The sequence below is a fragment of the Stylophora pistillata genome, chromosome 2 (genome assembly GCF_964205215.1).
Source record: "Stylophora pistillata chromosome 2, jaStyPist1.2, whole genome shotgun sequence".
Classification (NCBI taxonomy): Eukaryota; Metazoa; Cnidaria; class Anthozoa; order Scleractinia; family Pocilloporidae; genus Stylophora; species Stylophora pistillata.
Genome location: NC_142520.1, coordinates 30,896,475 through 30,968,563, shown reverse-complemented (window position 1 = coordinate 30,968,563; position 72,089 = coordinate 30,896,475). Strand labels below are relative to the sequence as shown.

The following is a 72,089-nucleotide window of genomic DNA, read 5'->3' as shown; positions in this document are numbered from 1 at the left end:
TGAATGGAAGAAAGGCGAATGGACCCCTGTATTTAAAAAGGGAGACAGACAAGACAAATCGAACTATCGTCCAATCACTTCACTTATATGTGTGGACAAGATTTTTGAACATTTACTAAGCAAACAAGTGACCAGACATTATGACCCTGCTCTGTACCACAGGATGACAGCTTATAGAAAACAACACAGCAGTGAGACAACCCTGCTGATGTTGATTGAAGACTGGAGGTCTGCAGTGGACAAAAAAGAGCTGGTAACAATATTATCTGCTGACATGAGTAAAGCATTTGACTCGTTAAGCCATCCACTCACTCTAAAAAAGCTGGATGCCTACGGTTTTAATAGCAGTTCACTTGAACTGATTAGATCATTTTTTGATAGCAGGCTAAACAGAGTAAAAATAAATGGCCACACGAGTGAATGGAGAATTATGGAACGTGGTTGTCCTCAAGGATCGTCATTTGGCCCTCTCCTCTGGAACATGTTCCAAAATGATATGGCATTTCATATCCCTGACTCAAACCTTACGCTCTATGCTGATGACCACCAATTATATGTGACAGGAAAAACCTATGAAGAAGTCGAATCTACTCTAGTGACTCAGGGTCAACAAGCACTGATATGGTATAGGGACAACTTCCTCTTGGCAAATCCAGATAAGTTTCAGTCTCTTACGATTAACCCAAGAAACATAGATGCAGATAAGAAGGGCAGCGTTCTCACCATCGCCAATGACGTGATAAGGAAAACTGAAGAAATCAAGCTATTAGGAGTAAATATAGACAAGAACCTTAACTTTACACAACACATTAGCGAAATATGCACTAAAGCCAGCCAGAAAGTAGGAGTCCTCATGCGCTTGCGTAACCTAATACCATGCCAAGCTAAGCTCATACTATATAAAACAGCTATAATGCCACATTTAACATACTGTCATTTAGTCTGGAACTTTTGTAAATCTTCAGATGGGCGCAAAATCGAACGCATCCAAGAGCGAGCCCTGCGTGCGGTCTTCAAAACAACAACAGAGACATATGAGGAACTTCTTAAGCGTGCTAAGTTACCTACGCTTCATAATAGACGCTTACAGGACATAGCAACACTAATGTATAAAGTAAAGAACGATCTAGTACCCAGCTACATATCTGAGATATTTACTCGAAAGGGTACTCGTTATAACCTTAGGAATAGTGACTTTGAAATACCACGATTTAACACTATACGCTATGGTAAACACACACTAAGGTATCAAGGACCATATATTTGGTCCAAATTAGAAAATGGTATGCGTGAACTACCAAGCCTTAGTATCTTTAAAACTAGAATCCGTAGAGTTGACCTGGTCAGCCTAGTGGAAGACAGTGGCAACTGCTGCAATCTTTGCAGCACGTGATTTTTTTTTTTATTTTTTTTTATTTTTTTCTTTATCTGCATGGTACAAGTATTTTTATGTTATCTGAACACTGTTGATATTTCTAAATATTTTAAAATTTTAATGCATAGTTTATCGGCTGTATTGTTACTTATTATGATACTGTACATAGTTTTTTTTATTAATTTAGTAAGTAGGTGTCCCCAATTAGCTCTATGAGCTAAATACATTGACACGGTAATAAAGATTTTATTATTATTATTATTATTGCTCCTTCCTGACCAGAGCCCATGGAGCGGTTTTAACGTTTTTCTCAGAAGGACTGAAGAACTTTACCTGTCGATCCCCCGTGTCAGTGAACGCTATCCCGTCTTCAAATTCACAGTCTTTTGATTTCTCTACAAGACTCCGAGTTGTTCTTTAGGTCAACTTCAAAGCTTGAAAGGTCGCAAACGGCTAGACCGTCTAGACCGACTGCTTCAAAGTAAGCTCTTTGTTTGGGACTTCCATAGATATGATATTCAAAATGCCAGTCGAGTAGGTCACGAGTCTGACTTCGGTACCAGCAATGCCAACTCCATTGTAGTGTAATGTCACTGGTATAATTCCTCTCTGGGCATCGTCTGCACACAACAGAATGTTTTCACTTGCAGCACAGATTGAAGTTGGCTTTTCTAAAGAAGGGCGAACCTGGACAAGCTTCGAGTTTCCGAGTTCAGCGGCTTCGAGTTTCCGAATTCATCACTTAAGATATCAAGGAGGCGATAAGAACAAAATGGTATATCTCTGCGATTATTACTGTGAAGCCATGTGGTGCGTAACAAATGCTGCACAATGTAATTCGAGCCAGCTAAGAACCTCTTTAATATCACACGAAACCAGAATATGCCCAGCAGACAAACATCATGAAATAGGACCATTCAGTCGCATCACTGCGACTCTATAAGAATTAACTTTTTCACAGTCACTTTAGCTATGTCATTATAGTCAACATAAAACATAATCTACATGAATTCAAGAATGAGAAAATTCTGAAGGCGCTTATAAGTCGGCATCTAATGGGCGTTTTATGATAAAGAGTAGGCTATTAACTGATATATTTATACCAACACCAAATACCAAACCACTCCAATACCTACTGTTTAATTCGCTTCCTATTCCAGCCAGCATGGTGGGAAGCTCCAAATTCCATTGCTCGTCCGTAGTTAGCGCAAAATTATTGCTCTTGCCGCCTGATTTCGGAGCCATGTGATAAAGTTTCGCATCAAAATCTCCCAGGCCATATTTATTAGACAAGTCCTTTAGACCAAGGAACGAAGTAAGGTGCCTTTTCAGCGCCAGTACGGTTTTAACATCTTTGATAGGAATGCGGCTTCTGTGACTGCGGCTCAAATGCCGTTTCCGACTCAATTCGGTAAAAGCTTACAACAACTCTTAAAATACCAGCATTCGCGGCCTTCGAGTGAGTTGACGATCGAGTTGGGTATCAAAGATCATATAACTGAAATGAGACACATGACCTTGATGTGGATTGCACATGCGGTAACTATTAACGAAATAGGACACTGGCGTACTCCTACTGATATATAATGGAAAATGTACTTTCATTGAACCAAATAAATCAAATGTCCTTATTTTACATCCAGTTTTTAGGATATTTAGGGCGATCCGGGATTTTGTCAGTTGTCAGTAAAAGCCCACCACAAATGTCAGTTGTCAGTTAGTTTCTCAGCGATTTGTCAGTTGTCAGTTAAAAATTTTGGCTATTTGTCAGTTGTCAGTTAACGCCATCCAGACCCTCTTTTCACGTTTCTTTTTTTACATCATTATCATTTATTGTGGGATAAATGGTCTCACGAGGGTGTTTTGCCCTTGAATGAACTCTGAAGACACCTTTGAATGTCCTTTCCATTTCCTTGAAATGGTCTGGAGGCGAGAAAAGTTTTGACCGATGAGATCGGCTCATTTGCATGAATAATTATGACGAGTTTTTCGAAGAGTCGACTCTCTGGACTTAGTGAACTAGCCCTCATAGGTCAAAGGTGATTTGATAATGACTTTGTACCGCTCTTATGAAACGAATATCAGATGAAATATTGTGTTAAGATAAAAATATCGCATTAACATAACGTTAAAATTGCACATCGTTTGTCCGTATAACCATCTCCTGCCATGTGCTTGAGATACGAAATTAGATGACGAGGATTCCAAAGAACATTTCTGACATAGAAAGGCTACTGAGTAGAATGTACCGCATCACGCGAAATCTTCTTTCTCAAGCGATCGTCAGTATGACCAGAAAATTTCCAGGTACACCAACTGCAGCGATGAGAGCACGGAACACTGCAATGATATGAGAAAAACCCATGATTGATCGAAACTCTTTAAAAATGAGAATCCACGTGTTAGGTGTATGCCAGGTGCTTCCCTCTTCAACGAAATCCATCCTTTTATTGTCCGTTTTTGTTACAAACATATGAACCGGTGGTCAACAAATAACATTTCCCACGGAAACATTTTAATCTACCGATGAGTTATCTGAATACTTATTGTAGTAAAAAAAGGAAAAGTGAGATGAGCTTGCTTTTCAAACCGCAGCGTGGAAATATAAATTTTGGGGAAAACTACTGTATTGGTAAAACTGGCTGTTTTTCTTTTTTCTTTTTTAAGGGAAGGTTGAGGGGGGGAGAGGGGGGGGGGGGGGAGGCCTGCAGCGCCAAATCTTACACTGTCTCATTTCTTGGCCCACTGTTTCGGACAATGAGCCAATATTTTTGCTCCAACGGAGCGTTTCTTCCTCCACGTGGGTTATGGACAAAATTAAAATGGCCAACGTCTGTTTTCATATCTTTACTGAACAGTTGAATGATTTGTCAAGTCTGTAACCCCTTTTTAGTTGCGTTAACTGGAAAGAAAATACTTGAAGCTACATCATTATTCACCTGGCACATACCAAATAATAATACTCATCTGCGTAGTCTCAGAGACAACTGACCAAGAGCGTACTCAAACGGAAATAAAATAGGCACTGGGTTTTGGGGAAAAGCGGAATAACGTCCAAATACTCAGACAAGATTTCTTTATTATCTACCCATTGGTAGAATTTGAGGATAGAAAGTACAAGTCAGTCTGCCGATAACCAAGAACATTCGAGACTTTTGTCATTCTTATTTGCCGGGAAAATTGCAACAGCGTTTTTATGTCATATAGAACGGCTATGGTCTTTGAATACCCAAATTTCACAAAACAAATGATTAAAATTACAAAGTTTCTTCTCAGCATTTATTACAAATCTAGGACATAGCTGATCAAATAAAAATATACATATATTACCATCTATATGAAGTCTGGTGCCATTAACGATTTCCATAAAAGCATAAAAGAAGCCATCAATAAGAATTGTGATCTTTCAAATTTTCCGGTTCTAAACCTACACTAGTGGTAACTTTCAACAAGTATCCTAAAACTCAGTAACATTAAAATAAATAGATCAAAAAGGCCAAGCACCTTTTAATTAAAGTTAAATAGCAGGGATAAATTATGTAAAACGGAGACTTGACTGGAGAGGTTAGAAAATGGACACAGCTTTAGATGGACATTGCCAAAGCTTAAATCACGACCTGAAGTGACTAAGGATAAAATTATTGACGCCCTTTGACTTAGGATGAAATAAAATCTATTAAAACCGAACTAGGAAGTTGTAACAAATCACAAGAATAGCAGTAGTAATTTAAATAGAAACCTATTCCGTCTATTACAGAGCGGGGAAATCATCTACCGGCAATGGAAACAAAATGGAAATTCTGGTTTTTGGCAGGCGAATTTGGTTCAAACAGCGTTTCGATCGCGTGTTGTCAAAACACAGGCAGTAATGTCATTCCAATCGCCCAAGGATTCTTGAAACTGTCAGGTACTGGCGATGACCGGGCAAGGAGTAACACATACAACTTTACATCGCATTAGGTCGAGGCCCGACTTTTGACGAGCCGAACCAAATAACTTCAATTCAGTAAATGAAAAGACCGCCTGGCTTAACAAAGAATTTCAGCTTCGGAACAGCTTTCATCTACACACCGAACTTATTATGTGCTGATATCAATAAATAAATGACATAGTACTGAACGTTTTCTACCAGACACTTCTTTATGTGATGAACCTGACGGTGAAATCTGAATCAACAGGCGCACAAGTTTAGCGTCTGATAGACGACTTCCTTTCCGACTGAGCGACTTTAAAAAGCATTAAAAGGAGACGAGAAATAACCTAATAAGTCGGAAATGAATACGGCTGTTAAACGTTTGTTACTATTTACACGACTATTTAACTTGTACTAAAATAAAGATAAAAAGGGAATTACCCGCAGAGTCGGACATCCCTACTGTTCTCCTCTGTTAACATATTACACCTCACCTTCTACATAAATACGTCATTATGAATCAGCAAAAGCAATCGTAAATTAGATTGTATCCCAGGGATTCTGACTAACGTTTCTATGACATGTTGCCTTATCAACTTGTATCATAAGGGCATACGATTAAGCTAATACACTAATCATGCAAATTGATTCGTGATATTTCAATGTAAACAACAAAGCCGTAATCTACGCATTACTTGTCTGTAGTAAGAGTACGATGCAACGCGTTCCTTTCCCATCTAGGTCTACACAGGCGACGGAGAACGTGCAGTTTTGGGAACTTCCAACATCACCGAAGGTCTCCGAAGAGAAGATTCACTAATTACCGAACCGGCCCGGGACCTCGCTCTTAAACTGGCCCGTGAGGCTCTTGCACTGTCCATGGACTGGTATGTAGTACCTTTAATAAGCGCCTGTTTTATACTCTCATCCATACCAGCCACACCCATTTCGCCGAACACCTGAAAGAGAAAGGGAGAGGACGATGAAATGAGTAGCACAGTTTTGAGAAGCGAAGGCTATTTGAGATTACAACGATTGTCTTTCACTGAACTCTGAGATTTTTCTCGAAATCTCATACAACCCCATCAACCAATCAAACGCACAATTAAAACCAATCATGACTTGCTCACCCGCGTTTTCCTGAACGGGAAGACTTTTACAATTATTTACTTCAAGGCCTTATTTACTTCATACGATATTTTTTTGGCTCTGACTGAAAGTATTCTTGAGAAACAAGAAGTTGATCATTCATTCACTCTGATTCAGACACTCACATACTCCCTCGTCCAGTCAGTCAATGAGTCAGTGAGTCTGTCAGTCAGTCCACCAGTTAGTCAGTGAAACAGTAAGTCAGTCAGCCAGTCGATGAGTCAGTCAGTCAGTCAGTCAGTGGGTCAGTCAGCCAGCAAGCCAGCCAGCTAGTCACTTAGTCAGTCAGTCAGCCAGCCAGCCAGTCAGTCAGCCAGCCAGTAAGTAAGCCAACCAGCCAGTGAGTCAGTCAGTCAGTCAGTAAGCCAACCAGCCCAGGGGTGGATCTAGCAATTTTCGTGACTAGTTTCCACCAAAATTAATTTTTCCATGAGACTAGAAATCTAATGGCGTAGCCCTAAGCTTGCGAGGAGGGTCTGGGGGGCGGGGCATGCTCCCCCCGAAATTTTAAAACTTGGATGCTCAGTAATGCAATCTGGTGCATAATTGGAAATATATATAAGATCAAAACAAGTATAAAAATTTAAATCCACAAATTTGGAAATATTCCTTGTGAACAGTCACTAAAAACAATTTGTAAAATTAATGTTCAATTATATCATAGGTGCTTTTTTTTTTTTTTTTTTTTTTTTTTTACCAGAGTTAGGTTTAAGTTCAAAGTAAAGGGAAGTTGCATGGCAAAGTAAAGTTCTTAGTCATCACTGCATAAAATGTTGGCCATTCTCATTCGTCTGGGATAAAGAGAAGCAAATAAATCAATGATTTCATCCAAATCCAAGGGAATGTCCCTATGAGCATTCCCTCAATGGAAACAGTGAGTCACTCAGCCAAGAGCCAACGAGTCAGTCAGCCAAGAGCCAACGAGTCAGTCAGCCAAGAGCCAACGAGTCAGTCAGCCAGGAGCCAACGAGTCAGTCAGCCAAGAGCCAACGAGTCAGTCAGCCAAGAGCCAACGAGTCAGTCAGCCAAGAGCCAACGAGTCAGTCAGCCAAGAGCCAACGAGTCAGTCAGCCAAGAGCCAACGAGTCAGTCAGCCAAGAGCCAACGAGTCAGTCAGCCAAGAGCCAACGAGTCAGTCAACCGTAGGTTTGAGAGTTAGTTAGTCAATCATTTAGTTATAGGTTGGCAAATCAGTCAACGAACTAGAATAACTGTCAGTCCACGATTTTTTACCACGATTTTTACGTCCACATGTTACCCCCGGGTTCAAACCATTTACTGCAATATCATTTCCATTCTAACAGTTAATAAGGAATATATTTTAAGATGACCATACCTCCACAATGGCGCCATCAGGCAGCCTTAGGAAGTGTCTGTATAACTCTCGTAATCCATCCAAGTGTATGGTGTGGATAGACACGTGAGATGTGATTTCACGGTGCTCAGTTTTCTTTTTGTCCGAGGCCCCCATATCCGACTCATCAATCTAAACATCAAGATATTCACTCAAAACTCTGCCAACATTTTTCGATGCATGCAATTGTTCTTAAAATTCCTAGAAACAAACTAAAAACAATCACACTCATCTGAGTAAAATTAACCTTCCTTAAGCCTTCCCCTATCAACCTTTCAACAAAAAGGCCAGTTAAAGTCCGTAACGCGCCGACTAATGTGCTAAATTTGGTGACCAAGCTCTTATGTCTCATATCCAAGCGATCCAACTGGCGAAAACAACGATTTCAGGAAGGTAAACAAGAGAAAAAAACCAAGCGGCCTTTGTGTCTCTTTCACGTCTGAGACAAAAAAGTTGTGCCTTCCTAACACGAGAGAGACAGTATCCATGTTTCTTGGGCGCCCTTATCAAAGGATATTTGTTAAGAGAGCAAAGTAATACCTTCTCTTCTTCCCAGATATAATCATATACAGCAGTTTTTCTCCTTTCTCCTTCTTCTCCTCGCCACTGTTCTGACTTCTTACAGACATAGTTCAATTCCACATTAGAGATTTCCAGGTCGTAAGGAATGAAGAACTCATCTTCACGCGCGTGAAGACGATGAAAGACATCCATAAGCCTGCCATTGTTATGAAGACTCAGGAAGTACATATACAATACAGAAGAGGCAAAGAACAGCGTTACAACATACAGGAATATCGTCAGAACGATACCCACGGTGCCATTGCCATCAAAGCGGAAGAAATGCCAGTAGAGTTTGAATGCGTCTCCTATCGGAACATCACCTCCCACGTTTAAAAATCTAAATAAAGTGAAATTCGAAATAAGACTAGGTGAGATGTATCAAGAGATAGAAACTGGGAATGTAACAAGTTTGGATGTCAGTCTAACACTTACCACTCTTCCATCTACAGCATTCTTGTCATGCTACCAAAGTGTAGCTACCCCTTTACCCTTAAAAGCTACCTATTAACAACCCTTGAGAAAAGACTGCTTTTGCAATTGAAACATACTCAATATCCTTATTCTTCCTTAAATCTTCTGAGTTTTCTAGTGTAAATTATCGGGAGTTGACCAAGTTATCTCCTGACGTGATGATCATTTTCAGAGGAACTCCAATCCTCTCTTTTCTTTCAACACCAATAAACTGTTGTATCAAAGGGGTCTCAGAAATAGAAATAACTATTGTTTTATACCTCATGAGCGCAGAATCCACGATCACAATCCAGATGGGATCGAGCAGCGCATTAATTCCATACGCCATGATAAACCGTGAGAAGATGTTAGGAAAAGTTCCAAACAGCATCTGCATTCCCCAGCAAAAGAGGATTAACAAAAAAAACAATGTAATGTTGAAGAGGGGTCCAATCACCACTACACCGATCTCTTTCACTGTGTTCAGCAGTGTGTTTTGATAGTTCAGGTTCACTGTGTAGGCGAGAAATTCGTACCTAGAGTTCACAAATACGTGAAAAGGGAAGAAAACCAACAAATTTAAAAAGTTGCATCATCAGCTTGCTCAAGAGGTCCTCAACATCACGGCGTTGTTGACAATCTTTTTGTGTTTTGTAGAATTTCAGGAATATCATGAACACAACAAAAGAAGGCCAAGGGAGGTTACAGGGGCCTGGAAGTTACTACTGTGAAATAATTGATTTATATCCTCTCATATGCAATAACCAGCTAAAACGGAAGGCGTCTCAACAAACTGTTTGACTCGTACGTGTGTAGTAAGCTCCTCCAAATATCACAATTAACATTTTTAACCGAATCCCACGTAAGGATAATGGTTCCTTGTATAAGCACGGCAAAAGCTAAAAGTTTCGGCAATTCTTAAAGTAACGAGTAAACAAAGAAACTTAAGTCATCGAGTCAGCGAAAACAACCAAATTAACGAGTGCTAACAAGATTCGCTGAAATAAAATATCAGACGGCTAAAGCGCACGAATCAAATCGAACACAAGAGAGTCAAAGAGATGAAAGTTTTAACGTATTTCCAACCAACATTACCGTCATCTCCCGGTTACATTATTGAGAGAAAACGCTTGGACTTACTTGCTAACTGGAATACGTAACGCTTGAAGGAGAACCCACTGGGCGCCATAATGAGAGTAAAGACGAACCCACCAAGTGAAGGCAATGAGGAGCAACATGGCCCAAAACTCACGAGAACGCCATTGAGAGAGGCCCAGTTCAGCCATCAATTGACGGCCTACATATTGCATCTTTTCTCGCCCATAATGGGGAATGCGCCCTTTATTGGACCAAGGTGGCCTGGGGTAGGAAGGAAAATTGGAAAATTAAACAAAAAACCAAAAAATGCATTAAATAACCACTTTCAACTTCTGGTTTCACCCAGCGGTGACAGCTAAATGTATACACGGCTCTGCAGAAGAGGGCAGCTAAACAGAACAATGGAATACTCACTGTACAGTGAATGTATGTTCTTCCAGTTCTTCCAAATGAGTCAGCCTTTTCTTCTTTTTCTTTCGTGTCATCAGGGGCGTCTTTGGAAGCATAGTAAAAATCTTTTTGGCGTGAACGTCGACTGGATTGTTTAAATGTTTCTGGAATAAATAAATTTGCGACTTAGTAAGGTTTCCTTTATTTTCTATCGACATTTTCATTCACCATTCCACAACAATCTTGAGAACTAATATGACAAGCCAATGTATGATTACATCAAGTAAGACAACGCAAGCAAAATTTGTGTTGCCCGGTTGTATCATACTATAACTGTCACCATGACTACATCCCTCAACCTTACGTTAATTCCAAAATAACTTTCCTAATCTTAACTTGCATCTCATTAATAACATTCGGGCATCTTTATGTGGTGTTTCGTCATTTTTTAAAACTGTATTAGCTTCCTGCAGTCTCGCACCTGAGTCTTGAGTTGTTCATTGAGGCATCTCGGTACAACATACATAGGCTGTTTAGAAGCTGTCGATAAAAATTGCAGGCTCACTTAAAGAGACTCTGAGGGGGAAGTTGTGGAGGCAGTGAAATGGAGTGGTTAGGGTGCAGGAATGTCAAGCCACTTCCCCGCTGATACTCACTGGATTTCTTCTCGATTGCCCCAAGTTCAACTCCTAACTGCACTTCGCATAAAGCCAACTGGTCTGCCTCCGGCCAGTTGGGATTTCAGAACTCTGTGTTTATTTACAATTTGTTTGCATTTCAACGTCATCATCATTGATGTCATCATATTATTACTATTATTATTATTATTGTTACTATGATAATTATTATTTTATGAATACGAAAGTTTAATAAAATCTGTAGACGCTACTCTTACCGTACCTTGTAATACATGCCTGGCTGGCCCTTCACTGGTCTAAATCCATCATCTTTTTTCAGCATGAGAACCTCATCATCAGAATAGTCCGTCCCACTTCCGTCGCTTGATGCGTCGATCTCCACCGCTTTGCGTGACATGTGCATGGTTACGGGACGGGACGTCCGTCTCTGTGACACAGATGAACTGCGGCGCTGACGTAATATCGGCTCGGGGACTGCAAGAGACTGATAACAAACACACCCATGATCATACTTTCACTTCTCCTTTAAACACGAAGGCGCGCTATATAAGGAAGTCTTCCCTGGGAAGACCAAGGCTAATTTGTCACTCACCGTAGACGCGTGCGGGTCAGATTTAAACGCTGGTAGACGAACAAAAGGAGCTAATGGGATATTTATTGTTTACTTCCACCAGCATGGTGGCATGAGGTAACGAGCGAACCGCCTACTTCGATCTCAAATTTACCGCCACAAATAAAGACAGTTTCCATTGGAGAAAGGAAATACAAATCTCAAAAATTATTTTATTGTGATGAAGACATAAAACAATTTTGAGGAATGCGCCCGCTGTTCACTGCTTTGGAGTAGCTGTAGCTCAAGCTGACTTGACTCTAAGAGTTCTACATCACACGACGGTTGATTGACAAATGGTCCAGTGGGACCTAAGGCTCCTTTTATAGCGCGCCTTCGTGTTTAAGAGTATATATGAACACTTTACAAAGACGTCTTGAGCATTTTGTAAATTTGCTTGTTGAACGTTCCCTTACTGACAAATTGACATGTTTTTTTGGTCAAAAGAACGATGGTGCTCTTGTTAGAAAGCTTCATTTCAAAATCATCTTACAATTTTGAAACAAATTGCTTGACAAGGCAATGAAAAAAATGTTATCCCGCTTGCCAACGTGTTATCGAGTAAAAGAAAAAATTATACTCTTTTCCCACGTTTTCCATTCCGCCAGTAATTTAAAATCAGGATCACCCCGTGACCAAAATGTTCTTCAGAGAACAGGTCATAAATAAAACAGGTATTGTCGACTTTTTTTAACTATTGGTAACTTGAATAGAGACAATGGCTTTGAATGGGCCAGCATCTATGACATCATTTTAGCCCCTTGGAGACCGTAAAGAACATACAACACTCCTTAACATTCAAATTTTGTGGCTCACGAAGTTCGGTGGATCCGAACGAAATAAACCATTTTAAAGATTTTTAATTGCGCCCTGAGTACCATGATTAGTCTTTTTATATTCTTTTAAAATCATGATTCCAGAGCAGGAAAAACAATACTATTTTGATTCTCTAATAATTTGTACAGCACCCAAGAAATATGGTTTGACTAAGAGAAACATGACTCCAAGACCATGAAAACAATGGGGAAAATGAGAAAGAATAAAGCTGATAAGGAGACAGTTTGAAAAAGAAAGTGTATTAAATATAAATTGAAAACACAAGAATAGTACACTGACTGTGTCTGAAATCACTTAAAATTTGTGAAACAAATAAAACAAAAGCAGGAGTGATCTAGAAACTGGTTTCAAGAATTTCTTAAAGGCAATTCAGCATGTTTTCCATGCAGTTGTGTACAGAATCACGTTAAAAGAAGGTAGTTCTAGTACTTACAGTTCTTCTAACATCTGGGACTTCCACCTGCAATTTCTGAGTAGAACCCGTGCCCTCTTTATCCTCCACAGCTGTATCAATACCTACAGTGCTTCCAAAAAAACTCGACCTGAAAATGATACAGGCAGTCTATCATAAACATTCTAAAGTACACAAGTTATAAGATGAAGGGTCTTAACAACTAGGGGTGGTACAGTGTTGCTTGGTTATAACAAAAAGAGGCACTAAAGGGCTAATTTTCAAGAGTAACTTAAGTAAAGGCTTAAACTTAAGTACAAATTCAACACCATGCCCTATGAAAACACGTAAACAAGCATGTGTTTGTATTTGTGTTGTCAAAAAAAAAAAAAAACAATTCACAAGTTTAAGGAGGTACATTAAACAGTATTTTAAATCTGAAGGGGTTAAATTACTATTCTTTCCAGTTCTTTTGCAATAATTAATTAGGACAATCCTTTTCCTTGGACACTGTTTTAAATTATAGCACAGCTCCTTTAACAATAGGGGATTTAATAATTACCCCATTCCACTGATTCTACTGCCACGGCGACTGCTCGATGGTGATGACTTGAGATCCATTCGAGAACCATAAATGGGCTCTTCTCCATCAATGTTCTCTTCATCAATATTTGTGCGTGATGGATAGCTTAGAATTCCTGATGTAAACTGCAGTTCAACTTCATATTCCTTCTGTCCAGCCATATAACTAGTCAAAACAAGAAACAAATTAACCCTTTACAGCCTAACATCAGTATGCATATTCTCCATACTGTTCTCTACACATTTCCTAAGCTGCTGACAAGGAGAATTTGTTTAACAAGCAAGAACTACTTTAGTTGGTGATCATTTCCTTTATTCTTGTGTCATGAATGTGTGACTCAGGGTGAGGTATTGTAAGGAGAAATTGAATGCTGGTCATTGTTAGGGGTCAGAGGGTTAATGAAGTCACTTTTTTATTTACAGCTACATGTATGCTGCTCAACCAGTTACTGAGAGCAACCTTTAAATTAAGTCCTTCAAAATTGTAAAACAATATCAAATCAGCTTTGACATGTACACTCTAGAGTTATCACGATCCTTTCATAGGCCCTCCCTACACACAATAGCATTAATGGCTACCAGAAAAGTGTAGGGGAAATTTAATGAATTGTTGTGGGGAGGGGGGAGGAGTGGTCTGTCAGTATGCTCTCACAATATCACCTGTGAGAGCCCTTAGTAGACTACATGGAAGTTTCCCATGATGGACTTAACAATCCTGTCTGGAAAGAATAACAATACTCCTCCTCCTCTCCTCGTGCCATGAAGTCAAGATAAGCCCCAAGGGGTAATGAGCCAAAAAGCTGCCAAGAATTAACTTTGTTTTATCAGAGTATTTTGAAGCAAACTACCTCAACCATGGACACAAAAAAAGAGTGATAGGGAGTCTCACACTAAGCACAGCACCACCAGATAACTAACGAGTAGCACTTTAAAGTAAATTGGGAACTATGTGAAAAAAAACTGCTCTTGTATTCTTATTTCATAAACACATTTCACATTGGCTTACCGAGGCAGCTTGACAATTTCAAAATACAGGTTACATAGCCAGTTTTCCAGATCATCAGCCATCAGCTCTTCAATCTTCTCATGTTTATCAATTGTAGGGTCCATGTCACCACGAAGAAATGGAGCCTTGTACCTGCAAGTGTCAAATGCCCTTTGAGAGTTCTGCCAATGATAGATATAGTTGAAAGTAGGAACTGTTTCCCACTAACATTCCAATAACTAACATTTACTAATTTTCCTGAGCTGATTTTAATTTGACCCTTAAGCTTCTTGGAAACTGAGGAAGTAACTATATGTTTATGTGCAAGTAGATCCTATAAATGAGTTAATTGCTATTATATAAAATGATTGTTCAGAGAAATTTTGACTGGCATTCCACTTTGCATTCCACTTTGCACTGGCTAAGTGTGCTTTGCTTTATAAAAAATAGCCTATTCCATAAATGACAACATTGGCAATTTGCAGCTTAAAACTATGTTTACTTAACAGATGTACTTATCTTTTCTACAACAACTTGAAATAAAATGGTAGATCAACAAGATGTATATAACAATGGGTTTACAAATAAACTTTGTGTCAAAACAATCTTTGCCCATTTTTGTTTCCTTTTCCAGACTTCCATAGAATTTTCAATTTTCTTATAAATTTGGTATGATGCCTGTTGTTTCCTACATGTATATTTTCGCATGAGAAATTGAAGTTTGACCCCCAAAATTGATCCACTGCGCATGCCTGACATTTGACCACTGCATTACACAACCGCAGTCAGGCTAGTAAGTAAATTGAAAGTTATCTGCTAGAATTTGAATTACAAGTCATATAAGGAAATGTGGTAGATATTTCAAATGTTCTTTAACTCAGAGCTTTTGGCTAGTCACTTTGTACTCACTTTCCATCGATGATGTTAAACTCTCCATCAGAAATGGGGAAACATCCCCACCCTACTACCCTATCTGTGGCTGTGACACTCCCCCTGAGAATAAAGAGCTCAAACACCAGGATCATGCCTGGACGCACATCAGGTCTAGAAGGACACACTGTGAATACACTCTGGTCAATCTACAGAGGAAGTATGATGAAAAATAAGAGCAATGCTATGAGGTTGACAGGAGAAAATTATGAATGATTATGTAACTAAGTTTCAAAGTTTCAAATCCGCACATTATTGTCATCATATCTGAAAACTTTAAACTTTTAACATAATAAAGAACTGACTTAAAAATCAAGCAAATTAGCAGTAGGGTACTATTTAGGGAGTCTTTAGATCAATTTTTTGTATAGGGCATTTAGTTAGTTGTGTAGTCATTCTTATCTTATTCTAGTTTTTCCTTCTATTATGTTATTTAGACAGGACCCCATTGATAACAGTGCTCCTGCACTGAAGGGCTATCCTGTATAAATATTTGTTATTATTATTATTATTACTATTATTATTATTATTTATTCCTCCATACATAGAAAAATGTAAGTTAATTAAATAAAATAAAACCATAAAATTAATACTTAACACAAAATCAACAAAATTTGATTAAAACATGGACACTCATGCAGTCAGTAACTCTTAATGTGTTGGATGGTAGACAACTTGTTAAGATCCATTTAATGAACACAGTGAAACTTCATGCGCTCGTCTATTTCTTAAAAAGTTAGTATTTCAACATCAAAGATCTCATTGTTAAGCTTTTGAAGGACTGGTGTACTTGCATAAGATATCTACGGCTAAAAGGTGAGTATCACACCTGATGATTGCAGTCTACTAGAGTTTTTCTTTTAAAACTTATTCAATGTAAAACTATAATTCAATAGAAATTACATTTTGTCAAACCAACCTTGATTTCAATGTTGAAGAATTCTCCATCATGTTGCAGAGGTAATGTTGCTCCTCCCCACTGCTGACCTTTCAGATTTGACCACTTGAGCACATGCCCCCCCAGGCGATCATACAGAGACACCATGAGAACATACCGACCCACTAAAAGAGGAAGGGATGAAAACCATATAATGAAATGTGTTTGTTCAGAACTTGAAAATAAAGTCTGTCATTCAGCTTTATTGGCCTGTAAAGGATCAGAGACTGACGCCATATGGACAACATTAATTTGTGAAAGTGCACACATGGACCTGACAAAACTTCACATCAAACTGCCACTTGGATGATAAAAATTAGAAGTTTCCCATCAAATTCATTGTGCTGAGATTAAGTTGAGAGAACTTGCCCATTACACTAATGAATACCCACACAAAATTAATTGATTTTCCAAAATGAGTTCACTGATTATAGGTGGAGGTATTGGTACTCTGCAAGTTCTTAATTGTTATTTGTGGTTTCAGTTTTACCTGGTAACTTGTCTTTCACTCCTCTTAGACACTTCAGCTTAATCTGTATTGGCTGTGGGGTTCTGTTCCAATCGACTTTCCAGCGACGGCCTTTGCTACCTCCATACTGGCCATCAGCTAACATCAAATCTCCATACATGGCCTGGAAAAGAAAAATTGATGCAAATCAAACACAGCAAGGGAAGGGTGAGTTCTCATTTGTAAAATGTCATAGTATCACATAAAGAAGCCAAGGCATTTAGTGTGCCTTTTGAGGATTCACTGCTATACAAAAGTGAATGTAGGTAAATCATCTCTATCTAAAGCTATCCCTTACAAATTCTTTTTACCTCTTGCTCAAAACCAAATCAGCTGTGTACCCACCTTAACTTCTCCTTTCCTTGCTGTCAGGGCCTTAAGTAGTTGTTCCTCAGCTCGGCGGAATGCTCTGTGGATCCTGTTCTGTATTAGCCAATCTTGCTGCATCAAAAGATCCTGAAAAATTACCAGGAGCAAATTGAAGCTTTGAATTAGGAAGTTTTAAAGAAAAGCCTTATAGGCTAAAGTTTGCATTTGCTGATTCAGGCTAAAAGTAGTACTATTCAATGGGATCTGGCTGTCCACTCACTGTAATTCTGATTAGATATTTTGACAATTCCCTATTTAGCTGAAAAATAAAAGGAAACCCTTTTGGATGCAGAGTGGAATCAAATAGAACATTGTATCACTGTGTGGATGATGATTGCAGTGACAAAGGTGCACAAGTGACAATCATAATGATGATAATATGGAGAAGAAAAATAATGAGGAGAAAGGCTGTAAAAGATTTATCACCAGTTTATATGAAGATGCCTGTCACATATGAACCATGTTCATATTCTCTGATTCACGGGCACATCTCGTGATGGTCTCTTTGATAAGGCAAAATTAAGGTCACTTTACCGCATGCATGTTTTCGGGGGAAAAAAATCGGTCATTCAATGTCAAAGTTCAATTTAAATAAGTCACAAGAGCCGTTGCATGATCTCAGCTCAGTAATCACGTCACGCGATACATCATCGTGTATATCACGCTGGGTAAGTAGATAGGCTCGACATTACGTCACTATGGTGTCTGGACTTTAGAAAGCGAACGCTTGAAAATCAACTTTAAACACAAATCTGCGGAATAAGAACTTTGCGAAGACCATAAAAAAGGGTAGCACACATATAGCTCAGTACTGAAAGTCGACTTTTTTTCTTCTATTACTTTTCACTAGTCTCAAAACCATGATAACTGTTAATGGGAGATTAGATATAGCCTGATAAGCGCCTTAAACAGCGTTATATAACCAAAACACACAAGTCCAAAGAGTAAGCAAATTGCTTTGCTCTAGTCATACCTTCCAAACCGAAATCTTTTCAGAAGAAATATCAAGAATATATTAAGGCAAGGATTTCAATAAAAGCCAGTTATCGGCAGCCGTAACGCCGCCTGTACGGATCTCTCACCGCCGTCTGTTTAGCCTAGGAAAATGCTCTAGTCTGTGGCTTTCGCCTTACGGCACTGCCGCCGCCTATTACATCATCAACAGCCGCTTATGGACTTCAGAACTATGACCTTCAACGGTGAAAATAGTTCTCACTTCGTCCCAAAGGGCTCCATCCCCCGCAGCAGCGCTATTTTTTACTCATGTCCACTATCACGTTTCTAAACAATGTAATGGATCATCGGAAAGGCAATCGATTAATCGACACTGGTACTGACAAATAAAATTAGTTGGTTTATATCGATCAATCGATGATCAATTCATTTTCACGGAAAAGTCATCAGTTTTTTTATATACGTATCGCTTGACAAGACTCGCACTTGTGTTAAAGGCACTAAAATCAGCGTGTGCAATGATTCGTACGTCACCAAGTCTACCATCAGGCCCAACTTTTTTACAAGATTTTGTCTCATGATAACAAGCCTTGCTGCTTCAGTGATTCACAAATGCAATTGTGCATGAATAGAGACTCGGGAAACGTCAATAGAATATGACTCGGGCGTCAGTCCCCATTCAGCATCAGTTACCTCTCCTTTGCAACTGTAAACGACTGAATTTAAGAGCCACTGAACGTAAATATCGAGAATCCGCATATCCGCTGACAGTTGCAAAATTTTGTAATTCGTTTTATTTCTTCTAAAGGACCCCTTCAATGAATCTTTTATCGAAAATTATATCAAAATGTTCTATCGCGCTTTTTTTTTCTCCGAAAAATCGAAAAGTTTAAAATACGCCTAGATGACCGTTTCCCCCACCCCCCTTAAAGCAATAAGGAGCTTTAGCAACGACGACGGCGACGGGAACGAAAACGGCAGAAAACAATAGGCTTAATGAGCAAAAACAATCGCCCTGCACGTGCGTTTAACATTTTGGTACATTTCTTTGCCGTTCTTGGCAAAACAACAGCGTGAAATAACCAAACTTTAGGTTTTCTTGAGAATGTGAGCGTATGACGGTTAATTTTTCTTTCTTTCTCCCCACTTAAACGCCGTTGGTAGTGATATAGTCCCTGAATAGTTCGCCAGCAGTTTCCAAGTGAAACACATCGGAATAACCTCGAAAGAGTTACAAAAACGAAAAGTTAGATTTCGACGCGACGTTTTCGTTGCCGTCGCCGTCGTCGCTGCTAAAGCTCCCTAATGAAAAATTATGCAACTTCGGCAACTTCGTACGCTACAACGCGATGCAATCCCGCTTTTAAATTTTGTCTGCTAGCAGATAGTCCTTTCATCTCTTGGAAAATATTAATTTCTTGTTATGTTGTAACGTTTAAGTCTGAATAGTGACCAGTTAAAATATAGTACTTTGCGTCTCTTTCGCGGAGGTAAAATAAAGGTCCACTTCAGTGCGGCCTATGAACAGGTCTGCCATATATACTTAAAAGTCATGATATACATCATCTTAAGCTTTATCCTTGTATTTTAATTCCTCCAATTCTCTATCTTGGCTCGCTATAAGCAGCACGACCAGGTTTAAAAGAGCTTGGGCTATTTTGTCAAAATTGCAATGCGAACCGCTGAACAGCTGTCGTGACCCATTTAAAGGCCTTTAAAAAGGTCTTGTATGATATATTTACAAATCAAAATGATGTCATCTTAAAGCGTTATCCTTGTAGTTTAATTCCTCAAAGTTTCTTTCTTGGCCCGCCGTAGACGGCGCGTCCAGCTTTCAAAGAGTTCGGGCTAAAAAATGACAAAAAATGTAACGCGGTCCGTTGAACGGCAGTCATGCAAGAGGTCAAGGACAATCTTTCAGGTTGGCCAGGAATGCACCATCCTCAGAGACCCAGGGGCTGTGGGTCGATTTCAAGTTAGGACATGAAGAGCCCCGGGGGACATTGTCTTACAAGACTAGTTCGAAACGGTCGCAATCGTTCTGCCATCTGATTGGTGCCAGAAAATCTTTGTGTTTTTCTGCCCAATCAGAGTGAAGTGTACTTTAGAGTCCTTTCGTGTGTTTTAACACGGACATATACTAGAAGCTCAGTTGCTCGCTATCTTTGTTTAGACCGTGCGACGGAGATTTGCTTGAGGTGAAAGGTTTCAGTCTCAGCACACAATGTAAGAGAAATCGATCAGATTGTCCACGAAAACTTACCGGAAATTATATTGAATACTTTAGCAGGTATCACTAGTACTAGAGAACGTGTTTTAAAGTTTGCGAGGTTTGTATACAACACGATGGTTGCAGTCATTGATATGTCGCTTTAAACGTTAAACGAGATTTAAGCTTAAATCTTTCTAGATTTTTTGCATAATTTGCTGTGACTGAAACTTTGCCAATCCCGTGAACTTATTTCGTCGCACGGGCCACGCAGGTATGTCGAGCAACTGGCGCTTTCGCCTACGAAGCTTTCTGCCTTCTGTGCGCGCCAAAATCTAATCTTCGCTTTGTAGTGAAGTCGTTCACAATACGGCAAAGGTTGCAGAGAACGTTAAGTTCGTGGACGACCTCCAGCAAGTGCTAAGAGAAAGCTTAGCTGTGTTTCCGGTTAGCTAATTAAAATCTGAACACTTATTAACTAGAACATCGAGGGAAGGAGAGATGTTTTCGGGCAGTTACCGAAGGGGTTTGGAAAGAGTTTAATCTTTCAACTGCTGCCTAGAGTGTTGAAATTCTTGAGCTGGGAAGGCCATGGATTCTCTTCTAGTCCCTTGGTCATTGTCATTTCACCTCTTCTGTCGATTGTTGAAGACCAAGTTAAATACCTTTGATCATTGGGAATCGATCCGATGCTGTTTTCAGTGGGAAAAACAAAACCAAAGACCAAGAAATATTGGACAGAAAGGGCGGGTTTGCTTTATTGCAAATGTCAGCTTAGTAGTACAGGGTCATCTACCCACATCTAATAAGCAAGAGTTTCTACGCTTAGCTTTTTCTTTTTGTTCAAGCGAAGATGAGATTAGATTTTGGCACGCACAGAAAGTTAGGCAAGTACCAGTTGCTCGACATACCTGCGTGGCCCGTGCGACGAAATAAGTTCACGGGATTGGCAAAGTTTCAGTCACAGCAAATTATGCAAAAAATCTAGAAAGATTTAAGCTTAAATCTCGTTTAACGTCTATAGCGACATATCAATGACTGCAACCATCGTGTTGTATACAAACCTCGCAAACTTTAAAACACGTTCTCTAGTACTAGTACTACTACCTGCGAAAGTATTCAGTATAATTTCCGGTAAGATTTTCGCGGACAATCTGATCGATTTCTCTTACATTGTGTGCTGAGACTGAAACCTTTCACCTCAAGCAAATCTCCGTCGCACGGTCCAAACAAACATAGCGAGCAACTGAGCTTCTAGTATATGTCCGTGTTAAAACACACGAAAGGACTCTAAAGCACACTTCACTCTGATTGGGCAGAAAAACACAAAGATTCTCTGGCACCAATCAGATGGCAGAACGATTGCGACCGTTTGGAACTAGTCTTGTAAGACAATGTCCCCGGGGGCTCTTCATGTCCTAACTTGAAATCGACCCACAGCTTCTGGGTCTCCGAGGATGGGAACTCTTTGTAAAAGCCATGGTGCTGCCAATCCTTGATTATGCTGATGTGACTTGGGGGGATAAATCCAACACCACTCTGATGAACAAGATCCAATTACTCCAGAATAAAGCAGCTAAATTAATTTTAGATATGCCAAAGCATTCATCAGCAACAGAAGCTCTTGATCTACTTGGTTGGGATACATTGGAAAAAAGACGAAGATCTCATCGTCTATTTTTGGTTTTTAAGTCCTTGAATGGATTGGAATTTTAATTTTAATCATTTTAAAGACATGCATGATTATAACACTCGTTTTAATAACAACATTTGTAAACCACAATTAAAGCGTACACGGGGTCAGCATCGGTTTGTTTGTCATGCAGTAGATGACTGGAACGCTCTCCCAGACGGCATTAGGAACATTTCCGATTTTTCAGTTTTTAGACGTCTTGTTAAAAACATGTAGTCTCTTCTATTGATTATGCCCTTTTATCCTTTTCTTGATAACCATATTTACATTTTCTGTTATCCTTACTTTAGATTTATGCAGGGCCTCACTGAAAACCACACTTTGTGACGTGGGCTCCCTGTCAAAAGATCTTACTTATTATTATAATGCACTAAAGACATGACCTCTTGCGTGACAGCCGTTCAACGGATCGCATGACATTTTTTGTCATTTTAGCCCGAACTCTTTGAAAGCTGGACGCCGTCTATGGCGGGCCAAGAAAGAAACTTTGAGGAATTAAACTACAAGGATAAAGCTTAAAGAAGATATATATCCTGATTTGTAAATATATCAGACAAGACCTTTTTAAAGGTCTTTAAATGGGTCGTGACAGCTGTTCAGGGGTTCGCATTGCATTTTTGTCAAAATAGCCCAAACTCTTTTAAACCTGGACGTGCCGCTTATAGCGGGCCAAGATTGAGAATTGGAGGAATTAAAATACAAGGATAAAGCTTTAAGATCATGTACATTATGATTTGTTAATATATATGGTAGACCTGTTCATAGGCCACTGAAGTTGACCTTTATTTTACCTCCGCGAAAGAGACGCGAAGTACTTGATTTCAAAGGGTCACTATTCAGACTTAAACGTAACAACATAACAAGAAATTAATATTTTCTAAGAGATAAAAGGACCATCTGCTAGCATACAAAATTTAAAAGCGGGATTGCATCGCGTTGTAGCGTACGATATTGCCAAAGTTGCATAATATTTCATTGCTTTACGGAGGGGGACAAAGGCCATTTAGGCATATTTTGAACTTTTAAATTTTTCGGAGAAAAAAAAAGCGCGATAGAACTTTTTGATATAATTTTCGAAAAAGGTTCATTAAAAGGGTCCTTTAGAAAAAATAGGATGAATTCCGAAATTTTGTAACTGTCGGCAGATTCTCGAAATTTACAGTCAGTGGCTCTTAAGGTTGCACTGTTTAACCCGGCACTTTAGTGGCTGAATATCAGCAGGCTATTTGCAGTATTAAAATTCTTGCACAACTAACAAAACGTGTCCACTGACAGCTAACACTTACACTCAGTCGAGAATTGATACTAAAATGTATTACCTACATTACTATTTCCATTTTTCTCAATCCAAATTACTTTCTAGCTACAATTACCCCCCTACAAGAGTCTCGTGTCAGTGTAAGGCAATAGGTCTTAGCCGAAACAATCCTCCGATAATCGCATAAAAGCACCTGCATACAATTGATATAAAAAATATTTCATTTACACTTCTGACAAAGAAAAACGTCCGGTCTCTAGGCCACAATTGCCCTTGTATTTCGCGATTTGTAGGCAAGAAATATTTTGCAATTAAGAAAGTTTTAAAGCATTATGAAAGTCATGATTAATAAAATGCACAAGTAGTTCATGAGATTTTCTTCTCAATATTCTCCCAACAAAATCATCATTTCGATAATGTTGCTGTTGCCGAGACTTCAAATCGACATCATTTGTAACTGGTTTACCACAATTTATTCTAAAACTCTGCCAGTTTTTTACAAAGCCAAAAAACCTTCTTCTCTACTCCAAAACATATGCTTTTTTCATCCGGGTTACAAGTTTCTCATTTCACGCTTCATGCAATATCAAAGTACATGTCCAAGAGAACAAAAACAAAAAAGAAACTATGGTTCTGAGGTGGTAACAGTTGTCTCATTCAATAAGGGTGGCAGTAAAACCGAGTTAAATGTGTTTCATGGTATCTTGGTAATTGACAAATTTTGAAGAGAAATGGGTCCTTAGCAACAACGCTGGCCCTACAGTTTGGTTTCGATACGTCGACGATACCTTCACCTTATTCGATAATAAAAATACAGCAACCTAGTTTCTTCACTACCTCAATAACTATCACGCAAATATCAAATTCACCGTTGAATTTGAAGAGAACAGTACAATCCCTTTCTTGGACATTCTCATCAAACGACACGATCACACTTTCTCGACATCTATTTACCGAAAGAAGACATTTACCGGCCTGTACACAAAGTGGGATTCCTTCACACCTAGAAATCACAAAGTAAACCTAATCCGCACACTCACTTTTCGTTGCTTTCGCATCTGTTCGTCAACTTCTCTTTTGCGATCCTGTCTGAGTGAACCGGAGGAAGTTGTTGCTACACTGAGAATGGTTATTATCCTGCTGCGGTTGTCAATTACAACATCAATGATGTTGTGAACAGAGAGCAAAACAGACCGATTAATCCAACCACCACAGTTCCCAAAAAGAAAACAATCTTAGTTTTACCTTTTTTAGGGATGCAAAGTAAAATTGTTACCAAACAGCTTAAGACCTGCATTAATAGGCGGATTCATGCTGACGTCATTGTTTACATTTTTGCTCATTTGCATACGGCTTTGCGTAAAGAAGGAAGCATGTTAGATACAAATTGACTTCAGGCAGCTAAAGAGCTAGAAAACCTTAGTACATGGTGAAATTTCTAGCTCTTTGGGTGTAATATTCAAGGAGAAATAGTCCATCAAAAACTGCAAAATTTCTGGGTGGCAAAAGCGCTAATGAGCTCATACATTCTATGTAAAATTTTGAGTTTTTAAACCCGTGTTGCACAAAAAGTATTCAATGCATCAGGTTCGTATTCATTGGCCGAGTTAATCGTACTTTTACCTTTCGATATTCAGAGCTAATTTATTTTTAGCTTCATCAGGAACTGAATTGCTCATGCTAATGAGGCAAATATTGTAAACAAGGATTCCCCTATAGATTTGATGGTTGCATTGATCTTATGGTGATTTTTCCTGGGGGGGGGGGTACTCGATATATTCCTGGGTGAGGAGGTGCGGCGCGGCCCCTCATACCCTGACCCTGTTTAAGACAAATATCGCTGATTTTCCTACCCTGTTTAAGTCAGAATTCCGATTTTTGATACCCTGTTTAAGACATTTAATGTGCCTGGTATCAATGCCAAAATCAACGGAATTCAATATTAATTAAAGTTAAAGCTTGTAAAAATTTTGCTGTTTATCTTCCAAGAAAAGATATCCTGTTTAAGACAAAAGTTGATAAATCGATATCCTGATTAAGACAAAAAATGATAAATTCGATACCCTGTTTAAGACAAAAATCTCGAAAAACATACCCTGGCTGGCCGCACGTCGTACGTCCCCATTAAGCCCTTATAAGGGAGTCCCCCCGGGGATTTTTAAGAGCGCTCATTGCATGAAGTCCTTTTTTCCGTACGAAGATAAGATCAACCGTTCAAAAATGTCAAAGGTTGTTTATAAGGCTAGTTGTCACGGGGACTGCCCGGATTTTTACACTGGAAAAACAAAACGTAGATTGCATGACAGAAAACCTGAACATTTTAAAGGGCTCGCAAGTGCCTCTCATACATCTGCTCATACGTCACGTCAACTGGTCACAACAGACCACGTCACGTCAACTGGTCACAACATGAAATGGGACCACTTTGAGATATTAACAAAAGGTCGTTCTGATACTCATTGCAAGATAAAGGAGACTCTATTAATTCAACAACTTAAACCTACTCTAAACGATAATGTCAGCAGCGATAAGCTTTATCTGTATTAGTTTGCATCTTTGTATATGCAATTTTTTTTCTTTTGTTTATTGTTATGTTAATTAGTTACTTATCTTAAATTTAAACTTAGTAGCCGCGTGGATTATTAACTGTCACTTCTGAAGATGTATGTCGAAACATACGAAATGTCAAGTAAAGTTTACTAATCTTATTTTCCAACATGCGTTTTACCTTCATGTTTGTAACTGCAGTTTGTGTGCTTTTTCTTAGTTCTGAAATGAAATAAGATCTTTCAAATGACTTTCAGTCATTGTTTAAGTCAGATACGAGTCTTCTGAGCACAAACATATACAGCGCATATATAACGTGAACTTGAAATATAAGTCGAAAACAATAAGAACTGCTTTTTCTCAGTTCTGGAATGAAACAAGATCTTTCAAATGATTTTCAGTCATTAAGTCAGTTACGACTCTTCTGAACACAAACTTCTGTTTTCCCGAGCGACACATTCCTTTGCAACCACTTAGCGGGTCAAAATGTTGGAAAGAAGATCATCAGAAAGAAAACAAAGTTGTGAAAAGTCTTCTAACACAATATATTTGATTTATGTTTTGTTTTACAAAGCTTCGATTGCGGTTGGCTCCGATGACATGAATGGAAAGGAACGTTCTTTTGTCTACTTTTCAACTAGGTTATTAGAGAAAGCGTGCCTTAGGAATCCAGGCGAAAATAGGCGCGAACTAGCCGCCCAGATCTAGAAACCGTAATTGGGGTAATATATTCATCCTCTTGGTCAGAAAAGTCGTTTTCTGAGTCCGTGTCATATTCGTCTGCATGTGTTCGCACCTCAGCAATTGCCACTTCAACGATACAGTCGTCAACAAATGTGATATCTATCACATTCCCACCTTCCGAAGTAGCTTGGACATCTCCTTGGTCGCTGCTGAACCTTACTGACTGATCTCCCGAGTTAAAATCGTTACCTAGTCCCGCCAACAAGTACACTTTGGTGGAATCTTGTTGCTTCGTGTAGACGGCCGGTGGTAAAGCCCCTGCCCTGTCCTTGGTAGTTTCCTCCCGAACTGTCCTTTGCCTTAAGGGACGATACTTTCCCACAAATTCTTTCATAGCACTTTCAATCGCGGGGTCGATCCCTACTGAAGGTAGAGGTCGCGTAAAGTTTACATTTGCAGACTCCGTGCTGGTCCGAGAGACAGGGTAATAGGATTTTTCATGAGTAAAATACTTGGCTGCCCATTTGGTTACTCTCTTCAACGACTCCTTGGTAATTAATCCAAAGTCTTGGGAATACTGTAATGCGGTGAAGGTCTCGTGCTTAAAATGTGAAACTATTTGTAGATTCTCCACAACTGTTGCGAGTAGTGTGCTCAATTCAATATCTTGGAGATAATCGTTGTTAATTGAAGCTATGCTGTTGTGCAGGCGGTGCATTCCTTCTTCGAGAAGTTTTTTCTTGAGTTTTATGAGACACAGTTCCTTCGGTGCCGTTGGTTGCTGTGGTTTCCTTTATACTGTGCCATTGTTTCACCGCAGAAACGGTTTTGTGATGTTGTCGTTTACATGTGATACTTTGTCTACGGAAGAGACAATTGTGCTTTCTCTATGCTTTGGGCTCCGATACCAAAACTGTCATAGAGACTTCCAAGAACGAAGCAGTTCCACTTCTAAGACTTCTGAGAACGACACAGTACCACTGAGTCCCGACGCTAGTTTAATGCAACCTGTAGCCACATCCGATATGAATAGAGTCTTCTCCATAGAACAAATGCCATGCCCTTGAGAGCGTTGTGGATAAACACGCACCTACTAAAAAGAAACGAGTCAGGGAGAACGATATACCCTATATGACTCCAGAATGGAAGCAAGCCATCAGAGATAAGAGAAAATTTGCAGTTCAATTTGCAAAGGATCGCTCTCTTGAAACTTTGAGCTCAAACGAAAATACAGGAACATTGCAACACGGGAACGTAGAAAGGCAATAAAGGCCTACTGGTATAGAAAATCGGAAGAGCTGAAATCTAAGCCCAGCGAGTTTTTTAACACATTCAGGCCATTCATCAGTACAAAGACAAAAGACACCAATGCTATATGTTTGAAAACTGAAGATGGCGAGGTCGAGAAAGACCAAACTGTGGTGGCTGAACTCCTAGCAGGCCATTTTAATACGGTGGCAGCGAATATAGGAGGCAATCACATCACCAGCCTAACCGAGAATGATCATAGGAACCACAGTAGTGTCAAGGCTATTGAAAGCGGTTACAAGGGGAATAAATTTCATTTCAAAGAATTTAACAAAGAGGAAGTGCAGTGTGCTCTTAAAAATCTCAATGTAAGAAAGTCGTATGGGTGGGATGTGACAGCACCACCAAAACTCTTTAAGGGAGTGGCTGAAGGAATTGCACCATCCCTGACTAGACTTTACAATAACTGCATTGACTTAGGCGAGTGGCCATCTGAATGGAAGAAAGGCGAATGGACCCCTGTATTTAAAAAGGGAGACAGACAAGACAAATCGAACTATCGTCCAATCACTTCACTTATATGTGTGGACAAGATTTTTGAACATTTACTAAGCAAACAAGTGACCAGACATTATGACCCTGCTCTGTACCACAGGATGACAGCTTATAGAAAACAACACAGCTGTGAGACAACCCTGCTGATGTTGATTGAAGACTGGAGGTCTGCAGTGGACAAAAAAGAGCTGGTAACAATATTATCTGCTGACATGAGTAAAGCATTTGACTCGTTAAGCCATCCACTCACTCTAAAAAAGCTGGATGCCTACGGTTTTAATAGCAGTTCACTTGAACTGATTAGATCATTTTTTGATAGCAGGCTAAACAGAGTAAAAATAAATGGCCACACGAGTGAATGGAGAATTATGGAACGTGGTTGTCCTCAAGGATCGTCATTTGGCCCTCTCCTCTGGAACATGTTCCAAAATGATATGGCATTTCATATCCCTGACTCAAACCTTACGCTCTATGCTGATGACCACCAATTATATGTGACAGGAAAAACCTATGAAGAAGTCGAATCTACTCTAGTGACTCAGGGTCAACAAGCACTGATATGGTATAGGGACAACTTCCTCTTGGCAAATCCAGATAAGTTTCAGTCTCTTACGATTAACCCAAGAAACATAGATGCAGATAAGAAGGGCAGCGTTCTCACCATCGCCAATGACGTGATAAGGAAAACTGAAGAAATCAAGCTATTAGGAGTAAATATAGACAAGAACCTTAACTTTACACAACACATTAGCGAAATATGCACTAAAGCCAGCCAGAAAGTAGGAGTCCTCATGCGCTTGCGTAACCTAATACCATGCCAAGCTAAGCTCATACTATATAAAACAGCTATAATGCCACATTTAACATACTGTCATTTAGTCTGGAACTTTTGTAAATCTTCAGATGGGCGCAAAATCGAACGCATCCAAGAGCGAGCCCTGCGTGCGGTCTTCAAAACAACAACAGAGACATATGAGGAACTTCTTAAGCGTGCTAAGTTACCTACGCTTCATAATAGACGCTTACAGGACATAGCAACACTAATGTATAAAGTAAAGAACGATCTAGTACCCAGCTACATATCTGAGATATTTACTCGAAAGGGTACTCGTTATAACCTTAGGAATAGTGACTTTGAAATACCACGATTTAACACTATACGCTATGGTAAACACACACTAAGGTATCAAGGACCATATATTTGGTCCAAATTAGAAAATGGTATGCGTGAACTACCAAGCCTTAGTATCTTTAAAACTAGAATCCGTAGAGTTGACCTGGTCAGCCTAGTGGAAGACAGTGGCAACTGCTGCAATCTTTGCAGCACGTGATTTTTTTTTTTATTTTTTTTTATTTTTTTCTTTATCTGCATGGTACAAGTATTTTTATGTTATCTGAACACTGTTGATATTTCTAAATATTTTAAAATTTTAATGCATAGTTTATCGGCTGTATTGTTACTTATTATGATACTGTACATAGTTTTTTTTATTAATTTAGTAAGTAGGTGTCCCCAATTAGCTCTATGAGCTAAATACATTGACACGGTAATAAAGATTTTATTATTATTATTATTATTGCTCCTTCCTGACCAGAGCCCATGGAGCGGTTTTAACGTTTTTCTCAGAAGGACTGAAGAACTTTACCTGTCGATCCCCCGTGTCAGTGAACGCTATCCCGTCTTCAAATTCACAGTCTTTTGATTTCTCTACAAGACTCCGAGTTGTTCTTTAGGTCAACTTCAAAGCTTGAAAGGTCGCAAACGGCTAGACCGTCTAGACCGACTGCTTCAAAGTAAGCTCTTTGTTTGGGACTTCCATAGATATGATATTCAAAATGCCAGTCGAGTAGGTCACGAGTCTGACTTCGGTACCAGCAATGCCAACTCCATTGTAGTGTAATGTCACTGGTATAATTCCTCTCTGGGCATCGTCTGCACACAACAGAATGTTTTCACTTGCAGCACAGATTGAAGTTGGCTTTTCTAAAGAAGGGCGAACCTGGACAAGCTTCGAGTTTCCGAGTTCAGCGGCTTCGAGTTTCCGAATTCATCACTTAAGATATCAAGGAGGCGATAAGAACAAAATGGTATATCTCTGCGATTATTACTGTGAAGCCATGTGGTGCGTAACAAATGCTGCACAATGTAATTCGAGCCAGCTAAGAACCTCTTTAATATCACACGAAACCAGAATATGCCCAGCAGACAAACATCATGAAATAGGACCATTCAGTCGCATCACTGCGACTCTATAAGAATTAACTTTTTCACAGTCACTTTAGCTATGTCATTATAGTCAACATAAAACATAATCTACATGAATTCAAGAATGAGAAAATTCTGAAGGCGCTTATAAGTCGGCATCTAATGGGCGTTTTATGATAAAGAGTAGGCTATTAACTGATATATTTATACCAACACCAAATACCAAACCACTCCAATACCTACTGTTTAATTCGCTTCCTATTCCAGCCAGCATGGTGGGAAGCTCCAAATTCCATTGCTCGTCCGTAGTTAGCGCAAAATTATTGCTCTTGCCGCCTGATTTCGGAGCCATGTGATAAAGTTTCGCATCAAAATCTCCCAGGCCATATTTATTAGACAAGTCCTTTAGACCAAGGAACGAAGTAAGGTGCCTTTTCAGCGCCAGTACGGTTTTAACATCTTTGATAGGAATGCGGCTTCTGTGACTGCGGCTCAAATGCCGTTTCCGACTCAATTCGGTAAAAGCTTACAACAACTCTTAAAATACCAGCATTCGCGGCCTTCGAGTGAGTTGACGATCGAGTTGGGTATCAAAGATCATATAACTGAAATGAGACACATGACCTTGATGTGGATTGCACATGCGGTAACTATTAACGAAATAGGACACTGGCGTACTCCTACTGATATATAATGGAAAATGTACTTTCATTGAACCAAATAAATCAAATGTCCTTATTTTACATCCAGTTTTTAGGATATTTAGGGCGATCCGGGATTTTGTCAGTTGTCAGTAAAAGCCCACCACAAATGTCAGTTGTCAGTTAGTTTCTCAGCGATTTGTCAGTTGTCAGTTAAAAATTTTGGCTATTTGTCAGTTGTCAGTTAACGCCATCCAGACCCTCTTTTCACGTTTCTTTTTTTACATCATTATCATTTATTGTGGGATAAATGGTCTCACGAGGGTGTTTTGCCCTTGAATGAACTCTGAAGACACCTTTGAATGTCCTTTCCATTTCCTTGAAATGGTCTGGAGGCGAGAAAAGTTTTGACCGATGAGATCGGCTCATTTGCATGAATAATTATGACGAGTTTTTCGAAGAGTCGACTCTCTGGACTTAGTGAACTAGCCCTCATAGGTCAAAGGTGATTTGATAATGACTTTGTACCGCTCTTATGAAACGAATATCAGATGAAATATTGTGTTAAGATAAAAATATCGCATTAACATAACGTTAAAATTGCACATCGTTTGTCCGTATAACCATCTCCTGCCATGTGCTTGAGATACGAAATTAGATGACGAGGATTCCAAAGAACATTTCTGACATAGAAAGGCTACTGAGTAGAATGTACCGCATCACGCGAAATCTTCTTTCTCAAGCGATCGTCAGTATGACCAGAAAATTTCCAGGTACACCAACTGCAGCGATGAGAGCACGGAACACTGCAATGATATGAGAAAAACCCATGATTGATCGAAACTCTTTAAAAATGAGAATCCACGTGTTAGGTGTATGCCAGGTGCTTCCCTCTTCAACGAAATCCATCCTTTTATTGTCCGTTTTTGTTACAAACATATGAACCGGTGGTCAACAAATAACATTTCCCACGGAAACATTTTAATCTACCGATGAGTTATCTGAATACTTATTGTAGTAAAAAAAGGAAAAGTGAGATAAGCTTGCTTTTCAAACCGCAGCGTGGAAATATAAATTTTGGGGAAAACTACTGTATTGGTAAAACTGGCTGTTTTTCTTTTTTCTTTTTTAAGGGAAGGTTGAGGGGGGGAGAGGGGGGGGGGGGGGGAGGCCTGTAGCGCCAAATCTTACACTGTCTCATTTCTTGGCCCACTGTTTCGGACAATGAGCCAATATTTTTGCTCCAACGGAGCGTTTCTTCCTCCACGTGAGTTATGGACAAAATTAAAATGGCCAACGTCTGTTTTCATATCTTTACTGAACAGTTGAATGATTTGTCAAGTCTGTAACCCCTTTTTAGTTGCGTTAACTGGAAAGAAAATACTTGAAGCTACATCATTATTCACCTGGCACATACCAAATAATAATACTCATCTGCGTAGTCTCAGAGACAACTGACCAAGAGCGTACTCAAACGGAAATAAAATAGGCACTGGGTTTTGGGGAAAAGCGGAATAACGTCCAAATACTCAGACAAGATTTCTTTATTATCTACCCATTGGTAGAATTTGAGGATAGAAAGTACAAGTCAGTCTGCCGATAACCAAGAACATTCGAGACTTTTGTCATTCTTATTTGCCGGGAAAATTGCAACAGCGTTTTTATGTCATATAGAACGGCTATGGTCTTTGAATACCCAAATTTCACAAAGCAAATGATTAAAATTACAAAGTTTCTTCTCAGCATTTATTACAAATCTAGGACATAGCTGATCAAATAAAAATATACATATATTACCATCTATATGAAGTCTGGTGCCATTAACGATTTCCATAAAAGCATAAAAGAAGCCATCAATAAGAATTGTGATCTTTCAAATGTTCCGGTTCTAAACCTACACTAGTGGTAACTTTCAACAAGTATCCTAAAACTCAGTAACATTAAAATAAATAGATCAAAAAGGCCAAGCACCTTTTAATTAAAGTTAAATAGCAGGGATAAATTATGTAAAACGGAGACTTGACTGGAGAGGTTAGAAAATGGACACAGCTTTAGATGGACATTGCCAAAGCTTAAATCACGACCTGAAGTGACTAAGGATAAAATTATTGACGCCCTTTGACTTAGGATGAAATAAAATCTATTAAAACCGAACTAGGAAGTTGTAACAAATCACAAGAATAGCAGTAGTAATTTAAATAGAAACCTATTCCGTCTATTACAGAGCGGGGAAATCATCTACCGGCAATGGAAACAAAATGGAAATTCTGGTTTTTGGCAGGCGAATTTGGTTCAAACAGCGTTTCGATCGCGTGTTGTCAAAACACAGGCAGTAATGTCATTCCAATCGCCCAAGGATTCTTGAAACTGTCAGGTACTGGCGATGACCGGGCAAGGAGTAACACATACAACTTTACATCGCATTAGGTCGAGGCCCGACTTTTGACGAGCCGAACCAAATAACTTCAATTCAGTAAATGAAAAGACCGCCTGGCTTAACAAAGAATTTCAGCTTCGGAACAGCTTTCATCTACACACCGAACTTATTATGTGCTGATATCAATAAATAAATGACATAGTACTGAACGTTTTCTACCAGACACTTCTTTATGTGATGAACCTGACGGTGAAATCTGAATCAACAGGCGCACAAGTTTAGCGTCTGATAGACGACTTCCTTTCCGACTGAGCGACTTTAAAAAGCATTAAAAGGAGACGAGAAATAACCTAATAAGTCGGAAATGAATACGGCTGTTAAACGTTTGTTACTATTTACACGACTATTTAACTTGTACTAAAATAAAGATAAAAAGGGAATTACCCGCAGAGTCGGACATCCCTACTGTTCTCCTCTGTTAACATATTACACCTCACCTTCTACATAAATACGTCATTATGAATCAGCAAAAGCAATCGTAAATTAGATTGTATCCCAGGGATTCTGACTAACGTTTCTATGACATGTTGCCTTATCAACTTGTATCATAAGGGCATACGATTAAGCTAATACACTAATCATGCAAATTGATTCGTGATATTTCAATGTAAACAACAAAGCCGTAATCTACGCATTACTTGTCTGTAGTAAGAGTACGATGCAACGCGTTCCTTTCCCATCTAGGTCTACACAGGCGACGGAGAACGTGCAGTTTTGGGAACTTCCAACATCACCGAAGGTCTCCGAAGAGAAGATTCACTAATTACCGAACCGGCCCGGGACCTCGCTCTTAAACTGGCCCGTGAGGCTCTTGCACTGTCCATGGACTGGTATGTAGTACCTTTAATAAGCGCCTGTTTTATACTCTCATCCATACCAGCCACACCCATTTCGCCGAACACCTGAAAGAGAAAGGGAGAGGACGATGAAATGAGTAGCACAGTTTTGAGAAGCGAAGGCTATTTGAGATTACAACGATTGTCTTTCACTGAACTCTGAGATTTTTCTCGAAATCTCATACAACCCCATCAACCAATCAAACGCACAATTAAAACCAATCATGACTTGCTCACCCGCGTTTTCCTGAACGGGAAGACTTTTACAATTATTTACTTCAAGGCCTTATTTACTTCATACGATATTTTTTTGGCTCTGACTGAAAGTATTCTTGAGAAACAAGAAGTTGATCATTCATTCACTCTGATTCAGACACTCACATACTCCCTCGTCCAGTCAGTCAATGAGTCAGTGAGTCTGTCAGTCAGTCCACCAGTTAGTCAGTGAAACAGTAAGTCAGTCAGCCAGCCGATGAGTCAGTCAGTCAGTCAGTGAGTGGGTCAGTCAGCCAGCAAGCCAGCCAGCTAGTCACTTAGTCAGTCAGTCAGCCAGCCAGCCAGTCAGTCAGCCAGCCAGTAAGTAAGCCAACCAGCCAGTGAGTCAGTCAGTCAGTCAGTAAGCCAACCAGCCCAGGGGTGGATCTAGCAATTTTCGTGACTAGTTTCCACCAAAATTAATTTTTCCATGAGACTAGAAATCTAATGGCGTAGCCCTAAGCTTGCGAGGAGGGTCTGGGGGGGCGGGGCATGCTCCCCCCGAAATTTTAAAACTTGGATGCTCAGTAATGCAATCTGGTGCATAATTGGAAATATATATAAGATCAAAACAAGTATAAAAATTTAAATCCACAAATTTGGAAATATTCCTTGTGAACAGTCACTAAAAACAATTTGTAAAATTAATGTTCAATTATATCATAGGTGCTTTTTTTTTTTTTTTTTTTTTTTTTTTACCAGAGTTAGGTTTAAGTTCAAAGTAAAGGGAAGTTGCATGGCAAAGTAAAGTTCTTAGTCATCACTGCATAAAATGTTGGCCATTCTCATTCGTCTGGGATAAAGAGAAGCAAATAAATCAATGATTTCATCCAAATCCAAGGGAATGTCCCTATGAGCATTCCCTCAATGGAAACAGTGAGTCACTCAGCCAAGAGCCAACGAGTCAGTCAGCCAAGAGCCAACGAGTCAGTCAGCCAGGAGCCAACGAGTCAGTCAGCCAAGAGCCAACGAGTCAGTCAGCCAAGAGCCAACGAGTCAGTCAGCCAAGAGCCAACGAGTCAGTCAGCCAAGAGCCAACGAGTCAGTCAGCCAAGAGCCAACGAGTCAGTCAGCCAAGAGCCAACGAGTCAGTCAGCCAAGAGCCAACGAGTCAGTCAACCGTAGGTTTGAGAGTTAGTTAGTCAATCATTTAGTTATAGGTTGGCAAATCAGTCAACGAACTAGAATAACTGTCAGTCCACGATTTTTTACCACGATTTTTACGTCCACATGTTACCCCCGGGTTCAAACCATTTACTGCAATATCATTTCCATTCTAACAGTTAATAAGGAATATATTTTAAGATGACCATACCTCCACAATGGCGCCATCAGGCAGCCTTAGGAAGTGTCTGTATAACTCTCGTAATCCATCCAAGTGTATGGTGTGGATAGACACGTGAGATGTGATTTCACGGTGCCCAGTTTTCTTTTTGTCCGAGGCCCCCATATCCGACTCATCAATCTAAACATCAAGATATTCACTCAAAACTCTGCCAACATTTTTCGATGCATGCAATTGTTCTTAAAATTCCTAGAAACAAACTAAAAACAATCACACTCATCTGAGTAAAATTAACCTTCCTTAAGCCTTCCCCTATCAACCTTTCAACAAAAAGGCCAGTTAAAGTCCGTAACGCGCCGACTAATGTGCTAAATTTGGTGACCAAGCTCTTATGTCTCATATCCAAGCGATCCAACTGGCGAAAACAACGATTTCAGGAAGGTAAACAAGAGAAAAAAACCAAGCGGCCTTTGTGTCTCTTTCACGTCTGAGACAAAAAAGTTGTGCCTTCCTAACACGAGAGAGACAGTATCCATGTTTCTTGGGCGCCCTTATCAAAGGATATTTGTTAAGAGAGCAAAGTAATACCTTCTCTTCTTCCCAGATATAATCATATACAGCAGTTTTTCTCCTTTCTCCTTCTTCTCCTCGCCACTGTTCTGACTTCTTACAGACATAGTTCAATTCCACATTAGAGATTTCCAGGTCGTAAGGAATGAAGAACTCATCTTCACGCGCGTGAAGACGATGAAAGACATCCATAAGCCTGCCATTGTTATGAAGACTCAGGAAGTACATATACAATACAGAAGAGGCAAAGAACAGCGTTACAACATACAGGAATATCGTCAGAACGATACCCACGGTGCCATTGCCATCAAAGCGGAAGAAATGCCAGTAGAGTTTGAATGCGTCTCCTATCGGAACATCACCTCCCACGTTTAAAAATCTAAATAAAGTGAAATTCGAAATAAGACTAGGTGAGATGTATCAAGAGATAGAAACTGGGAATGTAACAAGTTTGGATGTCAGTCTAACACTTACCACTCTTCCATCTACAGCATTCTTGTCATGCTACCAAAGTGTAGCTACCCCTTTACCCTTAAAAGCTACCTATTAACAACCCTTGAGAAAAGACTGCTTTTGCAATTGAAACATACTCAATATCCTTATTCTTCCTTAAATCTTCTGAGTTTTCTAGTGTAAATTATCGGGAGTTGACCAAGTTATCTCCTGACGTGATGATCATTTTCAGAGGAACTCCAATCCTCTCTTTTCTTTCAACACCAATAAACTGTTGTATCAAAGGGGTCTCAGAAATAGAAATAACTATTGTTTTATACCTCATGAGCGCAGAATCCACGATCACAATCCAGATGGGATCGAGCAGCGCATTAATTCCATACGCCATGATAAACCGTGAGAAGATGTTAGGAAAAGTTCCAAACAGCATCTGCATTCCCCAGCAAAAGAGGATTAACAAAAAAAACAATGTAATGTTGAAGAGGGGTCCAATCACCACTACACCGATCTCTTTCACTGTGTTCAGCAGTGTGTTTTGATAGTTCAGGTTCACTGTGTAGGCGAGAAATTCGTACCTAGAGTTCACAAATACGTGAAAAGGGAAGAAAACCAACAAATTTAAAAAGTTGCATCATCAGCTTGCTCAAGAGGTCCTCAACATCACGGCGTTGTTGACAATCTTTTTGTGTTTTGTAGAATTTCAGGAATATCATGAACACAACAAAAGAAGGCCAAGGGAGGTTACAGGGGCCTGGAAGTTACTACTGTGAAATAATTGATTTATATCCTCTCATATGCAATAACCAGCTAAAACGGAAGGCGTCTCAACAAACTGTTTGACTCGTACGTGTGTAGTAAGCTCCTCCAAATATCACAATTAACATTTTTAACCGAATCCCACGTAAGGATAATGGTTCCTTGTATAAGCACGGCAAAAGCTAAAAGTTTCGGCAATTCTTAAAGTAACGAGTAAACAAAGAAACTTAAGTCATCGAGTCAGCGAAAACAACCAAATTAACGAGTGCTAACAAGATTCGCTGAAATAAAATATCAGACGGCTAAAGCGCACGAATCAAATCGAACACAAGAGAGTCAAAGAGATGAAAGTTTTAACGTATTTCCAACCAACATTACCGTCATCTCCCGGTTACATTATTGAGAGAAAACGCTTGGACTTACTTGCTAACTGGAATACGTAACGCTTGAAGGAGAACCCACTGGGCGCCATAATGAGAGTAAAGACGAACCCACCAAGTGAAGGCAATGAGGAGCAACATGGCCCAAAACTCACGAGAACGCCATTGAGAGAGGCCCAGTTCAGCCATCAATTGACGGCCTACATATTGCATCTTTTCTCGCCCATAATGGGGAATGCGCCCTTTATTGGACCAAGGTGGCCTGGGGTAGGAAGGAAAATTGGAAAATTAAACAAAAAACCAAAAAATGCATTAAATAACCACTTTCAACTTCTGGTTTCACCCAGCGGTGACAGCTAAATGTATACACGGCTCTGCAGAAGAGGGCAGCTAAACAGAACAATGGAATACTCACTGTACAGTGAATGTATGTTCTTCCAGTTCTTCCAAATGAGTCAGCCTTTTCTTCTTTTTCTTTCGTGTCATCAGGGGCGTCTTTGGAAGCATAGTAAAAATCTTTTTGGCGTGAACGTCGACTGGATTGTTTAAATGTTTCTGGAATAAATAAATTTGCGACTTAGTAAGGTTTCCTTTATTTTCTATCGACATTTTCATTCACCATTCCACAACAATCTTGAGAACTAATATGACAAGCCAATGTATGATTACATCAAGTAAGACAACGCAAGCAAAATTTGTGTTGCCCGGTTGTATCATACTATAACTGTCACCATGACTACATCCCTCAACCTTACGTTAATTCCAAAATAACTTTCCTAATCTTAACTTGCATCTCATTAATAACATTCGGGCATCTTTATGTGGTGTTTCGTCATTTTTTAAAACTGTATTAGCTTCCTGCAGTCTCGCACCTGAGTCTTGAGTTGTTCATTGAGGCATCTCGGTACAACATACATAGGCTGTTTAGAAGCTGTCGATAAAAATTGCAGGCTCACTTAAAGAGACTCTGAGGGGGAAGTTGTGGAGGCAGTGAAATGGAGTGGTTAGGGTGCAGGAATGTCAAGCCACTTCCCCGCTGATACTCACTGGATTTCTTCTCGATTGCCCCAAGTTCAACTCCTAACTGCACTTCGCATAAAGCCAACTGGTCTGCCTCCGGCCAGTTGGGATTTCAGAACTCTGTGTTTATTTACAATTTGTTTGCATTTCAACGTCATCATCATTGATGTCATCATATTATTACTATTATTATTATTATTGTTACTATGATAATTATTATTTTATGAATACGAAAGTTTAATAAAATCTGTAGACGCTACTCTTACCGTACCTTGTAATACATGCCTGGCTGGCCCTTCACTGGTCTAAATCCATCATCTTTTTTCAGCATGAGAACCTCATCATCAGAATAGTCCGTCCCACTTCCGTCGCTTGATGCGTCGATCTCCACCGCTTTGCGTGACATGTGCATGGTTACGGGACGGGACGTCCGTCTCTGTGACACAGATGAACTGCGGCGCTGACGTAATATCGGCTCGGGGACTGCAAGAGACTGATAACAAACACACCCATGATCATACTTTCACTTCTCCTTTAAACACGAAGGCGCGCTATATAAGGAAGTCTTCCCTGGGAAGACCAAGGCTAATTTGTCACTCACCGTAGACGCGTGCGGGTCAGATTTAAACGCTGGTAGACGAACAAAAGGAGCTAATGGGATATTTATTGTTTACTTCCACCAGCATGGTGGCATGAGGTAACGAGCGAACCGCCTACTTCGATCTCAAATTTACCGCCACAAATAAAGACAGTTTCCATTGGAGAAAGGAAATACAAATCTCAAAAATTATTTTATTGTGATGAAGACATAAAACAATTTTGAGGAATGCGCCCGCTGTTCACTGCTTTGGAGTAGCTGTAGCTCAAGCTGACTTGACTCTAAGAGTTCTACATCACACGACGGTTGATTGACAAATGGTCCAGTGGGACCTAAGGCTCCTTTTATAGCGCGCCTTCGTGTTTAAGAGTATATATGAACACTTTACAAAGACGTCTTGAGCATTTTGTAAATTTGCTTGTTGAACGTTCCCTTACTGACAAATTGACATGTTTTTTTGGTCAAAAGAACGATGGTGCTCTTGTTAGAAAGCTTCATTTCAAAATCATCTTACAATTTTGAAACAAATTGCTTGACAAGGCAATGAAAAAAATGTTATCCCGCTTGCCAACGTGTTATCGAGTAAAAGAAAAAATTATACTCTTTTCCCACGTTTTCCATTCCGCCAGTAATTTAAAATCAGGATCACCCCGTGACCAAAATGTTCTTCAGAGAACAGGTCATAAATAAAACAGGTATTGTCGACTTTTTTTAACTATTGGTAACTTGAATAGAGACAATGGCTTTGAATGGGCCAGCATCTATGACATCATTTTAGCCCCTTGGAGACCGTAAAGAACATACAACACTCCTTAACATTCAAATTTTGTGGCTCACGAAGTTCGGTGGATCCGAACGAAATAAACCATTTTAAAGATTTTTAATTGCGCCCTGAGTACCATGATTAGTCTTTTTATATTCTTTTAAAATCATGATTCCAGAGCAGGAAAAACAATACTATTTTGATTCTCTAATAATTTGTACAGCACCCAAGAAATATGGTTTGACTAAGAGAAACATGACTCCAAGACCATGAAAACAATGGGGAAAATGAGAAAGAATAAAGCTGATAAGGAGACAGTTTGAAAAAGAAAGTGTATTAAATATAAATTGAAAACACAAGAATAGTACACTGACTGTGTCTGAAATCACTTAAAATTTGTGAAACAAATAAAACAAAAGCAGGAGTGATCTAGAAACTGGTTTCAAGAATTTCTTAAAGGCAATTCAGCATGTTTTCCATGCAGTTGTGTACAGAATCACGTTAAAAGAAGGTAGTTCTAGTACTTACAGTTCTTCTAACATCTGGGACTTCCACCTGCAATTTCTGAGTAGAACCCGTGCCCTCTTTATCCTCCACAGCTGTATCAATACCTACAGTGCTTCCAAAAAAACTCGACCTGAAAATGATACAGGCAGTCTATCATAAACATTCTAAAGTACACAAGTTATAAGATGAAGGGTCTTAACAACTAGGGGTGGTACAGTGTTGCTTGGTTATAACAAAAAGAGGCACTAAAGGGCTAATTTTCAAGAGTAACTTAAGTAAAGGCTTAAACTTAAGTACAAATTCAACACCATGCCCTATGAAAACACGTAAACAAGCATGTGTTTGTATTTGTGTTGTCAAAAAAAAAAAAAAACAATTCACAAGTTTAAGGAGGTACATTAAACAGTATTTTAAATCTGAAGGGGTTAAATTACTATTCTTTCCAGTTCTTTTGCAATAATTAATTAGGACAATCCTTTTCCTTGGACACTGTTTTAAATTATAGCACAGCTCCTTTAACAATAGGGGATTTAATAATTACCCCATTCCACTGATTCTACTGCCACGGCGACTGCTCGATGGTGATGACTTGAGATCCATTCGAGAACCATAAATGGGCTCTTCTCCATCAATGTTCTCTTCATCAATATTTGTGCGTGATGGATAGCTTAGAATTCCTGATGTAAACTGCAGTTCAACTTCATATTCCTTCTGTCCAGCCATATAACTAGTCAAAACAAGAAACAAATTAACCCTTTACAGCCTAACATCAGTATGCATATTCTCCATACTGTTCTCTACACATTTCCTAAGCTGCTGACAAGGAGAATTTGTTTAACAAGCAAGAACTACTTTAGTTGGTGATCATTTCCTTTATTCTTGTGTCATGAATGTGTGACTCAGGGTGAGGTATTGTAAGGAGAAATTGAATGCTGGTCATTGTTAGGGGTCAGAGGGTTAATGAAGTCACTTTTTTATTTACAGCTACATGTATGCTGCTCAACCAGTTACTGAGAGCAACCTTTAAATTAAGTCCTTCAAAATTGTAAAACAATATCAAATCAGCTTTGACACGTACACTCTAGAGTTATCACGATCCTTTCATAGGCCCTCCCTACACACAATAGCATTAATGGCTACCAGAAAAGTGTAGGGGAAATTTAATGAATTGTTGTGGGGAGGGGGGAGGAGTGGTCTGTCAGTATGCTCTCACAATATCACCTGTGAGAGCCCTTAGTAGACTACATGGAAGTTTCCCATGATGGACTTAACAATCCTGTCTGGAAAGAATAACAATACTCCTCCTCCTCTCCTCGTGCCATGAAGTCAAGATAAGCCCCAAGGGGTAATGAGCCAAAAAGCTGCCAAGAATTAACTTTGTTTTATCAGAGTATTTTGAAGCAAACTACCTCAACCATGGACACAAAAAAAGAGTGATAGGGAGTCTCACACTAAGCACAGCACCACCAGATAACTAACGAGTAGCACTTTAAAGTAAATTGGGAACTATGTGAAAAAAAACTGCTCTTGTATTCTTATTTCATAAACACATTTCACATTGGCTTACCGAGGCAGCTTGACAATTTCAAAATACAGGTTACATAGCCAGTTTTCCAGATCATCAGCCATCAGCTCTTCAATCTTCTCATGTTTATCAATTGTAGGGTCCATGTCACCACGAAGAAATGGAGCCTTGTACCTGCAAGTGTCAAATGCCCTTTGAGAGTTCTGCCAATGATAGATATAGTTGAAAGTAGGAACTGTTTCCCACTAACATTCCAATAACTAACATTTACTAATTTTCCTGAGCTGATTTTAATTTGACCCTTAAGCTTCTTGGAAACTGAGGAAGTAACTATATGTTTATGTGCAAGTAGATCCTATAAATGAGTTAATTGCTATTATATAAAATGATTGTTCAGAGAAATTTTGACTGGCATTCCACTTTGCATTCCACTTTGCACTGGCTAAGTGTGCTTTGCTTTATAAAAAATAGCCTATTCCATAAATGACAACATTGGCAATTTGCAGCTTAAAACTATGTTTACTTAACAGATGTACTTATCTTTTCTACAACAACTTGAAATAAAATGGTAGATCAACAAGATGTATATAACAATGGGTTTACAAATAAACTTTGTGTCAAAACAATCTTTGCCCATTTTTGTTTCCTTTTCCAGACTTCCATAGAATTTTCAATTTTCTTATAAATTTGGTATGATGCCTGTTGTTTCCTACATGTATATTTTCGCATGAGAAATTGAAGTTTGACCCCAAAAATTGATCCACTGCGCATGCCTGACATTTGACCACTGCATTACACAACCGCAGTCAGGCTAGTAAGTAAATTGAAAGTTATCTGCTAGAATTTGAATTACAAGTCATATAAGGAAATGTGGTAGATATTTCAAATGTTCTTTAACTCAGAGCTTTTGGCTGGTCACTTTGTACTCACTTTCCATCGATGATGTTAAACTCTCCATCAGAAATGGGGAAACATCCCCACCCTACTACCCTATCTGTGGCTGTGACACTCCCCCTGAGAATAAAGAGCTCAAACACCAGGATCATGCCTGGACGCACATCAGGTCTAGAAGGACACACTGTGAATACACTCTGGTCAATCTACAGAGGAAGTATGATGAAAAATAAGAGCAATGCTATGAGGTTGACAGGAGAAAATTATGAATGATTATGTAACTAAGTTTCAAAGTTTCAAATCCGCACATTATTGTCATCATATCTGAAAACTTTAAACTTTTAACATAATAAAGAACTGACTTAAAAATCAAGCAAATTAGCAGTAGGGTACTATTTAGGGAGTCTTTAGATCAATTTTTTGTATAGGGCATTTAGTTAGTTGTGTAGTCATTCTTATCTTATTCTAGTTTTTCCTTCTATTCTGTTATTTAGACAGGACCCCATTGATAACAGTGCTCCTGCACTGAAGGGCTATCCTGTATAAATATTTGTTATTATTATTATTATTACTATTATTATTATTATTTATTCCTCCATACATAGAAAAATGTAAGTTAATTAAATAAAATAAAACCATAAAATTAATACTTAACACAAAATCAACAAAATTTGATTAAAACATGGACACTCATGCAGTCAGTAACTCTTAATGTGTTGGATGGTAGACAACTTGTTAAGATCCATTTAATGAACACAGTGAAACTTCATGCGCTCGTCTATTTCTTAAAAAGTTAGTATTTCAACATCAAAGATCTCATTGTTAAGCTTTTGAAGGACTGGTGTACTTGCATAAGATATCTACGGCTAAAAGGTGAGTATCACACCTGATGATTGCAGTCTACTAGAGTTTTTCTTTTAAAACTTATTCAATGTAAAACTATAATTCAATAGAAATTACATTTTGTCAAACCAACCTTGATTTCAATGTTGAAGAATTCTCCATCATGTTGCAGAGGTAATGTTGCTCCTCCCCACTGCTGACCTTTCAGATTTGACCACTTGAGCACATGCCCCCCCAGGCGATCATACAGAGACACCATGAGAACATACCGACCCACTAAAAGAGGAAGGGATGAAAACCATATAATGAAATGTGTTTGTTCAGAACTTGAAAATAAAGTCTGTCATTCAGCTTTATTGGCCTGTAAAGGATCAGAGACTGATGCCATATGGACAACATTAATTTGTGAAAGTGCACACATGGACCTGACAAAACTTCACATCAAACTGCCACTTGGATGATAAAAATTAGAAGTTTCCCATCAAATTCATTGTGCTGAGATTAAGTTGAGAGAACTTGCCCATTACACTAATGAATACCCACACAAAATTAATTGATTTTCCAAAATGAGTTCACTGATTATAGGTGGAGGTATTGGTACTCTGCAAGTTCTTAATTGTTATTTGTGGTTTCAGTTTTACCTGGTAACTTGTCTTTGACTCCTCTTAGACACTTCAGCTTAATCTGTATTGGCTGTGGGGTTCTGTTCCAATCGACTTTCCAGCGACGGCCTTTGCTACCTCCATACTGGCCATCAGCTAACATCAAATCTCCATACATGGCCTGGAAAAGAAAAATTGATGCAAATCAAACACAGCAAGGGAAGGGTGAGTTCTCATTTGTAAAATGTCATAGTATCACATAAAGAAGCCAAGGCATATAGTGTGCCTTTTGAGGATTCATTGCTATACAAAAGTGAATGTAGGTAAATCATCTCTATCTAAAGCTATCCCTTACAAATTCTTTTTACCTCTTGCTCAAAACCAAATCAGCTGTGTACCCACCTTAACTTCTCCTTTCCTTGCTGTCAGGGCCTTAAGTAGTTGTTCCTCAGCTCGGCGGAATGCTCTGTGGATCCTGTTCTGTATTAGCCGATCTTGCTGCATCAAAAGATCCTGAAAAATTACCAGGAGCAAATTGAAGCTTTGAATTAGGAAGTTCTAAAGAAAAGCCTTATATGCCAAAGTTTGCATTTGCTGATTCAGGCTAAAAGTAGTACTGTTCAATGGGATCTGGCTGTCCACTCACTGTAATTCTGATTAGATATTTTGACAATTCCCTATTTAGCTGAAAAATAAAAGGAAACCCTTTTGGATGCTGAGTGGAATCAAATAGAACATTGTATCACTGTGTGGATGATGATTGCAGTGACAAAGGTGCACAAGTGACAATCTTAATGATGATAATATGGAGAAGAAAAATAATGAGGAGAAAGGCTGTAAAAGATTTATCACCAGTTTATATGAAGATGCCTGTCACATATGAACCATGTTCATATTCTCTTTATAGCTCAGCTTACAGAGCCTCTTCATCTGCAAATAGGAAGTCCTCACGGAAGCTCAGATCTGGTCTTTGTCCTGATGCTTGTGTGAAATATTGGACATCTCTCTTTATTGGACAACCAAACTCACTATTTCCCATGTTTCTAACTATGTTACAAGTATCTCACAGTTAAGCTAGGAATTATTGGTCTGGTTGTACCTCTCTCTGTTGCAGCCGCTTGCGTTTCTCTCTCACAACCCTCATAACTTCCTTCCTAGCTTTAGCTTCTCTTTTCAGTATATCTTCCTGTCGCTCACGCTGTGTCTTGGCCTGCTGTTGTTGATAGGCAATATGCTCATCCCTAAGTCGACGCTCCTCTTCCTACAAGCAAATAAAAAGCTTCATTGTAAATGTACACATTTCCTAACTGGTCTCTCAGCTTAATTCCAAATGGTAAGATATTCTAAACAATAATTTTTTTCAATGAGGTAAGGCCTTGCTATATACTAAATAAGGCAGTAAATGGTTTGAACCCGGGGGTAACATGTGAAGGTGTAGTCTGATCGTCCGGGTGAGTGTAGTCCTGAGAAGGACTGTTGTCGGTGGCAGTGACTGACGTTTCGACAACCTGTGCGGAAGTCATCATCAGAGTCAAGTGAGTGATTGTTGTCAGTAGAATGTTCTTATTCCAGTTCGTGTGAAATGATCGGTTGGTTTTGCCGTGATGTTATTGGCTGTAAGACTCAAGTGACGTAAGTCGGTCGTGATTGGTCTGTTTCGGTCTGTCGGTAAAGTTAGGTTGTTCTTTTTCGGTCATTTGTGATGTTTATGTCGTGAATGAGTTGTTTGTATGGGGTGGGTAGTTGTTGACATCTGTTTAGGGGAGTCTGTTCTAAGTTAGTAAACCAGCTTTCCAGAGTCAGTCGTTGAAAATAGTCAGTGCTGTAGGTTAGGCATTGCGCAGAGTCCCAGTCAATGTTGTGGTTGGGACTCTGCGCAATGCCTAACCTACAGCACTGACTATTTTCAACGACTGACTCTGGAAAGCTGGTTTACTAACTTAGAACAGACTCCCCTAAACAGATGTCAACAACTACCCGCCCCATACAAACGACTCATTCACGACATAAACATCACAAACGACCGAAAAAGAACAACCTAACTTTACCGACAGACCGAAACAGACCAATCACGACCGACTTACGTCACTTGAGTCTTACAGCCAATAACATCACGGCAAAACCAACCGATCATTTCACACGAACTGGAATAAGAACATTCTACTGACAACAATCATTCACTTGACTCTGATGATGACTTCCGCACAGGTTGTCGAAACGTCAGTCACTGCCACCGACAACAGTCCTTCTCAGGACTACACTCACCCGGACAATCAGACTACACCTTCACATACTAAATAAGATAACACAAAATGATCAAAGTACTTTATACTGCACAAATTAGGTAACTGGTATACTTGGTATACTGTAAAAAATTGTGAGTTTCCTTATGGCTTTAACTTTATCACGAAATAAAGCAAATGTGAGCATTGAACTGGTTAAAACACTTTTAACCAAGAAAATTGAAACCTTCTTATGTTATACCTGGACCATCTCTAGTGAAATGTTTCCAATCATTAGAACTTCATCTTCTATTCTTTTCTCAAACTCTTCATCATAAAGTTCAATCGGCTCATTAGCAAGCCCTTGCTTGAGCTCATCAATGCGGCGTTGCTTAGCATGCTTCTCCTCGGGGAGTATAAGTGGTGGTGGTGATGCAGTTGTCTCTAGTTCAGATTCTCCCCCATCTAATGTTCCCATCAGCATGTCTAGGTCAGGGAGATCCTCATTTTTGGGAGGTGCTGTTATGAAATAAATTTAGACCAGGAAAATGTATTCAATATATATATATATAAAAAAATAAAAATCTTTCTCCACTAAATTGAAAACTGCCAATTTCAAAACTGAAACTCTGATGCTGCATTCTTAAATAACAACAAAAAAACCATTGTACAGAGTACAATATAATATTCAAGTCCATGGAGAAAAGGGTTTCACAGGTGAAACAACTGTTACCACAGACGCAAAGACAACTTAGGTTAAAACAAAAGAATCAAGAGAAAGAAGCTTGTAAGGTTGAATCAAGAATTTCTTGGAATGCAAAAAGCCCAATGAATCATAGTTATAATTGTTTATGATCCATAGTTATTCATCAGTTTAATGAATGTGCAAAAGTATAATAACAAATTACCATAATCTTCATCATCTTCAGATGCTGGCCAATCATCATCTTCCTCAATGGGGTTCATTTGTGGAGGAGTATCCATTGAACGATACATGGCCCATGGCAACTCATCATCAAGCTCATACTTTGAGTAATCTTCACTTGTCTCTGTTTCATTGGTGACCACAGTTTCACTGGTCAGTGGCATAGTCTCTTCTTCCTTAGTATCTTCAGTTTTGATTTCACCTTCTTTGCCCTCTGGATTCTCAGATTTAACCTCCCTCTTTCCTTCATCAGTACTGGGTTCCCCCGCAATGGGCACAGCAACATGCTCTACACTGTCAATTTTCTCTGCAGCAACCTCTACTGGTTTCTCCTCCAGTGTATCAACATCAACCTGAACTGTAGATTTTTCCACAACTTGTTTTGGTTCAGAATCTGTTCCATCACTTGTCACTGCATTTGGATCTTGTTCTGTATCTTTTTCTTTTTCATCTTTATTGTTCTGCTTGTCATCAAGTTCAACTTCTATCTTTACTTCTGTGCTCTCCTCTTCTTTGACAGGTTTGAGCTCCTAGAAGATAACATAGAAGTGTACAGTGACTTGTTGAATTATAAGGGTGAGGTGAGTTCTGAAGTACCCACAGGCTACTTTCAATTGAACTTTTCAATCTGTCCACAAACATGTACTTTTTATTTGGCTTTCCCAGTGACACATTCACAAGTAAAAGTTGTGTAATTTTCACTTCCAAGCTCATTTGTCAATTCAGTCTTAGAATACAAATCATACAGTCACAACTGCACTAAGTGAATGAAACTGTGACTCTATTCTGGAAATCGTTAAATTAAGTTGTCAAAATGTACCATGACAACTGGCCGAGGCTGAAACTTGCCCAGTCATCACACTTCAAGATTTCAAAAACTAACTTTATATTATGTACCACCACAATAACTTATCCTGCAATTGCCTATGGCTCTTAAATACCATGATTTCCATCCTAGCTAGTGAACACAAATACAGGGGTGGCGAATGGTAAATGCGAGACTTTGCGAGACAGCGAGACTAGCGCTTTTCTTTGCGAGCCCGAGACATTTCGACTTTTTACATTGTGAGACCGAGACTTCAAAGGGTTTTGAATGCGAGCGTGAGACGTTCAGGCTGCGAACCCAAGCTTTGGTTGAGAGCTATGAGAATGAACTAAAATGAGCTTGTACAAAAGTCTCACAAAGGATCCTTTTGTTGTAAACCCTTGTATAAAACATCAGATCTGAAAATCTGTCAACAGTCAATAAATTTAATTTTTTTCCTGGTCACGATCTAAAGGAGGTTGCGCTTGGTCGTTTCCCTTTGAGTTTTTTGACTGACGTGCTATCACTTACAACTCAAGTTGTCTGGAAGTCGTCAGAAAGAACACGCGGCCGTGTCTGAAAAAATTTTGTTGTTGATCGAAACGAATTGGGACTTCGAGAATCCCAAACGAATTGGGACTTCGAGACCCTTAGCCTTGCAAAAAATCAAGACACCTTCATATAAAAAACGAGACTGCGAGATGCGCATAACCGCTGAAAAAATGAGACTGCAAGACCTACGAAATTCAACTAAAATTTTACGAGACCCAGAGTTTTTGAAGGACCATTCACCACCCCTAAATACCAACAAGGTGAATCAGCCAACTCAAAAGGATTTCACTTAATAAGTGTCTCTATATGTAACCTGGAAATGAAAGTGCGAGGTCAGTTTAATGTTTTCAAACTGATCAACAACAAAATTTGCCTTCAAATTTCGCCAGTCCTCAAATACACTGTGACTGCCAAAAATATTCTCCTTCTGATAAGCTTTAGTCTGGAGTGGGGCACATGTAAGCTGGACTAGTTAACAGTTTGACAGCTAGACCAGTCTCAGTTAGAATTAAATTAAATTTTTAAATTAAAGTTATCACCCTCCGATTCTTTAAAATGCAGCTGCTGGAAGGAAAATCGTACCTCAGATCCCGGTCTTGTAGTTACAGCTTTCTCCCCGGCCTGTTGGTCAATGCTTTCACTTCGTAAATCAGACAACGTCGCTCTCCTTCGTACAGCCGCGCTCTCGACAGCTTCGCTGTCTTTCTCTTCGTCTATCTTTTCTTCCCCGCTGGCCTCAGCTGAATCCCCAGCTTCTCGAGCTGTGTTGCCTCCTTCGATCAAAGCCGAATCTTTCTTGACTACCACTTCTTCAAGTTCATCCGGCTTATTCTCACTTGCTTGTATCTCGATCACCGTTTCTTTCAGTCCTTCATCTACGGTGACCGAAGCTTCCAACTGTTTATCATCGCCTTCAGCTTCGACTTTTTGTTGCAAATCAGACGATACATTCTCTTTTAAATGTACCTTTTTCCTTCCTTTCCTCTTAAGTGAACTTTCTCCTTCGTCATTTTCGTCTTTGGACTCAACAGATTCTCTATGTTTCTTTCCTTTACCTTTCTTCTTTGCTTTCTTTGCGGGGCGTATAGCGGACTCTTCCCCAGTAACGTTACCGACTGGGTTTTGTTCATCGGCATCAAGCTCTTCGGAAGCTACTTTGTCACTCATTATTACTGAAAGTCAGTAAGTTAGACCCCAAACTTCAAAACATCCAGCTTCGATCAAACCAAAGGCTGCAAGAGTCGAAGTCTCACCAAAGCACGAAAGTTTCCAACAGCGAGTGAAATTTATATCAGCTCCACGCCGCCATAAAAGACTTCAGTAGGTGAAATTCGCAAATGAGATCGTTTTCGTAGAATTAAGAGGACATCAACCTGACACAGAATCTACAGAATTTCACGAAGAAATATGAGTAATTGTCTCGAGGATCTATGCTGTGACGTCATTTCACGGTCCATGAGTACGATCCTGCGTAGCGAAGTAAACTTTCTTTATATCTCCACAGCAACGTCTCAAACATAATAATACACTTTCACTTGACTGTGCAAATTTTAATTCTTCTTTCAATTGCAGTGAGTAAGCATTGTGTTCATAGGTAGAGGTAACCTAGCAGTTTTCGTTCCAGGCGGGGCAGTGCGTACTATGAGAACTACTTTGATCAAATAGACATACGCAAACGACTCAGAAATTGATTGCATTAACGAAAAGAACCAGTGAAATAGTTGCCTTCATTTACATGATTCTTCTTCTCGGGTCTTGTCGTATTATGAACGAAGGAGCCCCACTCTTCTGCCCTAACTTGAAATCGACTCACAGCCCCTGGGTCTCCCAGGATGAGGAAAAACTGGACAAAGAATGATTAACTTAAAATAGTTTCGGAAATCGCCAAGACTAGAAGGAGTCAACTGAACTGTTTGTTTAGTTAACATACCAGATGGATCAATTCAGTAGACACGATCTAAGAAAAATGGAGGGTCTCAATGGGGTTAAATGTAAGCCGTAAAACGGCAAAACAAATTTGGCCGCTAGGCGTAAAAATTGACAAATTTTAATCGTTACTCGTAGAAAAGTTAACGGTAAAATTCTTAATTCTAATCGCAGCCAAAATTTTAACTGTTATCTGTTAGCCATCACCCCATTGAGATTCTCAGAATGGCAAGGGATGTCCCAAGAACTGTCACAAGTACAGATGGAAATACAATGTCAAAGCGATTAGTTTTTATCTTTAATAAATTTATTGATCCTGTCTCTGTTTACAAGCAACTCTTAAATAAGGACGTGCCGACGATTACTGTAGTTAAGTTCGTACAAAATAACAAGACGACAACAATGATACGTAGGACAGTGGGAGAGTTAACGCAAATTAGATTACAACAATGAAGTATTTGTCAGTTTGGTTATGTACACTCCAAGTGAAAAACAGGACGTTGATATAAAACTAAAAGTCGATGAAACGTTCTTCTGTTTCCCAACTATGTAACTGCGATTTGGCATGAAAAGAAATATCAAAACACTTGCCATCTGAGAACCACCCACATCTGTCGTGTTGATTTTAACAACACATCTAATGTGGCTTTCCCGTCCACTGCAATAATTTCGCGATTACACAATTAAATTTCTTTATGCTTGGTCTGCAAAGAAAGCTGCTACGTAACACGCAAAAAATTATCTACTTCTTGTATAAAACAATGAAATTTTACATCTCAAAGCATATTTCCTTGCGTAGATCTTCTCTTGGACGATATTATATGTTTTAGAGCTGTTAAGTCTTTCGACGAGGATAGAAAAGGGCTGGAAGTTTTGAGTTCTGGTGTGACAAATTTGGACGTAGATTCTAAGTTTTAAAACTTAAACCAGATGACTATGGACAAGTAATTTTACCCATCAATAGCTTTCTTGAGTTCATGGACCAAACTGAGTGTTGCATTAATCTTGTTACACTCTCGTCGCTGTTTATTCCTTTTGTCAATGGCTTTCCGCATTGCTCCTGTACTCCAAGTTATTCTCGATTTAGCTCTACGAGCTTCTTTCTCCAAATTCTTTCGTTTTAATTTAAGTTGTCGTAGCGTCTGTGGTAACTGCTGCTTCACGTCTGAAACCCTTTTCTCCATCGACTTGAGTCTTGCATCGTACTCCGCACGGAATTGCGCCAAAATGGTTCTTTTGTCTGAGTTGCTGATTGCCCACTGAGACGAAAGAATAAAGTCCACTATACTTTCATGTTCCGTTCCGCTCAGTAAATGAGCGTGCGAGTGTTTTGTAGGGTCAGTGGTTGTGCTGCTCTTTGGAGATATAAGTGACCCTTGGTTTTCTTTCAGAAGTCCAGGCGAGTTTTTATCTGACTCAGCTTCCACGCATCCTTCTTTCTGTATGTGCCCACCATTTACTGGGAATAAAATATAACGATGAGAAATCGACCTTATGTCCAGCATCTCCCCATCCCGTTTTACCACTCAGGAAGCCGCACTTCGGTTCACCTAGTCTGAGATAAATGAAGTCCAGATAGAAGAGAGCTAGGAGACTGGATTCAGCATACATCTTTATCCTCCCCCCCCCCCTTAGAGACTGGATTCAGCATACATCTTCACTCTCCCCCCCAACTTAGAGACTAGATTCAGCATACATCTTTACCCTCTCCCCACCTCACAGACTGGATTCAACATACATATTCACTCTCTCCCCCCCTTAGAGACTGGATTCAGCATACATCTTCACTCTCTCCCTCCTTAAAGACTGGATTCAACATACATCTTCACCCTCTCCTCCCCCTTAGAGACTGGGTTCAGCATAGATCTTCACTCTCTCTCCCGCCCTTCGAGACTGGATTCAGCATACATCTTCACCCTCTCCCCCCTTGGAGACTGGATTCAGCACACATCTTCACCCTCTCCCCCCCTTAGAGACTGGATTCAGCAGACATCTTCACCCTCTCCTCTCCTTAGGGACTAGATTCAGCATACATTTTCACCCTCTCCCCCCCCCCCTTAGAGACTGGATGATTTCAGCATACATCTTCACCCTCTCAGAGACTGGATTCAGCATACATCTTCACCCTCTCCCCCCCCTCTTAGAGACTGGACTCAGCATACATCTTCACCCTCTCCCCCGCTTTAAAGACTGGATTCAGCATACATCTTCACCCTCCCCCCCCCTTAGAGACTGGATTAAGCATAAATCTTCACTCTCTCCCACTTAGAGACTGGATTCAGCATACATTTTCACCCTCTCCCCCCCTTAGAGACTGGATGATTTCAGCATACATCTTCACCCTCTCAGAGACTGGATTCAGCATAAATCTTCACCCTCTCCCCCCGCCTCTTAAAGACTGGACTCAGCATACATCTTCACCCTCTCTCCCCCTTAAAGACTGGATTCAGCACACATCTTCACCCTCTCCCCCCCTTAGAGACTGGATTCAGCATAAATCTTCACTCTCCCCCCACTTAGAGACTGGATTCAGCATCCATCTTCACTCTCTCTCCCCCCTCCCCCTTAGAGACTGGATTCAGCACACATCTTCACTGTCTCCCCCCCTTAGAGACTGGATTAAGCATACATCCTCACCCTCTCCCCCCCTTAGAGACTGGATTCAGCATTCATCTTCAACCTAACCCCCTGAGAGACTGGATTTAGCACACATCTTCACCCTCTCCCCCCCTTAGAGACTGGATTCAGCAGACATCTTCACCTTCTCCCCTCCTTAGAGACTGGATTTAGCATACATCTTCACCCTAACCCCCTAAGAGACTGGATTCAGCAGACATCTTCACTCTCTCCCCCCCTTAGAGACTGAATTCAGCATAGATCTTCACCCTCTCCCCCCCTTAGAGACTGGATGATTTCAGCATACATCTTCGCCCTCTTAGAGACTGGATTCAGCATACATCTTCACCCTTCCCCCCCTTAGAGACTGGATTATTTCCGCATACATCTTCACCCTCTCCCCCCCATAGACAATGGATTCAGCATACATCTTCACCCTCTGCCCCCCTCTTAGAGACTGGATTCAGCATACATCTTCACCCTCCCCCTGTTAGAGACTGGATTCAGCATACATCTTCACCCTCTCCCTCCCTTAGAGACTGGATTCAGTATACATCTTCACCCTCTGCCCCTCTTAGAGACTAGATTCAGCATACATCTTCACCCTCTCTCCCCTTTAGAGACTGGATGATTTCAGTATACACCTTCACCCTCTCCCCCTCTCCCCCCCTCTTAGAGACTGGATTCAGCATACATCTTCACCCTCTTCTCCCCTTAGAGACTGGTTTCAGCATACATCTTCACTCTTCCCCCCCCCCCTTACCCCCTTACATTAATTTTGGGTCACTCTCCCATCCTCAAGTCAAGACAACCGAGCTGGACAACTCGAACGGAGGACAAGCGTATCACGGGTTAAGACGCCACCCACTTGGCCACGCCCTTCCACATGAGACTTACCCTTTGCACTCCCCTGGCCCTCCAGCAGAGTGGGGGATGACTCCCTTGTATCACATAAATGTTGGAGGAACTTCAACAGTGGTGCGCCATGCAGACTTCTCATGAGTAATGACTCAACAGATTGCCCACTGTCGTTTCTCTTCTTTAAAGAAGTCCACAATGCCGACCGAGCCTCTGAAGAACTTAGTTCTTTCAGCTGAAAATGGACGAAAACTCTGAACACATACACAAGAAGCATTGCAGCCGGCAAGGGAAGCTTTCCCTGGCCCATCATTTCCGCTAAGGAATGAAAAGCTGTGTTTCCTCTGCAATCTTTCATTGACAACAAGACCTTTACAGGGGTTGTGCGACTCAAAGTCTTAAAAATGTTTACAACAGCATTAGACAGAAAGAGATTGTGCATAGTTCCTTCAAAATGACGGATTAACCGCATAACCATATGTAAAGGCGTCTCTCTGGTTTCTGATGTCTGGATCACAGGGTCAAAACCAATTTTGGACAGTTCTTCTAACGCCTTGTATTTACCAAGAAGACAGGCAAGGTGAACGATTGGAAAACGCAGTTTTGATGATGGCTCTGGGATATCACGATGGATATGCCACAAATTATCATTCAGATAGTTTCTGAAATTTAGTAATGATTTACTTTCCACTGAGGGTACTTTAACACTTCGATGGTCAGGTGTAGCACACAACAGCTGAATCAGTTCATGATGTCTTAAACGACAGGAGGATTCGCACAAAAATGTGTGCAGACCTATAAAAGAAAAAAAATATGTTTTATAGATCATGAAAAGTTTTCACAATTTGTTTACAAAAAAAGGGCAAAAAGACAATCTCGAGTGCAAATAATTATTTTGACCTTGCAACTTTAGCTTACAGCTCATCAAAACTGCTCTTCCAAAATTTAATGCCTCAATTTAAGGTTTGAAACTAAGATAACAATAGAATTGTCAGGAATTCAACCTGTGAATAATACGCCACAGTACTGCTGTGCAAACTTACAATAAAACATGACAAATCCTGTGTTATGTATAAAATTAGTCCTGCATAATACTAACTCAGCTAAGTCTCCTTCTAGCAGTTACAGAGATTTTTCCCAAAAGCTTTTCAATGGGCAACACAATAGAAAACAGAAACTTAATTTTGTCATGCTCAAAAATTTTTTAACCAAGTAGTAGTCCACCTTTCAATCACTGAAACCTAAAGTAGTTTGTAATTGAACAAAACAAAAAGAATACTCATTTTCAAGGTACCTCAGGTACAAACAGGATTGCGAACAATCAATCAAATGACAACCTGGCCAATCTAAATAATGACATCTCTGTAGTGTTCAAATCAAGTGTGTCAAAATATTTAATACACCTTTCTAGTCAAACAGACAAAAAGAAAACTTATTAAGTTGTAAAGGAGATTAAAAATAACAAGTTGAAATTCAATATTTTCCCTAAGCCTTGTCAATGCACACCCAGTGTACCTTTCTAGCCAGGTGTCTCCAATAAAATGGCTGCACAGGCCAGAGAAGCTTAAGGTTAACTAGCTTAGGCAGGAAAAAAACAGATGCAGTTTGATTTGCTTTATCAAAGGTCAGAATAGATGAGAAACAGCTGGGTTAAATACAGCCCTTGAAATATACTCATGATCTAGAATTTTGGGTTCTGGTCAAGGATTTAGAGAGACTAATCATAGGAAAGGATACCGGTAGTTGAATAACACGAATGGGATACAGTGCAAAATATGATTGAGTTTAGGCAGTTTAAATCCACTTTTCTAATATGCCTAGTTAGAGAAAAATGCATCTGAATGGGTTTTTGACATGGAAGGATTTCTTGTCTTGGTGGTAAATTTAGGTGCATTTACTGCAAACAAATATTCTCTTTGAAGAGGTCATAACTACCACACTAGAAGTGCCCCATGTAGATGTTTGTTGCTTTTGCATAATCCCAGTTTCTGTTACTTGTTAGCTTTACATAATTTTCAAGATGAATAATATTGCACTGACTACCAGAACCTGAGGATCATAATGCAAAGGAAATTCATACTTACACAAGTGAAGGGGAGTTTCATAAGGGTTGTCCTTGACTTCTATGATTTGGATCTTATTAGGTTGATCAAGATTTCTACAACCAGATGGAGTCTCCTTCTTCTTTTCAAGAGTGACATCTTTCTGCGTACCCACCGAGACAGCAAGAGTATCTTCACATAGAGATTCTGTACCTTCCTTGTCTATTGTTAGTGACTTAGAAATGCCAGCTGTTTCTCCCAACCAGCTACAGTCTCCATTCTGGCTCAAATCAAGATGTTCAGAATCTGACACAGGCTCCTCATTTGTTTTGTCTTCTTCATTAGCAGACATTCTATCTGATATATCTTCCTCTGAGTATTTTTTATTTTTCTTGCGATCTTCCTCATTGCCTGCTAAGGCTAACAATTTAGAAGTTGTTGTTGAGGTGTCTCCAGTTTCCTTGTCAGCTCCAAGATAACTACAGTGTCTTTCTATTGATGTTTCAGTCAGTGTGGATACTACTCTTCTCAAAACTTGTATATCAATATCATCAGTTGCTTGATAAATATCAGGAAAAGGCTGTTTTCCACTTGCTACACAAGCTAACACATCATCAATGTTAGACACTTCATTTGTCGGTGAAGATGACAAGGATAATCTCAAATCATTGGAATATTCTTCAGGTGAATAACTTGAAGAAGGAGCTTGTAAATCAAGTGAAAAATCTTCTCTGAAAGAAGCCGTTACTTCAGGTAGTATTTCCTCTTCCTTCTTCACCAACAAATTTCCTGACGACTTGTTCATAGTATCAACATTTTCCCATTCACTAAGACAAGATGTATTCTCTGCAAAACCTTGCTGTGATTTTAAATCATCTGAACATGACCATCTCATTTCATCAAAACCTTCCTCAGCCGCAGCGCTATTCCCACTGTTCACACTAGAAGAACAAACTTTATTCTCTGAATCATTTGCAGCGGACACCTGTTCTGGTTTTGCACCAAGTGACAGTGTAAAGACAATAAAATCTTTCTCATGAGTAAACTCTGTTTCAATACTGATGGCAGAAGAGTGTGCCTCAGCTGATTGGCCGTCTACTTCAGACATTGGTTGCCCGTCAATGATTTCCATGGGTGAAATCTCAAGTGTCTTTGTTCACACTTTCTGCAAGCTGAGCTTCACCTAGCAGACACTCTTCTTTAGGAATTTTTCCTTTCAAATTGACCATAGCTGGTGTAAACACAATATCAGTACTCACATAGACAACGAAAACATTTCTTATCTCGTCCAAACTATTTCTTTAACTAAAGGATCTGATGCAATGTCCATCAAACAAGTGATGTTCGGTGGATGCCAATATATTGTCCTCTAACACGGGATTATATTTCAGGTAACTCCATCGTTAGAAAACAAGGAAATTTTAACCAAGTAGCCTCAAGTTCACAGACAGTTTGACTTCTTCACCGTTAACAGCCCTTCCAATTTCAGAAGAGAAGTCGTACACCCACGTATTTCTTCAAGTAGCAGCCAAACAACAACTTGGTAACCAAGCTTTCCACGCAGAGGGAACGCAGGAAAACTAACTACGCATGCAACAGTTATAATTTTGGATAAAGGCTGATAGTTTCGAAAGAAACTGTTTGGGGCTGCGTCGGTGGGAGTAACGAAATAATTTGGATATATCAACAAAGTTGAAATGGTAAATTGGCCACCGTAATGATTACAAAAGCTGACGTTTCGAGCGTTAGCCCTTCGTCGGAGCGACGACGAAGGGCTAACGCTCGAAACGTCAGCTTTTGTAATCATTACGGTGGCCAATTTAACATTTCAACTTTGTTGATATATCCAAATAATTTTGGATAAGCGGGTTGAGATGGGACACTTTGAGTGACTAATTTTTGAGATATTTTTGAGCATATCGAGTGGTATGTTACTCTCACCAACCAGATTGTTGCATTAGGGTATGTCACGGCTCACTCCAATCAGATTGTTGCATTAGGCTGCATTCATAATGTTGACAGAGCGGGGGAGGGGGGCAGGTGGAATTTTTTTATTACCAAAAACAATTTTCAACACCCTGACCTCAACTCTTGAAAAAATTTCCACTCCCCCCTACCCATACCAACACCATAAAATTTTAAAATGTAACAATAAGGTTCATTTTTTATCAATGTACCTATGCAAGGAAGTCTTGATATCTACTACTAGGCCTGCACTGTCAACCAGATCGAGAGGTTACTGCGGATCCTTGATATACCTGATGCACATTCATATCATCAGACGCGGGCTTTTGCTTGTTGGTGAGTATCGACTTCTTACCCTTGTGGTTTGGAGTGTGTTGTTGGTGGTTTTTGAGTGGAGGTTAAGTGTCAGTTAAGTGAGTACCTGCCGGGAGGGAAAACTTGTGGCCTTTCCCTCTTGGGCAGGCGGCTCTTTTTTCTCTTTCTGTGTTTTCGGCCACCCATCCCTTTTTGGGCTCTTTTGGGTCGGTCCGAGCTGTCTTTGCTATGGTTCTCCTGCAAAGGACAATTGATATTCGGTGCTGCGATTTCCCTGAGGGGACTTCGCGAGCGACTGTAATTGGCTACATTGACAATTACTTTAAGGTTGAGTCTCAATCAAGTGTTGTTGCAATCCAGGAGTGTCCCGGCGGTGTCGCGCGTGTGACGTTTGCTGTAGGGGACAATGCGGCTAAGGCTTTTTTTGAGGAACAGGCCTCTGTGGTGCTGGGCGGGGTTGAGTGTGAGATAGTACAACCTCCTCCCCCGCCTCCCATGGTATCTACTGTCGTTGTGTCTTGGTTCCCTTTTGAGGGTTCCAACCCTTTCGGGCTATGGCGAGGTAAAAGACGTCAGGCTGCAAGTTTGGCCCGGAAGACCTTCTGTGTCTACTGGTTCGCGCCTTGTGCGCATGATAATATCGAAAGAGATTCCGCGGTTTATTTCTGTGGCCGGAGTGAAATGTAAAATCTGGTATAAAGGGCAACCTCTACGTTGTGACCTATGTCACAAAATCGGACATAAGGCGTCCAGCTGCCCTCTTAAGGGCAAGTGTTTCCACTGCGGTCAGCAGGGCCATCTTGCTCGCAAGTGTCCCACGCCATGGGGTCCTCAGGTCTCTGCAGCCTCTAATGAAGTTGCTCCTTCTGATGCTGCTGCGGAAGATGCAAGCGGGTCGGCGGGTACCGCCGATACTGTCTTGGCGTCTGGCGTGACATCAGCTCCTGTTAATATTGAATTAGTTAAAGAAAATAATGTATTAGGTAAAGACAATAATGAATTAGTTAAAGAAAATAACGAATTAGTTAATGCCAATAATTGGGCTGAGATTGTCGAATCTGAAATGCCAGATTCTAACAGCAATCCTGTGATTGAGGAAGTCGTTGCGGAAGGCAGCTCTTCTGTTCCAGCCAGTGACGACATAGAGTGGACCACTGTCACTCGTAAACGTCCTGGTAGGAGGGACATTATTGCTCCCACGGTTTCAGCTACGTCCTTCGAGAGTACCTCGAAGAAGGCTGTACACCCCCTTCCACGAGGTGCTGTACTAGCAGCCAAAGAGATGTCTGTCCGCTCCTCGAAACCTCCAGAGCTGAAGCCTGCCGCCTCCAATGTCAACTTTTTACGTCAAGATCCGCGGTTCCTTCACTTCACTGATGATAACTTGGCTCTTGTCAGGGAGTTTTTTCTTAGCACTCGACAGCCTGAACATAAGAAACGTGATTGGTTCCTCGACCCCAGATTTAAAGGCCTGAACGGAAGCGTCTTCCAACTTGCCTACTCAGCCGTTTCAAGGAAGTTTTCGTCCAATACATAATGTATATATTAGAATGTTATAAGTATTGATTAAGAATGGTTTGAGTGTGTGAGTTTAATTTTTGGAGTGAGTGTGTAATTTTTAGGTGAGGTGGGGTTCGATTCCCCAGCGAAGTTGGGGTGTCTGAGGGACTGGTGTCCCTCGTCTGTTGAGGTCCCAACCCTAAGGCCTTGCACTGTAGCCATGGGTTGGAGTAGACATGATGGTCGGCAGGCATTGCACCGCCCTCACGGGAGCCTGACCGTCCGCTTCAAACATAAAAAAAATCATCAGACTCGTCTTTACCACTTTCTTCATGAGAATCTTCATCTTCAGAGTCACTTCCAAAAACAGCGAGTATTTTGTCATCACTATCATCAGTCTTCAATGTCTTCTTCATCATCTTCACCATATCCTTTCTCTGTTTCATCTTGGTGGTCATTCTGAAAAACACTCTTATACTGTGAATGCATGTTGGAGCCGTTAGTTGAAAAGTTGATATGTGCTATTATCCGAGTAATTTTGTCATTCTTCAGACCATTTAATGATAGTTTATGAAAGGTTAAATATTTTTCAAGTTCTTTAACAGTTAGTTTCTTTGAAGTGTCGCGAGATAAGGATAACTCTATCCAGTCATAATCTTCGTATGATTTGTTCTTTACTTTGGCTTTATCCCGTTTTCTTTGATTTGTTCGGATATCTTTGGCCCTTTGAAGACACAAAAGATGGTTTATGTAAGATCTTATATGATCTTCTTCAACAATATATTTCTCGGAAAATTTTTTGATGCTATTTGGGTCTTCTAGACAAACTGTGCCAGCAGAAAACTCTATCCTCAGTTGGGCTCTTGGAAGGAAGTCCTCCATAGTACGAAAAATTTTGTTTACCTCATCTCTATAAAGGGGTGTTTCAAAGATATCTTTATATTTGAACTTTGGCAGTTTAGTAGTATCTGGATATGGAGCAGGAATCCCCTTGAACTTCTCAGTGCTTGTCCAAAGATTATTTTGACAAAATTGGCACTGTTGCTCTGTCCTGGTGAAATAGCAATCCTTTACGTACTCCATGAACAGTTCTCCTCTAGTATAATGACTATTATAAAAGTCACACACTTTCTGAAAGTAGGCAACACCAAGAGTGTCGGCGTTTCTGTTCTGTACTTACTCTTTATTGAAAAAGAACCGATTGCCTTCTTGGGGAGATTTCCGAGCTTCTATAAATTCTCCAAGTGCCGGAGCGCCCTAAATATTTAGGAAAAGTTTTCTATTAATTATAGCTGTTGTTTTATTGAATATTGATGATTTAACAAAGATTCTAACTTATTCCACAAAATCTAGAGTAGTGCAACATTAATATGCCTAAAAATTTTTATTTCAATAGGCTTTTAATAATAGAAGTGTTTTAAATGTAGCTAAATTTGACAAATCTCATAGATTTAATTACTGCAGACCAAGAGATCGTTTTCACGTGACGTCACATCATTTCCGGTCACCATATTTGTGTATAACCCAGGGTAATACATGCAGGGTAATATATGCAAATAATAAGCACATCAACAATTTCTGCCCGTAAAAATGACTACAGCAACGGAAGCAAAATTAAGTGCCAATACTGATATCATTATCCATCCTCCTCTTTCTGAGTGCGCCAAGAAGCTAGAACCACGGGTAAGGCAGCGTTATTTGGAAAAAATTTCGGCGATTGGGATCTATCTCGTCCATATTTAGAGTAAGAATTTTCAACCAGACTGCTTGCCTCCAGTTGAATCTACAGATCTCCTTTTCTATCTGGTTTTGGAGATGAGCTTCTACACGCAACAACAGTTTAAGGCTTTCCGAAGCCTGGAAGCCAACAATCAGATGGTTTCGGGATTCATAACCTGCGTAAAAGGTCACATAATCGCAAACATATTTGTTGTGTTAGCTAAGGTAAGACTAGTCTCCCCGCAGCCGTGATGTTTCGGTCACGCAACGCTGCCTCACTAAGGTAAGACATTCGCAACGAATGATTGACTCTTTGATCCCTATCTGGATAGTAGCAGAAAAGGAGGGGACAATTTTATCCGCTCATTGCCTAGGTTATAAGGCCGGGCTAGCTGAATCATGCTCGCATATTGCAAGCGTTTTATTTTACATAGAAGCGTGGACGAAGATAAATGGAAAACTTGCTTGCACGCAAACTCTTCCGATTGCGTGCCGACGTAAACAAACATTCTTGAGTCAGTTTGTGTGCCTTTCTCTGTGAGCTTATCTAGACTTTCTGCTTCGCGACCTTCGAAGTTTAAATCTAAACTTTGCTGCCCCCATTCGCTAAATTTGAAAAACTTCTCCTCCCTCTCAGGCTCACTATGCTCACAGGCTCTCACTATGCTCTCAGACTCTAGTACTTTCACCCTTTTGGCAAACGCCGGCTTCTTCACCAATTCGCGTTCCCTCGCCCTCTTACTTCTTTTTGCTGCTTGTTATCGATCCATACGGCCAGTCTCCTTATTATGCCCTAAATCTAGAGTTGGGACCCAATCAATGTTAAATTTATCCCATGATTTTGCGGCCTTCCAGAAACAAAGTGTTTCTCGCACACGCGATCGTTTTCCAAAATGGTATCGGTGAGATCGTCTCTGCTAATAGCAGAAATCCAGCGTGATCTTCTTTCAGCTGACAATTCTCCGGCTTCATTTCCTTGATTTTCAATTATCGAAGGTACTTTGGCAAAATATAATCCTTTATTCCTTCCACTTCTATTTCCACAGCCGACAATCAAGCACAAAACCATCTTCTTTCAAAGGACGCAGTAGATTTGCATGCGATATCTGTACACATATATGGCGGCGTAGCAACAGTTGTCAGGGTTTTGGTCACTTGAGTGAAAGCGATCTATAGGCCGTTTACAGAACTTTGAAATAAACATATTACCATCATGTGCCGCAAAAGTCCCATTGTGTCAGTATAGGTCATGTTATGAAAGACATTTTAGTATGCCCTGCTATTTCTTCTAGCTTCTTTTATAACAAAAATTTGGTATCCCCCACTTTATTGTAAAACAAATTTGAAATCGCCCCTTTTTCTTGTATATATATTTTTCCAACCCCCCCTCAACTTCACCTGCCCCCCTCTCTGCCATACATTATGAACACAGCCTTAGGGTATGTCACTGCTCACTCCAATCAGATTGTTGCATTATGGTATGTCACGGCTCACTCCAATCAGATTGTTGCATTAGGGTATGTCACGGCTCACTCCAATGAGATTGTTGCATTAGGGTATGTCACGGCTCACTCCAATCAGATTGTTGCATTAGGGTATGTCATGGCTCACTCCAATCAGATTGTTACATTAGGGTATATCACGGCTCACTCCAATCAGATTCCCACTTGAGGGTATGTATCTCGCACTGATTAAATCGCCGCATTTGGTAACCCAGGCTCACTGTTTGTGTCACGTGTACATGGTTAAATAGAGAGAACATATGGGGCGAAGTTTAGGTCTGGAAATTTACTTGAAAATGGAAATAAAAATTGATGAAACTTACCATGTGGCAATTTGTTGTTGTCCTTAATATGTACACGAAGTTTCGGGAAAAATACTTTTCTTCATCTTTCCTTCATAGTAGAGAGACAAGGTGGGAGGCTGACGGAAAGGTGAAGAAAAGTATTTTTCCCAAAACTTCATGTACATATTAAGGACAACAACAAATTGCCACGTGGTAAGTTTCATTGATTTTTATTTCCATTTTCAAGTAAATTTCCAGACCTAAACTTCACCCCATATGTTCTTTCTATTTAACCATGCATACGTGACACAAACAGTGAGCCTGGGTTACCTATGATGTATCTTGCATCAATAAGATTGTCACATAAGGGTATGTATCTTGCAGCAATCAAATCATAGCATTGGGGCACGTTTGCACCAATCAGAGCTCCAGATAATGTTCCTCATGTCAATCATATCATGGATTCAACCAAAAATTGATGCACATTAAGAACGACATCAACAAATAATTGTGAGCAGGTCTATTGTGCGAACTAATATATTTCCTATGTCAACTCATCCTCGGAGACCCAGGGGCTGTGAGTCCATTTCAAGTTAAGGGCAGAAGAGCCCCTGGGGACACTGTCTTACAAGACTAGTTCCAAACGGTCGCAGTCGTTCTGGCATCTGATTGGTGCCAGAAAATCTTTGTGTTTTTCTGCCCAATCAGAGTGAAGTGTCGTTTGGAGTCCTTTCGTGTGTTTTAACACGCACATATTCAACAAGCTCTGTTGCTCGCTATGTTTGTTTGGGCCGTGCGACGAAGCTTTGCCCGAGGTGAAAAGTTTCAGTCTCAGCACACAATGTAAGAGAAATCGATCAGATTGTCGGCGAAATCTTACCGGAAATTGTACTGAATACTTTCGTAGGTATCACAAGAGAACGAGTTTAAAAGTTTGCGAGGTTCGTATAAAACATAATGGTTGCAAGCATTGATATGTCGCTTTAAACGTTAGATGAGATATAAGCCTAAATTTTTCAAGATTTTTTTTGTATTATTTGCTGTCACTGAAACTTTTCCAATCCCGTGAAGCTATTTCGTCGCACGGGCCACGCAGGTATGTCGAGCAACTGGCGCTTACGCAACTTTTCGTGCACGCCCGGCCAAAATCTAATCTAATCTTCGCTTGAAAAATTAAAGAGAAAAGCTAAACGTGGAAACTTTTGTTTATTAGATGTGGGTAGATAACCCTGTACTAAGCTGAAATTTACAAAAAAGCAAGCCCGCCCTTTCCATCCAATATTTCTTGGTCTTTGGTTTTGTTTTCCCCAATGAAAGCAGTATCGATTCCCAATGATCAAAGGTAATTAACTTGGTCTTCAACAATCGACAAAAGAGGTGAAATGACAATGACCAAGGGACTAGAAGAGAATCCGTGGCCTTTCGAGCTCAAGAATTTGAACACTCAACGCAGCAGTTGAAAGATTAAACTTTCTCCAAACCCCTTCGGTAACTGTCCGGAAAACATACCTCCTTTCCACGATGTTCTCGATGATTAGTTTTTATTCAGATTTTAATTAGCTAACCGGAAACACAGCTAAGCTTTCTTTAAGCGCTTGCTGGAGGTCGTCCACGTACTTAACGTTCTCTGCAACTTTGGCCATATCGTAAAGACTTTACCACAAAGCAACGATTAGAATTTGGCGCGCACAGAAAGCTACGTAAGCGTAAGCGCCAGTTGCTTGGCATACCTGTGTGGCCCGTGCGACGAAATAACTTCACGGGATTGGAAAAGTTTCAGTCACAACAAATTGTACATAAATTCTAAAAAGATTTAAGCTTACATCTCATCTAACGTTTAAAGCGACATATCAATGCTTGCAACCATTATGTTTTAGACGAACCTCGCAAACTTTTAAACACGTTCTCTTGTGATACCTGCGAAAGTATTTAGTGCAATTTCCGGTAAGATTTCGCGGACAATCTGATCGATTTCTCTTACATTGTGTGCTGAGACTGAAACTTTTCACCTCGGGCAAAGCTTCGTCGCACGGCCCAAACAAACATAGCGAGCAACAGAGCTTGTTGAATATGTGCGTGTTAAAACACACGAAAGGACTCCAAACGACACTTCACTCTAATTGGGCAGAAAAACACAAAGATTTTCTGGCACCAATCAGATGCCAGAACGACTGCGGGCGTTTGGAACTAGTCTTGTAAGAGAATGTCCCCAGGGGCTCTTCTGCCCTTAACTTGAAATCGACTCACTGCCCCTGGGTCTCCGAGGATGATGTCAACTTTGAGCATTAACTTTCACATGCTTACATAGTAGTTCTTTAGAAAAAAAAAACTCAAAAAGGAGGAAAAAAAGAAGGGATCTTCAGTCACGTAAGCCTCAGTTCCCAGATGTGCTCTTTAAGCGACAGCAGCCCCAGTAAGTAAGTAACTTTATTTACCACATATCGCATATGAGCGATAGCTCATTTAAATGCAAATGTGACAAGTATCAGGGGTCTTTTTGGGAGATCCGGAATTCAGATTTGGGGATTAAGAGAGGCATGATTCTAGATATTGTTGTGAATAGAGCATGAGAATTTTTCAATTTAACCAAGCATACATTGGGAGATGTTGGTAATTAGAAACCAAAACCTAGGAAGCTCAATGATAAAACCTACAAGAGCATTCTAAGTAACTTTACTCTGACTAAGAATGTATGAAGATCTCATATGCGCATGGCAGTTTCTTTTTTTAAGAAATTAAAAAATTCAGGTCCAAATGTACAGGCCTAAATTTCTTTTCAGGCCTTCTTTTTACTACTGCTTTTAAAGTAATGTTCATCCCTGCAAGGATCACTTTCATAATACATTTCTTAACTCAAATTTCTACAGGAACATCTTTGAAGATAAATAGAAACATTGGTTAATTGTTGATGTATCCCTGGAATGTATACCATTAGCTGCCATTCATAAGTGCTGAGCACACACAACTTTGTAATGGTATTGAGGTCTTCTAAATAAACTGAGATAAATTCAGGCTTCTTCCACGAAGATCATCTTTGATAATTCCAAAGAAATCAAAAGAAGTAACAAACTTATTGCTCTGCAATAATTTTTCAAGTTTTCTGTTTGAAGTAGCACAGAGTTCCTACCTCTAACAAAACGAGAATCTTCCTCTTCAAAGCCAGCCAACATCTCAACTACGACAGCAACAGACTATGACCAAGTGTCAGTCGACCATAAGTCAACCAAATATCATTTAAGTAATTTTAACAGGTGAAATAAATGAATATTGACAAAAGGACAAATGAACAGGGGATAAAAACACCATACAAGCAATTACAAGAAAAAAACAATAGAACATTAACTTGTAAACATTCTTCTTTATGTCACTTTGAACTTTTCATCCTTTGTCAGAGTCAGTTTGTACTTTTTTCTGTTTTTCATCAAGTTTAGAATTGAATGTCAGTCTTGAAAAAGAAATAAATTCCTCAAACTTGCAATGCCTCTTCCTTGCAGTGATGTTATTATCAGATTTCCCTAAAATCCTAAGGTTGAGGACCTGTGACCTGAAAACTACCTACAATACCTTTAAAGGTTATTGTGTGCACTTTGATGCTTTTTTCTGACAACCTTTCTGGAAACAGCTTTATGTTAATTAAAGTAATTATCTATTTTAATCCCCCCTTGGATGAAACTATCCATTCTAAACCTTATTAATAAACATAACAAATTACATTATGGAAAGTGTGAAAAATTAATCTATCAAAATCACAGTGATAACTCTAAATGATTATTTGTTCCGAGAACTTCCCCAAATGGAATTAAATGCCACAAAGTTGAATCCTGGTGGCTGCCTTGTTGCCATTGAGGAACTCCCTCATCTTGTTGAACATCAGTCTTAGCCCAAGTTTTGCTTCTCCGTGCCATCCACTCTTCCAGATTTGAATCTTGAAATTCTTCTAAATGACTACTACAACAACATTCTAGAGTGTGTTGCTGAAGAAAAATTTCAACAAGATGCTGTACTTTGTCTTTCAAGGTAGAATCAATTGAGTGCATTTTCTCTAAAATTATGGAAATAACTGTCAAAGAAGACTGTGTTGGATTTTCCAGGGCAATTTTTAAAATGTTCATCAAGGGAACCTCACCAGGCATTTCTTTCAACAGCAACTGTAGGAAATGTTTCAACCATTCAGTGTAATAAAGAGATGGATCCTCATCTTTATCCATGATGATGGACTGATCTCCCACAAGCAGGTAATGTATCGCAGATATTAAAAATTCTGGAGACAATTTAACAAGTACTTCTATCAATGGTTTCCAGTTCTTAAATATCTCTCCTATAACTTCAGAGGTACCTACAACTAGAAAGTGGCCATCTTTGGTTGATTTCTTGATACTTGATGCATTCAAGTGCACATAAGATGGGACTAACACGCCTTTCTGGAACAAAAGACTTGGCAAAAGAGACCTGAAAAAAAAAAATCATTTTACCTGAAATGACGAGGCAAATGAATCAATAAATCAAATCTTTTGTACTACTGGAACCTGAAAAAGCTGAATGTAAATACAAATGCAACTGAAGTATCAGAGAAAGCAAGTATAAGTTTAGCATAGCTGTCAAGGAAAGATTTTTCCTTGTCTCTTCCCGGAGAGAAAAAAGGAAAGTCTGCCAGTTACCTTATCCCTGTCTCACGAATAATCCAGGTGGCATTACAGTTGCTGTTCTACCTATTTTGTTACTTGAATTACTATTAACTGAAATATACTGTACATTACATTATAATTTCAATTTGTATTTGGAACTCATTTATTCCTAGTTCTAAGTAATTGTAACGCAATTCAGTCTATGGACTGCCATGTTTGATATTCTAATAAACTATCTATTTATCTATCATTACAGCTTTATTCCTGAAGAAGAACTTAATGAGAACAATGACAATCCACCACAGGAGCAACTTGAGTAGCATTATACGGGTGATGCCAATTTTAGAAATCTCCATCTTATACCTCATTTACACCAGCAAAATGTGTTTACTTGAACTGGCTTAAACTGAATAAAAATCACAAACCATGAACAGAAAACTAATTTATCATACAATTCAAGAGGTCAGTAACTTGTATTTTCAATGTACTAAATTTGAAATGAAAGAACTTCAGTTAAAGCAGCTGCTTCTATGAACAAAACATATTTAAACTGCATTGGACACAACAGGTTTAAAACATGTTTAACCTTTGGTGTGAAAGGGGTATTAGAGGATAATTCTTTACTTGTTATAGACGAACAACATATGGCGAGGCTTTGGAAAAATGGGAAAAAAGGTGTAGGTAAACAATTATTTCTCCCTACAATAACAATAAGTGCAATAACTTCACAGTTTTGAAACAAGTTATTGCACTTCCTTCAATAAGCCCCCTGAGCCTAATTAACATTTCATTTAAAGGGAAGGGCACTTATTGAAAGGAGGGGGCTTAGTCTAGAGAGGCACTTATTAAAGGGAAAGTACAGACTAGAAAAAGTTTGTCTCAATTGAAGAATTTTTCCTTAGGAGTTCGAAAACTGCCATTTTGTCCAGTTTGATCTGTATTGGCGACAAGAGCGCTTTGAAGTTGCCCATTTTTACAACTTTTGTGGTTAGAAAAAAACCATCTTGGATATTATGTTAGTTGTGACATACCAATAGTCAAACTATCCTTGTTGAATTGTTTGACCTTTGTGAAAACAATTTCTAATACTCTTAATAATTGAAATGAGGTGAATTGTCAGGTGGATGAATGTCAAAATACCAAAATTCAAAAGGAAAATGTGTAAGCCTAAAAAACTACCGGAAAGTGAAATATTAAAGAAAAGCAAGCCTGCAAAAATAACCTGTGAGGACAGCTTGCCAAACCCTGCAAAACAAAGACTTCCAGCAAGATATACAGGCATGTAAGTTTTCATTGTTGACCTTCACTTCGAACTGAATGTTATGCGCAGTTCCTTGCACTTGGTTTCATTTAATTGGAACTTGTCAGCAGAAGCTTGCGTCGCGAGTTCGTCAACCGCTTGTTGGACTTTGCTGACCTCAGACTTCATGACTGTTTCAGAAATAGTGGAGTCATCGACATATTTCCACATGTCTGTACCCGGGATGATGAGGTCGTTTATCATAATAGTAAATAACCAGGGGCCAAGTTTTGTGCCCTGTGGGACCCCTGATGGGATGGCCCCCCACTCCGAGTAACAGTCCTGACTAAGTTTAACACGCTGTCGGCGACAGGACAGAAAGTCCACTATCCAGTCAATTATTCCGCTTGGAAGATCGTATGAAATGAGCTTCTGAACTAGGATCTGATGGTCAATAAGGTCAAACGCCTTGCGGAAGTCAAAGAGGATGGTTCTGACAGTTGCACCGTTCCCATCCGTAGCACTAAGCCATGAGTGGACCATGCTTATTAGTGCTTGTGTCGTACTGGAACCTGGCACAGTCCCAAACTGCCGTACATCCACTTTCGCCAACACAACAGGCTTGAGGAAACTCTCCACGACGAAATCTTCAGCAACCTTAGAAAGCACGGGAGTTAGGGATATTGGACGTAGATGTTTGTTTACATCGTGTATTGGATTCTGCTTTGGTACTGGAGTGATGTTAGCGTCCTTCCAAGACTGAGGCAACCGTGCTTCCTTAAACGAACAGTTAAGGATATCAGTCACAGGTAGTGCTAGTAAATCTGCATTCTCTTTAAGAAGCCAACCGGGGATTCCGTCCGGACCGGTTGCCTTAGTTGGATTTAAGGCAGATAGCTTCTTTAAAACAGAGAATTCTGATACCTGGAAAGCACTCTCCTGGTCAGAGTTGGTTGAGGTGTTAGGTGAAAGGGGGGTGAAGACGCGCATAGGAGCCAAGAACGCCTGGTTGATGGTGTTAGCAATGTCTATCGTGCTTGGAGGCGAACCTCTCTGACCACAATCAATATGTTGGTAGAGGGTAGCTGGATTAACGCCTCTAGAAGCTGCGTCTGACATACCACTGAGCTTCTTTACCTCACGCCACCAAACTGCGGGTTTACAGTCCTTCAGATGTTCAACCTTGGAGTTATAGAACTTTGCACGGCATGCTTTCCTCTCACGATTAACGCGGTTTCGTAGGGTGCGGTACTGCTCCTGGTCGCCTTGAGCGAGGGCCTTTTGGCGGCTGTGAATGAGACCCTTCAATTGTTGATTGACCCAGGGCGGCTCGTTGGTTTGTACCGACTTAGACTTCAGGGGGAGGAGAATGTCCATTCCGGTCTTAACTATGGTCTCCAGCATTTCCACTTTGCCCTTGCAAGAATCTTTACTATCGATAAGTGTCTTAACGTCCACATTTCCAAGATACGTGCGCATAGCCATACGCGTTGTAGGCCGTAAGTCCCTCGATTTCACGATAAGTTTAGTTCTTAGTTGTTGGGAACGCACGAGCGGCTGAACTTCTACAGAAAAATGATCGGACAAACCGAGAGCAGGGCGCTGGATCGGAGGGGCATAGAACTCCTTCACATTTGTTAACACCGGATCTAAGGTATTTCTGCCGCGAGTTGGAAAGGTAACGATTTGCTTCAAATTAAAGCATGCCCTGTTTATCATCATAGCCTCCCGCAATACCTTTCAGTAGATCTTGAGAGATGTCAAAGGCGAGCTTTACGTATTATCTATCCAGATTGTTCGTACAATGAGGCGCTTCTTTTGACTGGTCTAGTTCCCTTACACAACCGCCGCGAGTTCTTATGTGATAAGCTTTTTAATTCCATCCTGTCTAATCCCTCGCACAAGCTCTATAGCTTACTACCTCCCAAGAATGAGTGCGAAGTCAATTTAAGGAGTCAGCACTCTTTTACTACACGGCGCCTCCACACCATTCGTACTCGAAATAGTTTTATCCATCACTATGTCCATAAAGCAATGATGTAATATTGTTTTTCTCTTAATTATATATTTTTGTCTTTTTAATTAGTTCTTCTTAGCCATGTATTTTTTGTAGTATATATTTTATTGTAAATCAAACGTAATTCAGCCTGTGGCTGCAAGGTTTTTGATAATAAACTATCTATCTATCTATCTG

General features: G+C 39.8%; 3 protein-coding genes and 1 non-coding gene across 4 annotated transcripts in view; all 4 read right to left on the bottom strand.

Annotated features, from left to right (window-relative positions):
• Window positions 1-4,626: 4,626 nt before the first annotated feature.
• LOC148738302 (uncharacterized) lies at window positions 4,627-17,185 on the bottom strand. The gene is made up of 14 exons (XM_088748277.1): window positions 17,057-17,185; window positions 16,694-16,835; window positions 16,186-16,328; window positions 15,246-15,415; window positions 14,358-14,489; window positions 13,332-13,517; window positions 12,812-12,920; window positions 11,194-11,415; window positions 10,318-10,457; window positions 9,946-10,164; window positions 9,087-9,341; window positions 8,332-8,692; window positions 7,774-7,923; window positions 4,627-6,247 (listed from the first exon to the last, which is right to left on the bottom strand). The coding sequence occupies exons 1-14, from the start codon at window positions 17,156-17,158 to the stop codon at window positions 6,032-6,034; spliced, it is 2,547 nt and encodes an 848-aa protein (XP_088604403.1). The 5' UTR covers window positions 17,159-17,185; the 3' UTR covers window positions 4,627-6,031.
• Window positions 17,186-34,087: 16,902 nt separating this feature from the next.
• LOC111328021 (uncharacterized) lies at window positions 34,088-50,622 on the bottom strand. The gene is made up of 18 exons (XM_022932363.2): window positions 49,886-50,622; window positions 47,930-48,476; window positions 47,284-47,540; window positions 45,899-46,060; window positions 45,202-45,312; window positions 44,839-44,980; window positions 44,331-44,473; window positions 43,391-43,560; window positions 42,503-42,634; window positions 41,477-41,662; window positions 40,957-41,065; window positions 39,339-39,560; window positions 38,463-38,602; window positions 38,091-38,309; window positions 37,232-37,486; window positions 36,477-36,837; window positions 35,919-36,068; window positions 34,088-34,414 (listed from the first exon to the last, which is right to left on the bottom strand). The coding sequence occupies exons 1-18, from the start codon at window positions 50,468-50,470 to the stop codon at window positions 34,199-34,201; spliced, it is 4,107 nt and encodes a 1,368-aa protein (XP_022788098.2). The 5' UTR covers window positions 50,471-50,622; the 3' UTR covers window positions 34,088-34,198.
• A 1,409-nt stretch (window positions 50,623-52,031) lies between these two features.
• On the bottom strand, window positions 52,032-58,046 carry LOC111328037 (uncharacterized; the record flags this gene model as incomplete). Its single annotated transcript, XR_015996385.1, has 3 exons — window positions 52,032-52,688; window positions 54,743-55,498; window positions 56,788-58,046. It is a non-coding gene; the product is annotated as an uncharacterized LOC111328037 (transcript).
• A 9,322-nt stretch (window positions 58,047-67,368) lies between these two features.
• The window catches only part of LOC111328032 (uncharacterized), a 7,985-nt gene continuing 3,264 nt past the window's right edge, over window positions 67,369-72,089 (bottom strand). Inside the window, exon 2 of the mRNA XM_022932379.2 lies at window positions 67,369-68,479. Coding sequence (XP_022788114.1) covers window positions 67,777-68,479 — 703 coding nt within the window. The 3' untranslated portion in view covers window positions 67,369-67,776. The remainder of the gene's footprint in view (window positions 68,480-72,089) is intronic.

Bases quoted from the DNA above. Each gene is read 5' to 3' on its own strand.
- LOC148738302 (XM_088748277.1), bottom strand. From the start codon at position 17,158: ATGCAGCAAGATTGGCTAATACAGAACAGGATCCACAGAGCATTCCGC. The intron at 16,836-17,056 runs GTGGGTACACAG...TTTCTTTTCCAG, and splicing joins CAAGGAAAGGAGAAGTTAAG to GCCATGTATGGAGATTTGAT. The intron at 14,490-15,245 runs GTGAGTACAAAG...TGACACTTGCAG, and splicing joins TTTAACATCATCGATGGAAA to GTACAAGGCTCCATTTCTTC.
- LOC111328021 (XM_022932363.2), bottom strand. From the start codon at position 50,470: ATGAGTGACAAAGTAGCTTCCGAAGAGCTTGATGCCGATGAACAAAAC. The intron at 44,474-44,838 runs GTAAAACTGAAA...TTCCTCTTTTAG, and splicing joins AGTCAAAGACAAGTTACCAG to TGGGTCGGTATGTTCTCATG. The intron at 43,561-44,330 runs GTTGGTTTGACA...CTTCCTCTGTAG, and splicing joins TCTTCAACATTGAAATCAAG to ATTGACCAGAGTGTATTCAC.